Source organism: Ochotona curzoniae, unplaced genomic scaffold (assembly GCF_017591425.1).
Source record: "Ochotona curzoniae isolate NIBS_2020 unplaced genomic scaffold, NIBS_Ocur_1.0 scaffold_1037, whole genome shotgun sequence".
Classification (NCBI taxonomy): Eukaryota; Metazoa; Chordata; class Mammalia; order Lagomorpha; family Ochotonidae; genus Ochotona; species Ochotona curzoniae.
The window spans coordinates 7,968,460-8,029,407 of record NW_024467083.1 but is presented as its reverse complement, the minus strand read 5'-3'; the positions used below and the strand labels follow the sequence as shown (position 1 = coordinate 8,029,407).

Sequence of the window (60,948 nt, the reverse complement as noted above, 5' to 3'; positions counted from 1 at the left end):
TCAAGAACCTCAGACCATAAAAAAGTTTTTGTTTGTTTGTTTGTTTGTTTGTTTTTAGTGTGCTCTGGTAAGTTCTGTTTATCTTGAGATTATTCAATAATACTGAAGTTTACAAGTACATAGTTAGCCTTATGTTCAACAAACTTGAATTTAAACAAATATTTAAAAGAAAAACTTCAGACATATCTGTGTTGTTTGTTTTTGCAAACATAAATGAGACCACCTAAATTACTTTTGTTTGAGAAATGGTTTCATACAGTATGTAAATCCATTTATTTGAATTTGCTGAAATGGAAGATTACTTTTGGAATATGTTGTATAAATGTAGTAGGTTATTGAACAACACATATAGTGAGTATGAAGTCATGTCTTTTGGATAAGTATTAACATTTGTATATAGATAAAAATGGCTTAATGGATGCACATCAACCTTAAAAGTAGTTTGGAGTACTTTATGAATAGGAAACAGGAGTGGGTGCAGAGACTGACTTTTTACTTAAGGAACGTATATATTGTTTGCTTTCTTTTTTTATGAGAAAAACATTTTTTAATGAGAAGCATACATTCTTTATGTGAGAAAACAGCAATAAAACAAAAATCAAGAAAATCATTATTGGATGACATGAAATAAAACATTCTTTGGCATAACACACCCTAATCAAGATGTAAAAGATAGTCAGAGAAGAAAGTTAGACTATTCTTTAAGATACAAATCAACGTCACATAATGACCTTGAGAATTTCATAACAGACAATGAAAGTTGGAATTATTTGCCCATACCAAGGGGTGAAGGTAATGGCACAATTTATATGCTCTGATAGAAGCCTTTGTCCCTGGGTCATAAGTTCTTTCAAGGCATTTTCCTATTTAAGATTTAGTATCTAAGATTTAGGAGCAAGTTGGGGATAAAGTTGAAGGCTCCTAAATCTAACCCAAAATAACTAGTGATATTATTTGTTTGTAAAGTATTGATTCAAAAAATAAGGTAGTCGTAGTTAAAGCTAATTTAGAATGACAGCTTCAAATACAGTTATATCAGAGGAAGCACTTCCATAAGTCTAACATGGTCAGTGCACTGATCTGTAATAGAATTCTAAAGAACCATAACCCATGATACACCCACACATGATCAAAAAGCCCTGCCAAATTGAGACTTCTGAACTTCTACTGCATGACAAAAATCACCTTTTTCTTTTGTTTAAGACATATTTATTTTATTGGAAAGTCAAATTTACAAAGAGAAGGAGACACAGAGAGGAAGATCTTCCATCTGCTGGTTCACTCCCTAAGTGGTTTCAACAGCTGGAGCTGAACAATCCAAAGCCAGCAGCCAGGAGCTCCTTCTAGGTCTCCCACTTGGGTGCAAGGTCCCAAGCCTTGGACAATCCTCTACTGTTTCCCAGGCCACAAGTAGGGAACTGGGAAGAAAAAAATCAAGGCAGCTAGGACATGAACCAGTGCTCTCATGGGATTCTGGCTCATGTAAGGCAAGGATTTAGCCACCAGACTACCAAGATGGGCCCAGAATCATCTATTTTGAATGGCTGCATTAGGTACATATCTATTGCTGAACTTCATGTTTTTTGTTCTATGTGCTTGTCCATGTGGTCACTGAATAGAAACTTGACTAATTTTATTACAAAAAAGATTTCCAGCCTGCCTGGTCCTACACATTTCAGGGAGCAGGTAAATATTCTACATGAGCTGCTTTAAAATATACAAATTTTTTAAAAAAGAAATTATGTCATGAAGATGGGAGTCTATCCTAAAATGACATTTAAAATTTTCTGATTACATTGTTGTTGATTGCTAAGTACCTCAAACTAAGCACTTGTTTAAACCAAAGGGGATTTCCTAATCGGAAGAAGTCTCCTGGTATCGTGCTGCAGGCTTACAATACTGCAGCACTTCTCACTGCCTATCTCCTGTTCAAAGTCGTTTCTTCATGCCTGTCAAGTGAACTGAACCTTCTGATGCTGTGTCTAGGACAGTGATCCATTTCTAATGTCTGAGGCTACAGCTTCTGAACTCATAAACTGTAAACTGTATTAAATAAACTGCCTCCTGATTGATGAGTGCTGCTCTCATAGGCTAATTTCTCATCTAAACAGTGATATGAAAATTCTTGCTAAAGGGTTGGTGACAAGACTAAACGGGGGTAATAGCAGACTTAATCAAGAAAGACAAATGGGATTCATTAACAACTGGCACTCAGCAAACAATCTTCTGAGACTTCTCGGCACAATCTCATTGGTCCAATCGGAAATAATTGTGTGCTGCTTTTATCACTGAGTGCAGAACAAGCCTGGTGAAAAATTCTATTCATGATATTAAGTAGAATTTTAATTTGGATTGAGGTTTGTGTCAGGTAGCCTGTCTTTGGATGAGATGAGGGAGAAAAAAAAATCCTGGATACCAAGTTTTGTGCTTGGATTTTGTCACTGGCTGATCCGTTTTTTCCACAGGGTTCATTCTGTCTTGGTACTTTAATTCACTAGGTCATGCTCTGATTGGCAGTGATGACTGTACTGGAACCATCTGGTCTCTGGCTAGCTCCTGAATTGGCACATGGTTCATTTTGTCCAACTCTTTGAGCTCTGCTTCTAATAATACCTTATCTTATTGAGCTGTTTAGATTTGGCTTGTGTGCTTGAGATGGCTCACTTACTACCAAAAGAGGTGTGCTGCCATGTCATAATTAGTTTGCTGGGTATTTCTTTCTGAATCAAATACTTCACTTCCCAGTCCTCTTGGATTTAAATGACTGAAGTTTCACCAAGTTCTTGCCCTTTGTCGATGGACCGAATAAATATATGCTATTTCCAGAGTCCCAAAATATTCTCCCAGTCATTCTTTCAATCTTGATTTTTCTTTCAATTACCACTAGAATTAGAGGATCCAATAGCAGAAGGCATTGGAAAGGGTGGAGTGAAAGACACAAGAAGCATGCAATCCTTGAAAATGTAGGGGGAAAACTTTGCCTTTTTAAACAACAGAAAAATGGGAGGTTAATTAGTTATGGGACCCTTGATTTGAGGCAGCTGGTCTTCTACACACCTTTGATCTATTAGGCTTAGTGATCTTATTCTTTTTTTGTAAGATTTATTTGTTTATTTGAAAGCACGAGAGAGAGAGAGAGAGAGAAATTGAAGAAGAGAGAGAGAGATCCATCTACTCATTCACTCTCTAAATGCAGCAGTTTGGGCTAGGTCAAGAAAAGGCCAAGTATTTGGAACTCCATCTACATCTCCCACATGTTCACATATGCCCAAGTATTTGTGCCATGCTCTGATGTTTTCTCTGGTGCATTAGCAGGAAACTGGATCAGAAACAGAGCAGGCCAGGACTTGAACTGGCCACCGTATTGGATGCTGGAGTTGCAGGCAACAGCTTAACCACTTGATCCACAATGCCAGCCCAGTGACATTATTTCTTGACCAAAGTCCTTACCTTTTAATTTTGTTTCTATTGAGCTAGAAGGCAAATGCCCTTTTGATTTCATTTTGTGAATTTATAGTCTCAACTCTAGATTAGGATTTCCCTTCCCCTTTTGCAGCACCATTTTAAAGTACTCAATTAATGCATGGCTGTCCCACAAGATTGATGAGGAAATGAGGCTAAATATGCATAGTCAAACCAATTGGCATCTTCTTTTCACCTTTCCACATCTTTAGCACCATATAGGAATTTTGTGAATATGGCTCCATATTTGATTAAGCTGAAGAGATCATGGACAGAAGTTTTAAAGCTCCCTGATACTCAGTTCTTGGGGATACTCACTGGACTGTTAGGTGGAAAAGAGCTGGTAGACTCTTTGACTCTTACTCTTGTTGGTGTTGCAGCCTGCTCATATTCTCTCTAGTCTCACCATTCCATGTCAGTGACATCGACTCCAGCTCTTGCTCTCCTTTTTCTGAGGGTGTTTTCGGGACAGGTTTGAATTGCTCTTAAGACATGACAGACAGATGTTAGGGGAATAATTAACTCAGTCATTTTTCCTTGAGTAGTGAGTAACTGTTCTACATTGTCTTATACAGATTAAGCTTTTATTGCTGCTCAGCTATGACACATATTTCATGGTCTTCCTTTCCTCTTGTGTTTTACTTACATTTCTCTTCTTGGAGATCCCTTCATTACCTGCATGCAAATGTTTGTCTCTAGATCTGCTTTTGGAAAACACAATGTTAAAAAGGAACATTTCAGTGTAGAAAGGGATGGATTCCTAATTAAACTGTTAAATATAACTTGACAATAGGTTGCTGGACTTTATATCATTGTCTATACATACAATGTTATGATACATCTAAATAGAAAAATGATGGGCTTGTAACTGTTGCTCAAGAATTATAGTGTTATAATAATATAGGGGAAAACAATGGGGAGAAGGGTAAATGGAAAAAGTGGAATGGAAATCCTGAGCCTATGAAATTGCATCATGAAAACTAAAAACTAAAAAAAAAGATGCAATCATGATGTCAGCTATTTATGAGTACCAGTAAATCAATTGGTAGGAGCAGTGACTGATTTTCAGTTTTTGGGAAAAATGAAAAGTAATTCATCAATGTATAAACCAGTATGCTGCGTTAAAGCTAATTCAACCTGACAAATACAAAATAAAATATTTTTCTGACATATAGGGATTCTGCAAGTGCTACAATCATAATAAGCACAACTCATCCTGTTTAACCTATTCAAAAAGATGTGTTAAGTTCATTTTTTCTTTTCCACTTTTTCCTTTATGGAGGGTTCAGCCATACTAGTGTAGATATCCCACCAAGGTACATTACGGATACTTTGCACTTTAGAATGAACATTGCCATCTGCAGAGTGAATTTACCTGCACCTGGCAGGTGCAGTGACCTGGCAGCTGCCTCAAAAGTGGCAGCTCTTGCTGCCAGCTTTGCTCTGATGTATTCCAACTAGTATGCTTGTGCATACTGCAATTCCCAGTGGGTACACCAGTGGGGCTGAGCAAGGTTTTATATTTCCTACAAGTTAGTGAAACAAACACAATCTTTGTTAACAATCTAGTGTATGGTAGGACAATAAGAAGGTGCTTCAAAAGGATTATGGCAGGATGGAATTGAAAGATGCTTATTCCAGTACAAACACAGCAACCAATTTATAACGTTTTCATAGTGTTAATTTTCCATGAACTTTTTGAGGGTACTTTGTACATCCTGAAGCCATCCAATATAAACACAAAATACACTTAAAAATGGAGTAAAAAAGCTCGGCTTGTTCTTGTTCTGTACCACAGTTTTAGCAAATTCCACTTCTCCATTCATTTTCCACAGATGGCTGACACAAAGCCCTTCTTAATTAGAAATTCTGGAACTGTTCCAGCTCTAGGTACAAACAGAGCTAAACATGAGTGAGTGGCTTGAGTAAGTTTTACCCCAGTTTCATGCCCCCTATAAGATCTCTGTGCTTTCAACTGCCTTTTCCTGCTCATCTTGCTGCCTCTCTCTGAGGCTTTATGGAAGTCACATTTCCCATGCCTCTCCCCATCACTAGATGATTGTCAGGGTGAAATATGATTCTAGCCAGGGGAAGATAATAAAATCCTCTAAATTTTCAGCAAAACCAGGTGATAGCATATCTTTGTCCTTCAGTTTCCTAAGGCAACTGTAGCCCTCATCTCTGAACTCCCCCTCCCTAGGACTCATAATAATCAGTAAATTGTGTGCAGATCACAACTTTGAGGGTAAACAGCCACACATACCGCAACACACCCTGATGCTGGTGTTATTGCCCTGAAGTATTTCTTCAGGTTTTGAAGGATGATGTGACAGAGCTTTCCGGCCCTGACTCGGCCACTGAGATGTTGGGAGGGACACTTCTCAGCTGGCAAAGTATTTCATTCCCTGTAGCTAAGGGTTAGCAGATGTCTCTTGATGAAAGCCACTAAACAAAGGCTTGAAAATCCACCTAAAGCTATAGAAGCAAAAAACAAAACTAAAGGTGCTGATTGAAAGAAGAGGACCAGAGTTTCTAGTACGGCTCATAGAAATTACAAGAAAGAAAGAAACCTGTAGTATGATCAGTGAAAGCTTATTAGCTGTCATAAGAGAAACAAGATATACATATAATGCATAATGTATATATACACACATCTCATACATTGCATATATTATTTTGTTTAAATAAATTATGGTACACTATACACAATTTCATACATTTTTATAAGATTAATGTTAATTCTTGAAAATGCTACCCAGCTCCCTAATTCGCTTCATGGAAAAATCTTGTTCTATGTAATACATTTATAAATATAATTATTGCCATTATATAAAAATTTGCATTATGTACTAGATAGAGCCCTACAATATAATCATTGTTTCTACATTCGTGATAATGCAATTTCAAGCCAAATTAACAACTTTCAAGCATATATATCTTCTAAAGACTCCAAAATTAGAAGTAAACATAAAAGTTTGGTGATATGACTGTGATGTAAATTCTGCTGAAATATATAATGTGTATTGACAAAGCAATGGTTATTCTTTGACCATTAAAGACAGTGATTACAAAAATATTTATAACTGCCCATCAGGAAGAAATAATAAAAGGGTTAAAGGATAATACGATGGTGTAGAATTATCTGTAATTTGTTAAAAGGCTTTCATTTGTTGAATATGACAAAAATATTTACATTGGAAATCTTACACTTTCTTGAAAAGGCACATGTGAACCACATTGTTGACTTTGGATTACTTTTCCCTTTCAATTTCTTCTTTATTCATAGTGAATTTTGACACAGTGGAATAAGAAGTAATCAAAGTTTTGAAGGTTGTGTAACCTGTGTTTTCATCGTAATTTTTTTCATATATGTATTGATTTCATGGTTTAATCTTCAAAAGATGATTTCTATTCATATGTGTGATACATATTTTTTTACTCACCCACTATGAGTTCTAGTTCATTATGCATCTGGCCTAGGATCAGGTACTATGACTTGCATATTGCAAGAAAAAAATAATAGCTGAATTGAATCATGTTGCATTTAATATTAAAAATAATTCTTTATTCATTTCTTCTTCTTAGCTTCTAGGTAACAAAAACAGCAAAAAGAAACACCAACGAAGTTTCTTGCTGTGAGATCACAAGTGACAAGGCTGAATGAAATGTGTTACAAAAATAGGAAAGATTCTAATAGTGATCATCAAGCAGAAGTAGTATTCAATTGTTTTACACCATTTCTGGGTCTGACTCATTACTTTTGGGAATCTTGCAACCTTATTGAAAAATTTGAGGTTTCCAGTGTGAGCGTAACTGAAACTCCTGGGAAAACAGACAACAAAAGCTCTTAGAGATAACTTTGGCACTAGCAGGATAGAGGAAGTTTTACTGGAGTGGAAAGCTGAGATATAGTCAGGTATGGTTATTGTGGCTACAAAGGAGCAATGATCCCTGTGGAAAACAGCTTTCCATTTTACAGCAGAGGAAAGCATCTACTTAGTCTACAGATATATTTTATATTTCAGTCCTGAATCCCCAACTTATTTGCTATCTCATCTTGGGAAAATTTGTTAACTACTCAATGTTTTCACATGTATACTTTGGAGAGTTATAATATCTATAAATTTAACTGTGGGGATCAAATGAGATAATTTATGCAACACACTTAACCGTTGCGGTGTAAAGTGAGTTCTTATTACTGTTACGTGTTGTTCATATACACTTTATAAATGGGGATGGGAAAATTTTTTCTTTAGGTATATTCTTAGCTAGACACAGGGATGATCTTTTTCTAACCTGCATTCCTACTGTACAAAGAAGGCAGTTGTCCAAGCACAAGGGCAGAGAAAGATGAATTATTGCTTTGGGAACGGAGATTGGATCCTCCTCCTGTTGAAACCATGGAAGCACAATAAATAATGCCAAGAAGACTTCTAATACTGTCCATGAAAGCAAGAAGTACATAATGATAGGTTCAAGATGAGTAATTTTAAAACACCAAGAGAAGGAGACATTAGGCCCTCTAAAATGATTCCCAAGGCTTCCCAGGGCACTGTGCTGACCTTCTCTGGGAGACCTAGCTCTTGAAAGCAAACATCACATCTGTTCTACCCTTGTAGAATGGCAATAAGCAATAACAAAAAAGTGATAAAGAACAGTTACAGCTACAACCAGTTAATTCATTTCTGTCTTTATTTATGCCAACGTGCCTTGGCAGATGGTAATATCAAACAATATGAGAATGGAATGAAGAAAATATTTTAAGGAGGAGGTAGGATTGTACATCCCTGGGATCAGCTATACACAGAAAGAAAATCAATGAACATACTTAAATGAGAATCAAGGTCCCAAGGCTGCCAAATTAGGAAAAGAACTTGAGAATCGTCAGCTGAACAGTAGAACTACATAGTGGTGATAAGCTTAAGGAGAAATAAAGAGGAGATTTAGAAACAATGACCAATAACCATGAGAGTAGACTGAGATCACAAATACAAGTATTTCTACACCTGTCTAGGAAATAGCACATACACAAAGAGATATGGCAAGTTACACAGGGATGGAATTTTTCCTGGAGATAACATGTCATGCTTCTCTAAGTCTGGATACTGTGAAAAGGATGCAGTAATAGAAGAACATTATTTTTCACCATGGATTCTGCCCTATGCTGAGCACTCACTCATTCAGACACATTCCACCTGGTGAATGAATGGCAGGTATCACACCTTTTCAGCTTTGCCAGGGCTGATATCTGGCCTCCTTCATCCCTCAGTGTTCCATTGTCAAATCATCCATTAAATTGGATTGAATCTGCCTGTCTTGGAGTGCTCATGGGAGATTACTTTGAAAGGAACAAGACTATGGCTGTCAGACAGGTTCATGCAAGTGCTCACTGCTCAGCCTCTCATTTTGTAGAGGTCTGGTGATATCACAGAAAGCTCCAGCACCCTATCGTGCAACCACCTTTTAGCTGCCTCACTCTTTGGCTCAAACACTGCAATTACCCTCTGTGCTAGCCTCCAGACTTTTATTAAAAAAATACTTTCACAGAGAAAGTTTGATAAGACAGAGGATGAGGTAGAGAGCTGTAAATGGGAGCAGTCCTTTGACATTTTGTTCAAGCTTCACTTTGTAACCTCAGATGATTTTCCACATAAGCATTAGATAACCTGGGGAAGAATCTTAGCTGTGAAATATCAACATGTACTTCTGTCAAAATAATTTGCTTAAAAATTAGAAAAGGGAAGTTGCAGCAGAGGATGCTGTCTTACCTCCCTACCCTACAGAGGCAATGGACACACATTTTGCTTGTACTGATCACTTTTCAGGAGAAGATATCATTCACCCATTGATGATGGCAGCAGTGTTGTCAATAGGTATGAAAAGAAGTTGAGGACAGGGAAATTAGAAGCTGAAAACACTCAAGATCAGTTCTTGTTCATGCTCCATGTGGGCAATAGAGCTGTTGCACTTCAAAAGGAACCCAGAATCTAACAAGAGTTGAGTGGTGGAAGGGGTTGCCCGGAATGCATAGTGACGGCAAAATGTATGCACCTAGTCCTGGTATGGCTCAAGGTGAATCTTGTCTGTGACGTGTTCTAGACAGATACTGTATTTTCAGAAGACTGAAGTGGTGAGAGTTAACTTCCTTTTTTGATGAATATATATGTATTTCATAGTTTCCTCTATATCTTTTGATCTTATATTTTGCATGAAAGTTGACTTATATTAGACAGAACATACGATATTTGTTTGAGATGGCTTATTCCACTAATCATAATGGTCTCTAGTTGGGACCGTTTTGTTGTAAATGGTAGAATTTCATTCTTTTTAATAACTGAGTAGTAAAATAACTACATGGCTGAGAAAGGAATTGTGAGTACAGCCCTTTTTAAAAATAGCCAAAAAGAATCATGAATCCTTTGGAGCTAATCTAACTAAAGATGTGGAAGACCTCTGAAATGAAAGTTATAATGCATTAAAAAAAAAGAAATACAAGAAAGACATTAAAAGATGGAAAATGTTATCGTGTTCCTGGATTGGAAGGATCAACATAATCAAAATGTCCATATTACCAAAAGTATTTTGCAGATTCAATCCAAATTCCAACAGCATTCTCCTCAGTAATAGAAACGAAGATACAAAGGTTCATCCAGAAACATGAGTGATCATGAGCAGCCAAAACTAACCTGAAGAGTAAAAGTGAACTTGGTGGGTTCGCAATTCCAAACCTCAAGACATGTTATAGGGCAATGGTCATCAAAACAGTCTGGTACTGGCACAGAAACAGAGAAGATCAATGAAACAGAATAGAAACCCCCAAAGTGAGTCCAGACATGTATGTTGAACTAATGCTCAGTAAGAGGCTTGAAAATAACACAGGGAAAGGCCTGTTTTCTTCAACTAATGCTGTTGGGACAATTTGATAGCAGCCTGCAGAAGTGAGAAGCAAGACTCACACTTTTCACGTTAGACAAAAATCAGCTCTAAATGCTTCAGGGACCTAAACCTACACCCAGAAAACATCAAACTATCAGAGGAAAACATAGGATGCACTCTGCGAGATAAAGGCATTGGTTAAGACCACTTGGAAATGCTGTGCCTTTTAAAACTAGCTTTTGCAATTTGTTCTGCAGGCTAAACCTTAGTGGTATTTTGAACAAGCTTAAATATATGTGAGATCTCATTTGCCTTCATTTGTTCCCTTTCCCTATCTTAATATCACGGCTCATACTAGCATTATCTCTTAGCTTTGGTCATGCCCTGTTGAATTGTGTTTCTATGACCTATCTTGCTTTTCCCAACAACTTTCTATGAACACTCTTCAAATAGAAAATAAATATCATGGAAAACTATGCAGGAGTTCATTTTTTTTTTTTTGCAATAATGTGATTCACCTGTTAGTGCCATTGTTAGCTCGATGCAGTTTAGATGATCCCAATTTTCTTGGGATCATCATATTCAGGAGCCAGTTGCAGTATATGCCTTCCTTTCTCTGTCAAACCTGCTCAGGGTATTGACTTTGCCCACTTCAATGCCATAGAGCTTCATGAGATGTTTGATCCAGTGTTTGTTTGCCTTGACATTCACAATGAACAGGAATGTGTTGCTGTCATATATTTTCATACAAACTCTATGGTCAGGGGGAACTTGATGATGGCATAGTGGCCACACTTATTTCTCCTGGGGGCACTTTTCCAAGGGTATTGGGCTGCTGCTGCAGGTGCAGTGTCTTGGGCCACTGGAAGGTGGGTGAAATGCTAATTTTATTCTTGTGGCTGTGGACACCTTTCAACACTGCCTTCTTGGCCTTCAAGCCTTTGCTTTGGCTTCAGCTCTGTGAGGGCAGGGGCTTCCTTCTTTGCCTTTGGTGCCATCCTGGTGCAGAGGTGTCTATGAACCTTTGAATGCCTAAAATGCTATTTTCTCCAAAAATATAATCATTGCATTTTTCTATCTGAAATACTTCAGTCTCTCCATACTGCTCATTGTCTTTTCTACGAGAATTTCTTTAAATGAACTCCATATGCCAGTGCAAACCCATGAAAAATCTTCATGATCTGTTCTAGCTCACTGAATTAACCTTTCCTCAGTGTCTCCTGGCAGGTGCTCCTTAGAGCTTCTGGAATATTCAGCTCCATTTTTAATTCACTGCTTGGCTCTCAGTATCTCTTCCCACTTGGACTGACAAATCAGCTTTAGATTTGCTAACCTGGCTTTGTTACTGATCTCCCTGAACATAATTTCTTGAATTCTAACCCTCTTCATGCACCACAAAGTTGCATTCATTCACATATTTATACAGACATCCATCCAATCCTAATAAAAAATCACCAGATTTTAATTTAAGCATTTGGAAATATAATTATGACTGACATATATTGTTTAAATTTGAGTTATTTACATTGTAACAGAAGAGAAGACATATCTTCTGATACTTTGAGGTAGTGATGTCCACAGTGACAATAGAAGGATTCACAGAAAATACGTAAGAGAAAAAAAGGGAAAGATTGGTCTGCAGTAGGAGGAAGAAGGTCTGTTAATAAGTATTTCCAAGGGCATAAACTGAATCAGAGGGAGCAAATGGTAAGAAATGAGTTGGACAGGCTATCTTTAGATATATCATCAGTGTCTTTCTAAACCATGAAGATACAGGAATTCATTCTGTGGTCAATGAGGAGTCATCGAGGATTTTAAGTAGGGAGGACATTAGCAGACCTTAATTTTAGAAGGACTACACCAGATTTGCATATAGATTAATGTGATGTTGGTTAGGCTTGAACATGGGGTAACAGACAAGTGTAACTGCTATGGACTAGTGTACTGGAAACCTTGGTAAAGGAATTGTATGTGTGTTTCAGTTACTGAGGAAAAACAATTACAAGAACTTGTGCATGCAAGGCGAGGACTTTAGCCACTAGGCTCCATGCTAGGCCCAGATCTTTACTTTCTTTTTAAAAAAGATTTATTTATTTTTATTAGAAAGGCAGGTGTACAGGGAGGAGGAGAGACAGAGAGGAAGATCTTCCATCCAATGATTCACTCCCCAAGTGGCCACAACGTTTGATGCTGCGCCAATCTAAAGCCAGGACCCAGGAACTTCCTTCAGGTCTCCCACATGGGTGCAGAGTCCCAAAGCTTTGGGCCGTGCTTGACTGCTTTCCCAAGCCACAGGCAGGGAGCTGGATGGGAAGTGGGGCCGCTGGGATTAGAACCGGCGTCTATATGGGATCCTGGCATGTTCAACGCGAGAACCTTAACCGCTACGCTGTCGTGCCTGGCCGAGATCTTCACACATGGTCTGGGAAGGCCTTGGATGTCTTCTCGGCTGACTGGCGTCTGTGCATGTCCTCCTCTGTCTTCCGCACACAGTATGTGTTTTTAAGCCGCCAAAGCCGCCAACCTCTCACCTCTTGCCTTTTTTCCTTCACATGGATAAATTTGACTTAACTTTCAAACACTAAATATGTTTGAGTTTCTTTGGAGATTCTTCTTGTTTGCTTCTTCCTGATACTAACATCCCCTTGTCTCTGCCACACACTGCTCAGAGATAGGTAGAAAGTTTCAAAAGGATATTTTAACTAGCGCTGAATCAGATCTCCCATCTTCCTGCACTGATAACACCCTTAAATAACTTAAATATAAATTTTTGATATTGAATGAACAAGTGCATGTATTGATATTAATCAATACATGCATGCATGCATGTGTTTATTTTTTGTCCCACTCTCGGTGTTTTAATAAGACTACGAGTGTTCTCTCATGATAACACCACCTTGATGCCTTGATCTGATTGAATAAACTCCTAAAGGTCCATCTTCTCAATATTGTAATTGGATCAAGTTTCCATCTTTGCAACATCTCACGTGGGATACGGGTTTCAACACGTGAGTACCGTGGGCACACATGTGGATTACATCTAAACACAGCAGCCCTTTTACCTGTGAACTCCTCACTGGTCTTCCTTCAGCCACCTGGTCTGGGCAGTGCTCCAGTAGCTCTTCCTTTAGATTAAGCCTTCAGCTGCTGGGTGCTGAGGTTAATGGTTTAATTGTAACTTCTCTAACAAGCTGTGAGTTTGATGTTAGTGTTCAACAATTTTCTGTTTCCCTCAGTGCCCATCACAGTGATGAACTTGTCTGAATAAAACAGAGTACTGATGGCTGAGGGTACCTGATGGTGTTAAACACAGATTTGTACATCCAATAGTCAGTATAAGTTCATGTGTGTGATTGGTATAAATTGAATGATATATCTTTGCTTGAAATTAAAACTGTGTATGCACTTTAGGCAGAAATTATTATCTGGCTAAAGTCCAGAGTGAAGGATACTATGTGTTTTGTTAATATCATTTCTGTGTATGTTTATTGCTTTGTCATTTGACATTTATAGTCATTATAACTTACTTTAGAATCATGGTTTTTATTTATTTAATCAAGTGAGGACTTAGAGCTCAATTTTTGATAGAAATCTTTACATTGAGTTTTTTACAAAATGAATTTAATAAATAATTCATCCACATTTTAAAGTGTTTTACAATGGAAAGAAAGCTGAACAAATACTTATTCTTCACTGTGATGGTTGATGACTTAAAACGGTTTGGGTTTTGGGGCCTAGTGCAATGATTCAAGTGGCTAATTGTCCCCTTACAAGTGCTGAGACCAATATGGGCACCAGTTTATTCCTGACTACTTTACTTTCCGTCCAGCTCCCTGCTAATGGCCTGGGAAAACAGCAAGGATGGCCCACAGGATTAGGACCCTGCACCCACATAGGAGGCAAGGAAGAAGCTCCTGGTTCTTTCTTAGGATTGGCTCAGCTCTGGCCATTGTGGCTGTTTGGGAAGTGAAGCAGCATGTGAAAGATCTTTTTCTATGTCTCTCCTTCTCTTTGTAAATATGACTTCCCAGTAAAAAGAAATATATCTTAAAATTAGTTTGGATTTTTACCTGTTGGAATTGAACAAGACATTTGTTAGAGCTGAATTTGAAAATTGTCAGGTTGAAAAACAAAACAAACAAAAACCCATGGGAGTATTCATTATTTTCTGTTATTTACAAGTCTATCTTCATGCATTCCCCTTCCTCTTTTAAAAGAGAGAATTCAGTGAGAGTACATCTAACAACTAAACAATCCACAAATGTGCATACCTTCAGGGCCATGTGCATGTAATAGGCCATGTTGTCACAATAAAGTGGCTCCTTCATAATACACTGCTAAACCGTTAAGCTCTTTTATTGGATTTCATAAATCCAGATTGTGTGGTAAGCTCAGATGTAGAAAGTGTTTCTTCTCTGCTTAAATCCCACCTCCATCCCTTGTAGCAAAACCAATGTTTATCACATTGGGAAGCATCTAGTATTTGGTTGGAACTTTCCTCCTAATTTGAGATTTCTTGTCATCAATATTAGCATTGGTGGAACCTGTCCTTCTCTGTTGCAGCAATGGGGCCCTGGAGAGTTTTTGCATATTGATGACCAACACAGGACAGGAAATGTCCCAGGTCTGTGGAGTGACCCTTGCTTTACCTTCCACATAAAGATGTTGCTCCACTTTGACGAGCTCCAGGAAGGGGGATTACACAGCTGCTGCCCTACAATGGAAAATAGGATCCCATAGCATATTTTGTGAGCACTTGTCTCCACAAAAGCAAGTTGGCCCAGTTGTCCTTTTAGTTACTATTGACACAGAAGTATTCATAACTTCAAACAATCTGGAATGGTATTAGCTAATGTTTATTGTTTAACTATATACCAAACACTGTCAAGCATGCTATTTAATCACCTTGATTTCTATCACAATCCTTTTTTTAAAAGCTAATTGATTTATTTATTTGAAAGGAAGTGTGAGAGCAGAATGAAAGAGAGAGAGAGAGAGAGAGAAAGAGAGAGAGAGGAGAGAAGCTGTAATAGCTGAGACTGGTTTAGGCTGAAGCCAGGAGTCCAGAGCTGCCTCTGACTCTCCCAGTGGTTGGCAGATACCCAAGCACTTGAGTCATCTGCCTTTTAGGGTGCACATTAGCATAAGATGGGATTGGAAGCAGATGTGGGATTCACTCCAATATGGATGCGAGCCCTACCATGTGAAAACTTAACTCTGAAGCACAATAGACAGCCCAGATAGTCTTCATTTAAATGAGAGCTTTTACTTGGATATAATTACTTATCACAGAATTCTTTAAATTTTTTTCATTGTTATTAGTGCATGACACAGTCCTGCAGGTATAGGGATTCCCCCCTTCCTCACCCCTTTGTCCTTCTGCATTTCCACTGTTTCCTCCTTATACTATTACAGTGGTCTAGTTGTATAGTGCTTTATGAACAGTTACAAGTTTAACATCCTGATATTTAACTGCATCATGATATTGTAGGAAGAGAGAAGTGCTTGCTTCAGCAGCACAGATCCTAAAGTTGGAACAGTACAGAAAAGATTAGCATGGCCCCTGCGCAAGGAATAGAGAAAGATACCAAGGCTGGTATTATAGTGTCAAAGTATATTTAAATGATTAGGAGTCCTCCTTTAAATTGGAGTAGAGATACCTATTGCAATATATCTTCACTTCCAAGTATGCTAGCCTCCACTATATAGTTCATCTATTAGAATGTATGCATATACTTGTTCACCTATGTTACTACTTGCTTTGTATTTTGCATGAAGGTTGTCTAATATTTGAAGGAACATATATTTGTCCTTTTGTGATTGGGTCATTTCACTGAGCATCATGGTCTTTGGTTGGGACCATTTTGTTGCAAATGGTAGAATCTCATTTCTTTTAAAATGGCTATATAGTATTTCATAGAGTAGATATACAGCAGTTTCTTTATCTATTCCCCTTTCAACTTTCTTTGTTTATATTTTCATCGCTGCCACTTCCTATTGTGCCTTTCTTCCAGCTCCTGTCAAGCATTATTCTTTCTGTGCCTGTATAGTTATCCTTTCTGATCATGTCTGATGACTAGATCGTAGTAAACGTATACCATTTATATAATGGCTTGCAACAGTACTAATTGTTCTGTTGGCTGTTCATTAGTTTCTTAGGAAACCAAATGTCGTAGTGTAATGTATTATGCTACACACAAGTGTAATAGGTGAGAATTTGATTGAGGTGGGGGGGAGGTAAACCAAGACACATGAAGTAGACAATCATTGAAACACATGAGAGCACAGCAAGTTGTTTCTCAAAAACAGATTAATGTGTTCAATTGTTCAACACCATTTTGTACAAAAATGTAGAGCACATGGAGGTAAAAAAGAGGAAAAATTGTCTGAACTCTTATATTCTGTCATAAATGAGGTAACTTTGGGGTGTGTATCTGTCTGTTTACAGCATAATTATATCACAGTATTTTCAGGAGTTTGTTCAAGGACACCGTGAAAATAATGAAACCCATACATATCCAATGTCTTTACCCAGCATGGTCTAAGAGTTGCGTATATGCTGTGCAGATTCTTCTCCATGCTTTAGATCACTTCTAGGTCACTCAGCACTGAATGCAGTGTAAATGCTAGACAAATTGTTATGGTGTTATATTTTTAAGATAAAACAACTAGAAAGCAACAAGAAAATGTCTACATGTGTCTACATGGTGAGTATAGATGTAATTTTTAAAATATTCTGCATTCCTTGGTAACACGTTTGTGTCCTTCACAATGATTTTAGTTTATGAAAACTGTAAGGTCCTTTTAGGGACAGGAGCACTTTGTGTTTCCAGTGGAATCCATTTGGTTGAGTGCTGTGATCCGGGGTCTTGCCCATACTGGATGAAGGATCAGCCACTATTGTTCTCAGAAGTTACAAATAATAGAGAATAAATAAATAAATTACTTTAAAAAATTACTGAGGAATAAATGCCAGTTTTCTCCACAAAGCATTTTTTAAAGGAAATTTCTTAACTTCTTTTTCAATCATAGCACCATTTATACATAGCCTGAGTAGATAAATACAAGATTGGAAATATTCAACTATTTTCATGTTTCTTCCTTCCTTTTTCCTCAGCAACTGTCAGATTTTTCTATTCTTAAAAGCTATTTTAGAATACTCAGACACAAATAGGGATTTATTATCTCATTTCATTATAGAAAGTGAGAGCACTGAAATAAAACATCTGAGAATTTCATTGTTCCTGAAAATATTCTACAAATCTGTGCTTTGTCTGGTTCACATTCCTCTACTGAGCCCACCAAGAAGATGAAGACAATGCCCCGACTTCTTCTGTTCACACACTAATCTGCTTCTGCTTTCTTAGGATATTCTGTTGTCTACATCCTATTCTTGCTGAATCTTGGATTCTGAAAATGGCATTATGGTTGTGAAGATTCATATATTCCTTTTGTGGAAATTATTCTTTTTGTTAACTTTTGTCATGTGTTTCATGTGCTGCCGAGAAATGGAAGGCATCGCTTTCTGAGGGAGCATCTGATATCACACATGCAAGGATATTTCAGAAAATTCATGGGATCTGTGTGTCATACAAAGATCGTGCAGGGATTTCAAAGCTTTCATCAAAAAGCGAATTTATCTTTTTATTTCATTTTTCAATGTGCTTTTCTATACTTTGTTATTTCTATTAAACAAAACCTCTTACGTGGCGTCCCACCCCAATTTGTGCTCTAATTTTGATTCCTTTCACAGAAAACTGTCCTCCACTTCACCCGCACATTCTCATTTCTTCCCCATCTCAGCGGCACTGATTCCCAGGCTCCTGTGGAAGCATGTTATCTACTGATGTCTTCTCGGTTTCTAGAGCTGCTTCCTCTTGGCCTCTGAGAGGCTTCTTGTTTCAGGTCAGGCAGGTTTCTGAACATCTCTGTGTAAGTTTTTTTTGTTTTCTTTTCTAGAGCCTTTTGTTTCCCCCTTTTCAGCAGCAGGCCTAGAGCTTGTGACTTTTTTTTTTTTTTAACAATGTTTCTCAACTTGTCCTAGAGCTCTAGAGAGCAGCAAGCAGGAGCAAGTAGCAGGTGATGCTTGGTTAGGACATCTGAGCCCACTGCCAAGAGCAATCATCTAACCAGCAGCACACTCTGTTTCAGTACTGGCTTGGGAGAGCTTGTTTAGAGAGCTTTAGCCAGGAATGCAGAACTTTTTGCATTAAAAGGGATTGTCTGCCCATCATCAGTTGTACTCTCCTGAAGAACCTCTTAGCTAAGAGAAGAACATTTTCTAAATACCAAGGTGGATATCAGAACTCACACTTGACAACAATAAAAGGGGAAAAAGAGCTATGAAGGACAAGTAAGACAAGTGCACAAATGCTGTATATATCAAATAGAACTATATATATAACAAAGATATTAAAACAAGGGAAGATGTTTGGATGCTTTTGGATCATAAAATGTCACTGAGATCCCAAAAAGCAATACAGTGAAGAATTGGGTAAAAGATCTCAGTAGGCATTTCTCAGAAGAAGAAAGACAAATAGATATATGAAAATAATGGTCATAACCACGATCAGAAAAGTATCATCTCATTCTAGTTAGAATATACATTATCAAAAAGACAAAAACAAAATAAAACAAAAAAGCCAAAACAACACATCTTGACAAAGATGTGGAAAAGGAGATCTATATACACTATCCATAAGAATGCATATTATTATAGATATGATATGATATGATATGATGTGATATGATATAATATAATATAATATAATATAATATAATATAATATAATATAATATAATATAATATAATATAGGCCAATATGTTGATTTTCCAAAAATAGATCTACCATGTGATTCAGCTGTCCCACTTTTGTATATTTTTATCTAAAAAATCAGTATATGAAATACATATCTGTATTTACGTTCATTACAAAAATAGTCACAAAGACAGTAAGTGGAATCAACCTAGCTATCCATGAGAAGATGAATGAATAAAAATAATGTGATATACATATATAATGGAATGGTATTTTGAAATTAAATTTTTGATATTTGTAGCAAAATGAATGGAGTTTTTAATCATTAAATGTTATGAGTAAGTAAAAAGTAGAAGGATACCACAGGTGCTGAAAGGTAAATGCAGAACTTAAAATAATAACAATATATCTGATCTGAATTTAAAATATCGACTAAAAGAGTAGGGATAGGATAGAGGTAGCAGAGATGGAAGCAAATTGGTACCAAATGCAGGAGGGTGAACAGAACAGCTTCTCATGTTACAGCATAGTGGGGTGGCTGTGTCTCAAGGTGGAGTGTTATATTCTGAGTAAACAACTGGGAAAGAGGAGCTGCAGGTTCCAAGCATAAAGGAAAGAAAAGAAAACAGCAAAGTTAATTGTCCAGTATGATGTCTTTATGTTTTGCATATGTGTTAAAATTTTGCAGCGTCCTGCTTAAACTGTACTTTAATCCTAATTTCAAAAACACATTTTGAAAAAAAAAACAGAAATACTAAGAAGTGAGTTATCTTAAGTGCAGTTTTTGGAAATGTTGCTTTTAATAAGTTCAAGGAAATAACGTGCTAATAGTAGTCATAGTACAAAACTAAGTCTTGGGGAGAATCAGTAGAAATAGGAGCCTGCAAATAGGCAGCAGGATTCCTAGAGGGCCAGGATCTGAAATCCAAGTGAGACATACTTTCAAAAGTGCAGGTGAAAATTTCACAGTATGAATGTAAGCAGCTGAAACTGCACACCGAAAAGGCTGGTACTGCTATTCCATGTCATAACAAAAATACGTGGGGAGGCTGGAGAAGGGAAAACTAGAAAGGTACTGAAAAGTTTACAAGGAAAGAATCAATAGTTTGATTGAATATGGAGACATGATGGAATTTTGTACTATTTAACAAATGGAATAGATTTCTAAGGAAAGACATGGTAAAGGTGAACTGTATTAAAGGAAGTCAGCCAGAAATATAAGAGAAGGAGCGCTGGCTTAATGGACAACTCTTACCTGAGTGGATTGTTCCACTCAGGGAGGAGAAAGTCGATAAGCTATTTGAACCTTGCATTTAGATTTGGTCTCTGGAATCTGAATCTAAAATCATTGCCAGGGATTATGTGAATAACATGCTCAGAACTAGCCTGAAACCATGTGCTGGGAGTAACTCTGATGAGACCACGGGTGAGCCTCCTGGATCCGAGAGATTATCCCTTCCACAATAGCAATCTTAGCTTTGAGTGATGAACAAAGTCCATGGAATTTCAGGAAGCTTTTGGACATTGTTTTGTTAGACATGGCATAAAAATTCAAAGCCTGAAACCTGCATATACTAAAGCCAACAAGGATTCCAGCTTCAATTTTAGTCCCTGACTATAGACCTGTCAGCAAAACAGAAAAACTAGGAAATGAGCACACATTCCTAATACTGACAAGGCTTCTGTGGGAAGAGATTTGCCTTTGTTACTGAATCCCTACCCTAGCTTGCGAGGCTGTTGTGGCCATTTGCTGTCAGTTGAAAGGTCCCTTCGGCAGGTAAGGCTGCCACCTGCAGTCCCTACCTGTCATGACACTCAGGTGTGCTCTTATAAGGAGCAGTGAAAATGGTAGTCAAAACATCACTTGTTCAGACCAGACAAGTTAAAACAAGGCTTACAAGGCATAAAATAAGCTGTGAGCCTTTAAATTTAAAAATAAAGCACAAACATGATTTACCACCAAATATGAAACGCTCTAACCATTGCCGAGAGTCTAACTTTTTTCATGCCTATTTTAGTTTCTCAATGTAACTCATTTCTCAGTGTTGCTGATACTTTGTATGTCTCATATTACTTAAGGGTCTCAGGTAAGCAATTCTCTTCTCTGGTCCCTTTGCTTTTATTTATCCTTTCTGTTTTTTAAACATAGCTCTTCTGATTTCTGTTGTAGAAACTATTTGTGATTCCCAAAGAGTTGATAAATAGGACTTTTTCGACAACTGTACATGTTATATTTGAGTTATCAAATTTCAATTGTTGGAATACTTTCAAAATAGAGTTCTAAATATTTAAGACTATGTATTCACAGCATAATTTGGAAAGTAAGGACATCATATAGATAAGAAATCTGCAATCCTAATAGAAATATCAATCTCTAGATATATATATATATATTTATTTGCATGTATAAATATCTATCAAAATGTTTTTGACAAAGTGCTAATAGTTGGAAATAACATGTACTGAATTGTCCTATTTAAAAATCATATTTTCACTGTGTAAAATTTGTTAACAGCTAAATGTACACGTAACATTTCTGCTTTAGATATTTCCCTCCCTCTCTTCCTTTCACCTCTTCTTTCATTCTTTTTTTAAGATTTTATTTATTTTTATTGGAAAGTTGGATATACAGAGAGGAGGAGAGACAGAGAGGAAGATCTTCTGTCCGATGATTCGCTCCCCAAGTGAGCACAACAGCCGATGCTATGCCGATCCGAAGCCAGGAGTCAGGAGCTCTTCCAGGTCTCCCACATGGGTGCAGGGTCCCAAGGCTTTGGGCCATCTTTGACTGCTTTCCCAGGCCATAAGCAGGGAGCTGGATGGGAAGCAGGGCCACTGGGGTTAGAACGGTGACCATATAGGATCCTGCACGTACAGGGCGAGGATGTTAACCATTACGCTATCGCACTGGGTCCCATTCTTTGTTTCTTACTTCCTTCTGTCTTGTTCTTACTCCTTCCTATTTTTCTTCCTTCTTTTTCTTTCATTCTTCCTTTTATCTTTATTATGAACAATCTCTTAATACCATTTTTAGATCAAGGGGACATACAATTCTGTTCATAGATATTTAGCCTTCTTTTTCTGTCTTAATTGTCAAATACAGTTGTATTAAATAGTCCATTTTTATATTTTCATGTTTGACTTCCACTTCTATAAGCTAGGAATTTCACTGCAGTTCAACCTACCCCACATCCTGTTATAGCCTTTGTGCTAGTCTCTTAATACCATCAGTAAGATAAAGGCCACAGTGTAAAAAATTTTTTTTCCAGCAATGTTCAGATACTTGTGTCCTAAGGCTGTTTTAGCAGAGTTGCAGTTGGTATTTGTTGTGTCCCAATTCTGGAATCCAGAAGGCTGAACTCAGTGTGTCAGCAGGTCCTTGCTGCATCTGAAACTATTGAAACTTTTTCCTGCCACAGTTAACACATTGCTGTCATTGCTGAGTGTGCCCATGTCCAAATTTCTGTCTTTCTCTAAGAACTCCAGTTGTATTAGATTAATGTATGTTATCATCTTGAATAATTATTCCTGCAAAAGTCTACTTTCTAAAAGGTCACATTGAGTGGGAGAGTGCTAGGGTTCAATCATCTATTTTGGGGGACACAATTCAACTTAGTATCAATCCCTCCTCTGTGTAATACCACATTCACTCTTGTTTTATTCCTCCTCTTTCTTCCATTAAAGATTAGTGTTTTCTATCTATTCACACTAATCCTATAGTTATATTTTTTAAAAGACTAAGTGCTTTCTCTTGTTCTGAGAGTTTGTTCCATTAGCTTACCATTCTTTTTGGTGTATTCATCTTCTGCAGTCCCTTGCACCTCACCGCATAATCACATCCATCTACTGAAGTTATCGAAGTCATTCCACCTTTGACCTGGAACCCTCTTTTGGCCACAATCACACTTTTTCTCCATTCTTTACGTAGCAACTGTCTTCAATTACCAGTAGTAACTGTTTATGATTTTAATGGAGTTGACACTTTTGTCCTGTACCTTGAGTTGTTTGCACAATGGCAATTGAAGCCCATAAGAGCTAATTTTAGATGTTTGATATTTGTCCAGGATCTTTTCCTAAATATCTAGCTTTCATCTGTTGGTGTGTTGGCTGATATTCATGATTCGTAGGAGTCATGATTGCGCCCCCTGGATGTTTGGATTTGTTCCTCGATTTGTGTAGCAGAGCATGTTAGATGAATTACATTATAATTAATTCTTTTTCATACTTGCTAGCTTCAAGATAACGGAGACATAACAGCAGCATTGAATCATTTATTTTTAGATTCTTACAAACTCCTTGGATTCTGTTAAGCAACCAATAAACACTTATTGACGAATGACCTCACGGATTACCCAATAGTGTCCTTTTCAAAATAGGTACTGCTACAAGGTGAAACTAATTTCTCCATATGAAGATCAGGCCTAATCTTTGATCCTACTAGCTTGGTACTTTAGCTTGTAAAATGTATTGGTGATGGTAAAAATATTTGTAATACAAACCAAAATAAATTTCCTAAATAATGTGTGATATATATTGTATTCATACATGATTTGAAGTAAAATCAAGTATTTCTTTAAAAGTGCATGTGTCCAAAGTTAAGGCAGTGCTTGAGCTTCATTTCACCCCCATTGCCTCTTTCCTTTTAGTCTTCTACATCTTATTTGATTATTATTATTACTTAAACAGGTAAGGTTTTATTTATCACAGAACATATGACCTTTTGCATATGTATATGACTAAATCTGTCTATATATTTGTTTTTAATGTGTGAATTCTCGGTGCTCCCTATAATTTAGATACATGTTTGGTTGCCTTCAATAGAAACATGACTTTGTATATATAATTATAAAGAAGTCAGTTTTTCTCATGTGGGAAAAGAATGTAGGGCCAGGCAGTCAGAGGAAAGAGATAGCTCTGGGGTACCACCAGTGGTCAGCTTTCTGCCCTCATTGGCATGTGGTGGAGCTTCCCTTTGGTTCAAGTGTTGGCTACTGCCCTTGTAGGCATCATGCTTGCATTCTACACAGAAAGAGTGAGGCAGATTAAAGAGCGGAAGGGAGTTACAGTAAAATGTGTTGCTTTGTTTTAGAAAACAGATATGTTTTTCTCAGCTTCCTGTCCATTTGTGTTTAGCTTTGTATTTTATGGAGGAGTTCATGGGCCTGTATTTCACATTTGTGTGGGATTCTGGACTAATGAATATTTTTAACTGGTACTATTGCTCTCTGAGTGCTTCTGGGTCTGTTATGGGAACTAGAGTGCCCTGGATTGTCTAGCATGAGGAGATTCAGAGGATGAACAGAAGCTGAAGTTCCAGGAGCACAACTGGTCTCAGGGTTGAGAAAACCAAAGAAAGCAGAATGGAGACTCATGGGCTCAGTTGGAACACTCAGCTCCTATAGTTCTGAAAATTTGATGTCTGGAAACCTGGAGCTTTCACTTGCAAACTTTGCCTGTACAAACATTCCCTGCACTTTATTATCACACTCCAGGAATGCCAGTGCAACTTTTTAAAAAAATTATTTTTTAATAATCTTAGTTGATTAGGGCACAAAGGGTCAAGAGCTACAGGGTGAAAGTTTCCACACGAATATTATCATTTTTTCCCTGTATCTAGGGTCAGGGGAGAAACAAAGGGAAAAGCCCCACCCAGCCTCCCACCCATCCCAGATTCCCAACATGAAGCGCTCTCCGAGGGTCCTGCTCAAGCAGTTTTGATAGTTCAACGCCAGTGCAACTCTTGTGCACCTTGATTGAATTAGAGCATGCAGCTGTCAATCCGGGCAGGATGTGGGTTTCTGTCACTTACCCTGATGTGGCGTGCCTGAACCACAGGATCCTGCAGGAAGCTGAGATGGAGTGTTTGGTGCCCATAGATCAATTTGAGATTTTTCAGTGTTCAAAATTTGGATGAGACGTTCACCTGGATCCCTGTCAGGGATGCATATCACCTGGACAACTGCCCTATTGCAGACTGTCAGATCAGTGTCCCACGGCATCAGGTGATTCAGCACAGCCTGTATTGGTGGAATGCCCTTCCTGTTACCTCACATTCTGCTCCTGTTGTAAAGGTGACACGCAGATGTCACCAAAGAGATTCTCAACCTATGTCCTGCCCATAGTGCAGTGCCCTTGTTGAAACAAATGCAGTAGTCCCTGTTTTCTGGATTTAAATTGCACAGTAAAGGCTATGGGTCAGATAGTTTGCAAGACTTCAAGCACACATTTTGCTGGTAATGTCTCTAGATCTTGGATAATGATGTTTCAGTCACGCATTATGACTAAGAGGCATGCAAGAATGAATTAAGTCACTCAAGAGCATCAGCGCTGCAGAACTGAACAAATGTGGTGGGGATTCTAGTAAGACTGAGCATCATTGCCCTTGTGACCTCACTCCTCTGATCCCTGGTCTCTCCATTTATAATCTGTTGCATTGGCAACAAGAAAAAAACAAGTTTTATCTACAATCTAAGGATCTCTGTTTCTGTGTATGTGCCACAGATGGCTGGATGTGTGAAATATCGCAGGGCGAAAAAAGGCTGTTAATGAGTCTGCTTGCTTCCTAAATGTATGAATTTTGGTTAAAGTTCATATCTAACCTAACTCTCAGAAACATTAGCCTTTTAAGATACAATATGGGATAGTATCATGCCATTTCTGTTTGTTAAATTCCAATTGTTAATAAAGTTATTTGCATGTTTTCATAGAGAAGTTAGAGTAACTATCTTCTCAACAATTTAATGCTAACTTTTCAGCATTTAGGGCAGACTGAGTTCATTCTGTGTGTACACGCATTGGTGGAACAAAAATATGTTACAAATAATTATCTATCTATCTATCTATCTATCTATCTATCTATCTATCTAAGCAAGAGAGATATTCCTTATACTGATTGACTCCCCAGATGGCTGCAACATTCAGGCTTGGTGGGTGATTAACTGAGCTGGGCATTCTACTGGCAAGCACACACAAATTCTGTGGGGATCCTCCCAACTGAACCACTGGACTCAAAACTCCAACCATGGGGAGAATCTTTGGACCTGTGGTCTGACCCTGCAGTGCATGTATCAGAACTAGACCTCCTAAGTGGCTAAGTGGATGGCATGCCCAGATGCACATGGAGGATATGGCAGCCCATTGGGGCCTACAGAGGACAGCTGGTACCATAGCAGAGGAAGAAGAGCAGAACAAATTGCTCAACTAGCCCAGACAAATATCTGGGTGAATGGAAATTCTGGGGTGGACTGTGTCAGCAGGAGGACCTTGGAAAGATTCCTCATCCTTGGCAAGACTGACAGCATTTCACAACTATCAAAACTACTCAAATGGAACCCTCGAAGCAGGAACCCCAGGATGGCATTGGTTAGCCGTTCCCAATCCCTGGGTACTGGGGTGGTGAGGAGGCTGGGTGTGGCTTCTTCCATAATTTCTGCTTTTCTCCCAGATACAGGAGGAAGAGTGGGGAAAATTTGAAAGCAATTGTCTCACCCTGGTCAACTCTAATTATCATCAAAAAGAAAAAAAAAGTAGCCATTTTAATTTGCCTGGTCATTTAATCACTCATTATTTTACAATCATTAATTTCCTATGAATAGATGACAAACACTAAAACATGAAAGAGAAACTTGAATAATGTATTTAGTCTGTTTTCTAAGAAAGGATGTGTTCCTCTGGTATTATTTATGGCTGTCAGAGGATAAACAGCAGTTGATGCTCCCTGCACTTGGAACTGAACAGTCCCTGGAAGGGTTGCCCAAAGGCATTTCCAGCCCAAGGCTTTTTCAGAATTCTTTCAAACCATCCCAGTCTAAAGGAAAGTTAACTTGTTCTTCAACCTGTTTAGGACAGATTTTGTAGCCTCCTTGAAGCATTCATCCTGGTGTTAAATATTACTCCTTTGGAAGTGTTGGAATCACAACAGATAATTTTCAAGGAGAAAAATAATACTGGTGTGCGAGTCTGTACAGGGCACATCTGAGAAATCTTAAGAAACTGATTAAATTTACTCTTTTTTTAGGTCCGTGCTAGCACCAAAATGTTTGCTTACACTGAGGAAATGGACTTCAAAAGTCTTTCATATTTTGTTATTTATTTTTATTTGAAAATTGGAGATATGGAGAGAGAGGAAGAAAGACAGGGTTATCTTCCTTCTGCTGGTTCACTCCCCAAATGACTACGGTAGCAAGAGATGAGCTGGTCCAAAGCCAGGTGACAAGAGCGTCTTCCAGGTTTCTCACATGCATGCCGAGGCCCAAACACTTGAGCCATTTCTGCTGAATTACCAGGTCATTAGCATGGAGCTGGATCAGAAGTGGAGCAGCTAGCATTAGAAATGATTTTTTATATATATATATATATATAAGCTGCCAGCACCTCAGGTAGAAGATTAGCTTACTTTGCTGCATCGGCCCTGAAAGTGCCATTCATTTTAACGAGAAATAGTGGATGAGAAGCAACTTGCATTGCAGAACTGAAGCATTATACTTTAGTTAACAGAAGCAAGTGAGATGAGTATATAGACAAATCCTCTCTGGTATTCTGGAAAGCAGTTGCCACAGGCAACTCATTAGGATATCTTTGTGACTGTGAGATTAAAATTCTCCAGAATTATGAGTGTTTGCATATAAAAATAACTGATTCTTTGCATTAAAAATTGGACATCTCGTGGTTTAAATTTGGAAAAAAGACTTAAGAATTGAAACAGATTATTGGAAAACAAAACATGTTCAATTTGGGACATACATTGGCCTTGTTCACAGATGAGAAGACGGGTCAAGAGAGGTGAAGTGATGCAGCTAACTCAAATAGATGATTAGTGACCATCTGTAATGTGGAAATCAGGCATGAAATCTTCTACATTCCTTTGATAAAATTACCACGGGATTGCTAATGATGCAGAGCTAGTAAACAGCATACAAACTCCCTCCTTGTTTCAGAATCATGGCAAACACTAAGTAGTACATATGTAAGTTTATGTCCTCTTAGCCCAGTCCTTTGTGAGGGTCGCTCCAACTAGGCTGCAGCTTCCCCTGATCTATGCAAGGGCCGAGCATGTGCTGGGCAGAACCAGGCTGGATTGCAACAGCCATTGGTTCCAGTGAAAACAGAACCAACCCAGCGATCACAACCACCAGCTAATCGGGGCCATGGACTGAGCTGGGCCCTGTACCTGCTAGTACATACAAGTATCTGGTTTGAGAACACCTCAGACAAAGTTTTTTTGGAGATCTCCCCAATCAAAATGCTGGCCTCAGTACCCTAACCAAGAAAAGAGAGAAGACAGAACAGGTCAATCAACCATCTCAACTATGTGTTGGCAGCGAAATACAGGGCAAACGGAGACTCTATAATGGACTATGTCAATCTGTGGATTCTTCAAGGACCTCATAGTGCTTGGAGTGGCAAGATTGGCAGCAATTCATAACTGGTGAACTATCAAAACCACTTGAGCAAGAACCTCAGAGCATACCCTACATCCAGGACCTGGGGAGGGTGGGAAATTGGGTGGGCCTTCTCTCTTAATACCCCTCTTTAAACATGAAGGAAACAATATGGAAATAATAGTCTTACCCTCTTTCCTATAGCTCTTGAACCTTTTTACCCCAATTAACTATGTAAAGATTATCAAAAATATAATTTAAAAAATCTTTAAAAAAAACTCCCAACAATTTGCTGTAATTTAAAAAAAATTAATGCATTCATAGGAGTATGTGTGTATATTAAATTATATTGTGTACTGACTAGAAAATGACCCATGGTCTCTCAGAGGTCCCATTCTCTTGATTAGTGGTAACTTCAGTTAGTTAATTAAGATTACTTTAATACTAATTAGTCGAGGCTTTAATTGTGCCTTCCAAATAGGAGCAAAGGAATGATACAGCTCTTAGTGACCTAGTTAACCAAAGTGATTGGGTTTCTTGTCTTCCATCTAAAGGTGATTGTGATAAGGAACGGAGGGACGAAAGCTGATCCTAACGGGATTATAACAGCTGGGGGGGGGGCAGCTTGACAGCAGCAATGGATCACAGAGTATAAGCATTAAGTGAAGGCTTTAAGTGGTAGGAAGGATGCCTTGCTAAGTGAACAGAAAGTGGAACTGGAAACGCAGTCTGCACTCTGAGGAGGGTGTTTCACTTGCGGAGTGTCCTCTGTAGAGTAGACGTGAAGTCTGAGCAGGGTTAAAGAGATGAGAGTCAGAGTTACTCTTTCCAAGGAATTCGTATCTTGTGGGACAGATTTGTAGACAGATACATTTTTGTGGTAATACACTAAATGTGTCATTGGCAAATCTGTCACTTCCATCAGACTCATGCAAACTGGAGTTTATCCAGTTTCTCACCAAATTAAGCACAAAAATGTGCTTACATTTTTGACAGCACTAACATTCTGTTAGAAGAGCTGTAGGCACTTGTATTTCCAGAATAGTGCAGTGAGAACAAAGCTGGTCTAAATTCTTTGAGAAAACTTCTTGACTTAAATATTCCTTATAGGTGAGAATAAGCAATTTGACAGTAAGCAAAGTTTGGCTCAAAAAGACTAAATTTGGCAAATGTCGTTGGATTTGTATGTTTTATGGTTTTATTAAATTATATTTGTTCTCCACATTTGCAGAATATTCTGTAATCCCTTCCAGTAAAATTGATTTTCTCTTCCATAAAAATGAAGACAGGATAATTTATTAGGTTATTAAATCATGCTATAAGGGTCTTCTTTGGCACACATTTTCCTTCCTACACACCAGTGTTTTATGATTGTTATTTGTAGACCTTTTATAGTTGGAGGCAAAAAAATTAGTTTTGTTTTCAAAAGTTCATCCTCAAAATTGTACTAGATTTTTGCTGGAAGGGGCCTCTGAGTGGGAGAAGTTGAGGTCAAGGCTTAAAGGTTGAGTTATCATTCTCAAACGTGATGGGAAACAAAGGGAGGCCAAACCAGGTTTCCATTATATGCCTGGGAGGTTGTAGAATCTCTGAGAGAGTCGGGGTGCACCTAGGGATCTTGGAGACTTTGTGCTTGACAGAGACATTGAGCTTCTTTCTCTATAGAGACCCTCCTGGCCTTAACGGTGAGCATACACGCAGTGGGTATGGTACATAGGACAAAAAGGCCTTTTTGACAGATTTGGCTTGACTGTGCAGATCCAAGAGTATCTCTGCATAGCAACCTTATTGATAATGGAGACCAAATTCCTTGCTAGATTTTTGAGTTGAAACCCAAAACACGGGGAATTTGTTCTGGAAGATAATAAGCAAATGTGGCATTACTCCTGAGCTGTAGCTTACAAGTTTTTATACATTATCTTACCCATGTTCCATAACAAACAAGTACATTATTTGATTCTGAGTCAGAGACACTTATTCTCAGCAGTTTCATTTCTTTGCTTTTAGGGGGTCTTCAAGTGGTAGGCACCACTAAGGCAGCCTCTTGTTTTCATGCTGGAGTAAAATCAGGCTACTGGGACTTACTAAGAGATTTGTGTCAACAGTGTACTGATAGATGAGTTGTGTACTCAATTTCATGTGACAAGTTAAGGAAACTTTTAAGGATATGTTTTAGTATTTTATTCCCTGCAAATTTTTTTTCCTCTGGCCTAGAAACTAGCCTCTGATGAGACAATTTGCAATTCTGTATATACATGTTTTTCTCAAATTACAAACATACATTACTCATTTTAAAAAGGAACACTGACTTTATCTAACTTTACATCCACATCACTGTAATCACACATGACAAAAGATACCACGGCATTTACAAAATGCACAGGAAGGTAAATAACACCCGTATCTTCCACAAAAGGCAGGACTAATATTCAGGTGGTTCAAAGTGGCAGGTTGGGACGTGATCAATGGATTTCACAAATTTTCCTGGCTGCAAATCTCTGTTCTTACACCTGCTACTCTATTCTTGGTAAACATTGTCGTTCTCTAAGAAACATAAATATTACCTACCAAATAATACTCCACTACAGAGTCATGGAGCTGCAATTAACTTCCAATATCCGTCCTGTTTATTACTGCTTTCATTGTTTGAACTATTATCAACCGTCTGGCAGCTCTAAAATTAAATTCCATACCCGTCATGTCTCTCCTGACTTACAGACTTTTGTTCAATGGCCTAGATTCCTTATCCTGTGAATTTTCAAAAACACACAAAATGAATAGTGCATACATGCTGTGCACAGTTTTCTAATTTGCTGTCTTCACCAAAACATCTAATATTCTAGAAATATGTCTATTGTATTTGTATAACATGTTCCAGATTATGCAAGCTTTTTCTTTTTCCTTATTTCTACAGCTATCATAGTCTGAGCAACCACCATATTTGCTAGGAAACTTGCAACAGTATGTAAACTGATTTCTCCATTGCTCCTTCATCTGCCTCCTTTCTCCATGTTTCCTTTGCTACAGAGCAGCTACAGTAGAGCTATTAAAACAAAATTCACATTGTGTCAGTTCCTAGCTAGTACCCTCTGGTAGCTTCCCATTACACACAATAAAGCCCACATTTCTGACAGCAGTCTAAATGTTCCCATATGACTCACTGCCTATTTATCTTCATGAATCACCTCTTTCCACTCTCTCACTTGCTCAGCTATCCTGGTTTACACTTGACCTTCTTTAAAGACTCATGAAATGCCAAGCTCATTACTGTGTTAAGACAATGTGCTGTCCTATCTATCTATAATGTTATTTTCCCAACATCTTTATAAGGCTTATTTTTTTGTGTTTTTCAAGTCACACCTCAAGTATCAATTCCTTAGTTTAATGAAATCTGCTTAGAGCCCTATCACATCAATCAGTTTCATTCTGGCTTTGCAGTAGTCACTACCTGATATTATATTTATGGACTAGTTTGTCATCTTATTTCACCTTTTTTATGACTGTCATGCTAAATTACCAAGTACTTTGCACATAGTAGATCTTCATGAGTAAGTGTTATGAAAGTCTCTAACTTGTTCAGAACTCTTTTCGTCATTTTTACATCATTATTTACATATAGGAAAAATTTAATATATGAAGTTTTAAGAGAATACCTTCTCCCCTTACACTACTTCCAAAAAGGCAATTATCATATTTGCTGATTTATGGTAACTAATATACAAGGTATTAAAAATACAATTTATTTAAGTGAAATTGAAAGTTTGAGATTTCATTAATGTCTCTAGCCCTTGTCTATACTTTTGAGAAGCAGTGATTTTTCCACTTACTACTTGTTAATTTCTTGATTTAGTGGAGGAATAATTTGTTTGCAATGATAAAGTACATTGAAAGTGTATCATTGTTAAAACTCAAAGAAAACCAATCATGTTTTCATTGAAAGACCATATCATAAACTCTTTATCCCTTTGTTTTGTTCCATCGTTTCATGGATGATGACTGCTAAAATTGTTACTCTAGCCACAACTGACAAGTTTCTGCAGTACACTGCTTTTTCCATCATCCTTTGCTGGAAGGTTAGCAATGGAGTTTGCCTTTTATGAAGCTAAATCTAGCTTCCCATAGTAGTTCCATGAATCCCCACCATTCATAGACCAACTTCCAGATCATGCCAAGGCAATGCTTTTTGTTTTGCATGGCTACATCCAAATAATCTATGAGCCTTTTTAATTTTTTTAGCAGATCAGGATATACCAATTGGAAGTTCTAGTCCTTTTTGCAAATTTCATTCCCAAGAATGAAGCTAATACTTTAGAGTTGTTTGTAACCAGTGAATTAATCTGGGAAAGTGATCCAATGTAACATGTACAATAATATTCCTTAAAAAAAAAGTAATCTGGTCAGTGAGTCAAACATTTGCAAGACGTCTGGCTCTTTGTGCAACTACAATCTATTGATCTTTCCCTCTAGCTTCCAGGCTTGCATAAATTTAGGTGAGTGTCATTATAAATGCACTTAAGCCCCAGATGCTAATTCTAGTTCCATGTCATTAAAATTCTATTACAAAACTCTCTCTGCTCAAGTTGTTGGGTCAGGATTCATAGGGAGAAACTTCAGCTGGTAAGGATAGGGTTAAGTTAAAAAACTTAAGGCTAGGAAGGAAATGGCATCCCCAAAAGGGCATATGTAAAAGCATAGAAATATGCAATATGGGACCTAAGAAAAGTTGGGTGGTATGTAACTAGAAGCAAATGAGGGAGAACAACAAGCTATAGGGCTGGTTAGGGACTTCAGATTGTGAAGGTGGTGTTGGTCCTGCCAAGAAATTTGGTTTTAACATTTAAGTGAATGTCACTGAGTAAGTTTTTAAGCAAAGGCTGGAAGTGATCAAGATTTTCCTTCTTGAAGCAACTCTAGTAAGATCCTCTATCACAAGCGACAGTGTGAGAGAGCACCGGTAAAGAGAGGGATCCTTTACAAGGGTCAGGCAAGAGAAACCATAAAAGTATAGATAAACACACAGCAAAGATGGCTGTGAGATGCAAGAATCTCAGGGGTGTTTCATGGATAGAACAGACCCGGTAAAGGATTGTTGGCTTTGAGCATTATCAAAATTGTGTTTCCTGGATGATTCGTCAAAATTTACACTTGGTGAACTGAGGAACTTCATTTAGCATCTGTTGAGCTCATTACTCCAAGAAGAGAAAAGAAAAAATAAAAGGAAGCGCAAAACTTTCATACTAACACACAGAAGAAAATTCTTATGTCCGGGATGCAGTATTTAAGGCTAAGGTTGCTGTCCTTGTAGGACAGGGAGCTTTGCCTCCCCATTAAAACTGCTGATGCAATCGAAGGATAATCTGACACATGTGGCATATTAGCAGTTGTACTAAGGGTTTTGATCTGTGTTGAAAAGGTAAGTGATCCTCAAAGAGCCGCTGATCCTGTCTGGCATTTACCTGTTCCTTCCAGCTTCCATGAGCAGCCTGTGGGCATTCTCACTCTCAGATATTATAGTCTCACTGCACAAACACTGAATCAGTGTGAGTGCTCCAGGAGGAAGAAATCACTGAATCTGTGCTTGTGCTCCTGGAAGGGGAAAACAACTTTTTTTTTCTTTCTAAAATATGTGTGTGTGTTAACAGCATGGTGGGGTTAAAGTATAAAATTAGGATACATAAAGTTTTCGGTTGTTGCTCAAAATAGGTAGCTATTCCTCTACCTTCCTCCTTGTGTCCATCCCATCTCTGTTTCATTTATTTTATGAGTGATTAAACTTTGGTTTTGTAGGCAGTACAAGGATGAAATGGTCATCATCCATAAGTGTAATATTTTGCCTCCAGCCACACACAAATGTTGCCTAAGAATCTCAGCACATTACATTGTGTCCTGAAACAAGAAAATCTCAACTCCTCAACCCATTGTGGCTGCTTTCCACATTTTCATTTCCAAGTCCACCCAGTGCACTCAAATAGGATACGTTCTGCTGTTTCTGTGTCCAGTTTAAGTGTCAAGGGTGTTTGTTAGGGCTGAGAGCCAAGGCTGTTATTTTCTTTTGCTGACATACAGTCATTCCCTTACCTGGTTTTATATTTTCTAAGAGTAGAATAAGTAGAATCTGAATTCACTATAAATCATTGGTAGTTTTAAAAATTGATCAAAACCTACACGTTCCTTTCTAAGATCTGAGGAATGTCTTCCCTCACATTCAGAATATTGGGCTTCCACGTCTTCTGTGTTTCTCCAGTCATTCTTTCGCATTTTCCAAATGATTTCTCCACACAGGGTCTTTACATGTAGCACTGCTGTTTCTTGTCTGGGTGTATGGTGAAAGGGAATTTCATGTGTCTGCCGTGCCAGATTCCTTTTTAGAGCATGTGTATCAATTCCCACACTGCTCAGCACAGTGTAGGGCTCTGTTGATGATAGCTTCCAGAAGGATCTGTTGTTCCTTTCTCACCATGAACTAGCCTCCTCAAATTTTGCAGTCCTGCAGAAAGGCTCAGTGGGTGCTCCCGCTTTCTCCCTCTGGTTGGATGCTAGCATCTGACAAGAACAAGATTATGCTACTTAACCAGAGGTTCCTCTGTTGAGAGCCATAGCTCAGGCCATGGGGCCCTTGTTCATTGCCTCTCCTCCCTTCTCTCCTCTCTGTGCCTTTGGTGTGACAACAGCCTCTGCTGTCATGATCTCCGAAGAACAACAACTCCTGCTCTCATTCCTCTGTTAAAGGATTTTGGTTTTATTTAAGTATTGTGTTCCCAACATGATAATTTCAAATGTCTGGTAGTTACTATGTGATTTTTCTATTTCACGCTTTTTAAAAAATATTTATTTATTTTTATTATAAAGTCAGATATACAAAGAGGAGGAGAGACAGAAAGATCCATCTATTGATTTACTCCCCAAGTAATTGGGGAGTACTTTGATTACTCTGCAATGGCTGGAGCTGAGCTGATCCAAAATCAGGAGCCAGGAGTCAGGAGCTTCCTCTAGAGCTCCCATGCAGGTGCAAGGTCCCAAGGCTTTGGGCCATCCTCAGCTGGTTTCCCAGGCCGGGATCCCGGCACATGCAAGATGAGGACTTTATCCACTAAGCTATCACACTGAGCCTGGAATCACTCATTTCTGAAATGAATGTGATCGGAAGTGGTACATCTGCAGTTTTAACATTTATCAAATTGGGGATAAGTCTTTCTTGAGAGAGCAAATATCAGAAAATAACATATTTAGTATTATCAGAATGATGTTATGCTTGTCTTAGAATTTTAATTTGGCTGTGGAAATTACTGAGTCTACAAAAGAAAGGCCACTTACTTATAGGTTGCAAAGGGGACCATCTCAGAGATATTGGCAACTAATAGTTGATAGTCACTGCCCTGATTATAAATGCACAGTTTGCCAAATATTTGGAAAATGGCAGTGTGGTTATTTCTTTAATGTGCTTGAAACAAAAGAAAGGTAAAGTTAAAGTAACAGTTTTCTCAGGGAACAGAGTCACAGAACTAGGTTTTGCAGTAAGGTCCCTGTTTGTGGTACAGACTGACTCATGAAGTTTCCTTACAGCTACTCAAATACCACAGGGGGAAAACTTTCAGTCATGTGACTCACTTTTTTTGTGCTTTTCTATTAGAGCAGAGTTTCTATCATTGTCCCTCCCCACCCCAGCACAAAAAAATTGCAATCTTGTGAACGTCCTTCTGCTTCCCAGAGCACTTCATAATTCTGTTCTTTTCAGTACTTTTGTCCTAAGGAGAAAAAAATTAAGCATATATTGGGGATGGGAAAATGTTGCTCTAAACATTTATGTCTTGGAGTTTTTTTCTTCCCTCCCTCCTACCTCTTATTTTCATTTAAATAAAGGTATCATTTATTTATAATGCAGAAGAGAGAAGAAAAGACCATTCCCACACTTTATTCTCAATTTCATGTGCCAGATACTTTGATGGTTCTGATTTCTAGGCTGTGTTGAGGCACAGAGCTGGAGCAGGTGTTAACCATAAGAAATAGCTACTCTTTCTTCTATGCCTCACATGCAAGATACTTATTGATGCCAAAATAGAAACAAAGTACTACACATATTATCTATTTCTGTTCCGTGTAAACCCAAAAAGACATTATTGCTGACTGGGTTCTACATCAAGTGAGGACAAGTTATCCACAAACAAGATCGAGATAATAAACTCTTTGGGGCATCAGGATACCATATAGCAATCTCACTACTCCCTTGAGCTATGGAAGAATTCATTTACCTCACATAGGTGAACCTTTCTCTTCCCCAGAGAGCATTTTGTTCATCTTCGTTCAATACAAGATCAGATCCATTGTCGGCAGCAACAATTTGTAACATGTTTCTTTCTACCGGGCTCAAACTTGAAGCATCACAGAGTGGAAAAATAAATGCCAGTAGCTGCATCTCAATTTTTACAAAGGGGCCATGAAAGGAGAGGCTGAAATTTAGAGACCGAGACTTCTTTCTGAAGTTACAAGGCCTCCTGTCAGTGATAAAACAGGAAGTAAATTCTAGTCCTTGGAAACACTGGTCCAATTATTTCTGTAATCTCCTCTTTTCCTATTTGTTTCAGGTAAATGATAATCCTTTCCTCACTATTACTTATACAAGTCAGTGCAAGTCCCTTGACATTTGGAAAGAACTTTATTTTGCTGAATTTGGAAGCTGTTCTTGTCTGACTCTCCATTAATGTTAGAGGGAAAAGTCAAAGAACATTATTTTTCTATTAAAGCAAAGGTTTCTGCATTAACTCTGAACTTCAGGACACTGCAGAGAGCCGAAATACAAGTTGGAGTGACAGTGACACAGAAAGGAGAAGAATCAAAATTGCTACTGACAATAAAGTGAGAAGCAGTGGTGGACAATAAAGATTTGTCCCTGAAAACTTTACAGCATTTTGGATACTGGAGGGAACAGTAATTTAAGACAGTTATGGACCTGAGGAGAGAGAAAAAAAAAAGCAATAATGTTGAAGTCAGACCTGGTCTGAATGGGGTGGTTATTATTTGGTTTAAAACTACAAAATGCATTTACAACTTTGGTAAAAGACAGACACTGACCTTGATGCAGTGCAAATTTGAAATGGGATCAGAGGTGGTTTTTTTTTTTTTTTCCCCCTTGTATTTCTGCTCAGGACAGGGGAGGGACAGTAAGAGAATGTGCTGACACTGGATATGTGTACCTGTGTGCAGTCCCACTCAGGGCTCAACATAAGAAGACCCTTGGACTTGGAGTAAATGGTGCAGAAGCTGAAATGCGCCTTGTGAGCATAAATGTGAGAGCTGCTGCTCTCACCGAGGGAGGTGTCCCACTACATCTGAGTATGCTGAGCACTATACAGGAATTCTGTGGTAGAAGAAGAAATCAGGCTTTCAAGAGGTCACATCTGTATTCTGATCCTGACTCTGCCCTTGTTCTCTGTGTTATCCTGGGCAAGTTATATACCCTTTTTTTGGTTTTCAGTTTTTCTATGATATGGGATTGCAATTACATTTAATTTATAAGGTTAAAGAATTAAGTGAAAGAAATAAAGGAAGACACCCTGTCAATATAAAATGCCATGTAAATACTGCAGGTTGCTCCCTCGAAATTTGTCAGACACAGATATTAAAAGAAAAATAAGCAGGAGTATTACAAATAAGGTATTCAGTAAGCCAAACAAACATGGCAGGAAGTATTAACATCAGACTTATGAGGCATGTACTTATTGCTTGATGTAAGTATCATAACATGCTTGATCACATGTGCTGAGAATCTCAGAAGATCTTATGCAAGTTACCGTAACATGTATGTATTGCATAATATTTTAATGTGTTTGACAGTGTGTCTAGTATGTGCCTTTAATTTTAGATAAAGGAGCCCAGTGGGAATGTTAAGGAAGGATTGTTGACCACGGTGATATCATTTAAATTCACAGAAAAGATGTCCATTTGTAGCAGGAAACCTTAATGATGAGTGTGTGTGTGTGTGTGTGTTCACGTGTGCATTCAGGCAGGTGAATGGTGTGTGAGCAGGTAAGCAGGCATCACTGAGCAGTAGGTCAGGAAGACGTTTTCAAGGAGGAACCATTTCTGTCTCCATATAGGACAGAAGGTAAGATTCTTAAATATGACAATTTTTGCTTCTCTGTGTATTCCTCCGCTCTGACAAAATTTCCCGAACACACAAGGCACTGAATGGATACTGAGTGAGGAGATGAATCATGGTGAAAGTCAGGGTACCTTGTGGTGCCAGAGTGGGTTACAGGAGGATGGGAGCACATGTCTAAATTGGGCACTACATGCCTGAACATGGCTCTGAATGAGATAAGATAGCATGGGAGCTTGAGATTTTGGAAGAGATAGTCAATTATACTAATATAGCCAAGGTGACATTGTGAGTTTACTATTTACCTTATTTTAACATCACAATTTATTACCACAAATTGTAACCAAGGCAGTATCACAGGAGCCGTTTTAAGGCCAAAGACTTGTAGAACACACGACTAGCATGTGACAGAGCTTGGTATCAAACCCAGATGTGTTAAGCTGCAGAAATGAGCACTCCTACTGACTGCAGTGTCACCATCCTGAAGGCATTACTAAAGGAAAGTAAAGCTTTGATACTGGAAGGTGCTGAGATGAAATATTGGTTATGAATGCAGACAAGTGGCTTGAAAAGAGGACAGCGGAAACCCACTGCCTAGTAATCTAAGGAATGGGAGCAATAAATGAAGAGCTTGATTCCTTGACCAGAGTCATGCTAGGATTAAAACAGGGCTGGATTGGTCCCAAACTCAGACAACTATCAGTAGAGGAACATCATTCATGGAATCACATACCCAGGGAACTCATGCTGATTCCGTGTTGTAAATGACCTGTGTTCTACTTGAGCCTGCCTTTCTAAGTCTAGTTACTTCTCTTTCTAAATAGAATCTCTGTTTACAAAAGTTGAAGTAAGTGATTCTAAGCCGCAGATACTTGTTATAGGCATTTCAGTAGCTCATCTAACTGTCCATGTCTGGTCTTTATCTTGGGCCAAGAGAATCAGATCTCTGGGTAGGAATTATTGACATTACTGACCCTTAAAGGTTCCCACAGAGAATTTTAGTGAGTGGTCACTATGGAAAACCATTAGTGTGACTGAACATTTCTGATTGAATTAACCATTATTCATGTAAATTTGGCTTGCAGTGTTTGCATGGTATTTTTATACTTACATGTTAAGTAATTTTCTCATTAAAAATTGAGAAAGTCATGGCAGCAAAATTGATAAAGCAACAATATAGATATTCAGGGTAACCAATGACAACTTAGATTCTTTTTAATACTGGATATAATTTTAATTCAATTTAATAGAATTTAAAAGTTGAAGTCTAAAAATTGGATGAACTACAAATAAATGCTTCTCAAAAAAAGCAGTGGTACTATTTTCTGAAAATGTGCTAGATATTCAAGAACACTGAGCACACGAGAGTTGAAAATGCTAGCTAAAAACCCTTATGAGTATCTGAGATATTAGTGAAAGTTTCCAGAAATCAAAACTGAAAAGACCAGAGAGATTTATTCATGGACTAGTGTTAATGCTGCAGCCACACTGGGTCTGGTTGAGTTACAATAGCCAACCCATGAGCAGGGAGATTGTCTTAGTCCTGTTCAAGATGAAAACCTAAAACCGAGACCTCTAACAAAACCTAACACTTAGAAGTCTAGTCTCTCAGTGAAAAGATGAGTTGCAAGGCGGGGAAAGAATAGTGGGATCCACAGGTAAGTTGTAAATATCAGCCTGGGAACATGCTGAAAGTAAGTTCCCCTCCAGAGATTTATACCAAGATGTAAGATGCAGGGCTTAATTTATGACATCTCAGAATTGACTGACCTGTCTCATTTCTGGAGCTCTTGACTGCCTCCTCCTGGGGAGCTCTGGGATGCTATTTTGTGATATCAGTCGCAGCTACTGCTGGCATCTCTTGTGATTTCACACTTTCCATGGGAGCTGGAGCAGACCAGTATACTAGGCATATCTCAGATGTACCCAGGCGAAACTAGTTCCATCGCCCTCTTCTTGAGTCAAATAAAACACCCTACTAAACTGTTTGAGAACTTGACTAAAATTAACATAATTATTAACATAATTATTTATTATTTAAAAAGGGAGAGTTAAAAAGTGAGAGAGAGCGAGAGAAAGTGCTTCTTTCAATAGTTCACTTCCCAGGTGATCTCAACCAGAGTTGGCTAGGCTGGACAGAGTCCAAGCGCCAGGAGTTTCATTCTGGTTTTATATGTGGATGTTAGGGCCCATGCAGTTGGGTCATGTTCCACTGCTTTTCTAAAGTTGTACTTTAGGGAGCTGGGTCAGAAGTTTAGTAACTAGGACTTGAAATGGCACCTGTACGGGATATGGACATTGTAGGCAACACTACATCACAATACTGATCCCAGAAAATAGTCTCTTTTGAGAGAATCCAGTTGAACTTGAGAATCCCAAAATTAGAATTTTGTTACTCAAATTACCTTAGAGAAATTAACTTATAAAGCAAATAGTTACTTTGACTCTCTTTTGGAAATTTAAAGTCCAAGATTAGGTGGGTTCATGGGTAGACAGCTAATGAGAGCAGGCATGATGTGTGCTCAGGAGGAAGAACCTGGCATAGAGAAAGAACAGCTGCACCAACCTTGGCTTACCTAAATAATAATGATCGAATTTCTACGGACAAGGCCACACTGACCACTGGGTCCACTTCCCAGACACCATGTTTGGATTGAGCCTCCAATCTTAACCCAATAAAGATTAATATTAATCTATTAACCTTTAACATGAGACTTTTTGAACCAAATTTCCAATACATGATGCCTTTGGGAGATGACCACATTATTATATAAACCATAACAACCCAAAACCTAAATCTTTCAGGACCCTCAAAGATGAACCAAACCAAATATTTTCAATTGGACAACAACAGATAACATCCACAGTAATGATCCAAAAAAAAAAAAAATGTGAATTAGAAGCAAAAGAACCCTAAACATAATAAGAATATCAAAAGATGAAGTGAAGTAAAAGTTTGGGCTCCCTTAAGAATATCCTAAATGGAAGGATGAAAACACAATTTATGCAGTAGGCGATTTCAAAGAGTATCAGTAAGAACTTGGGAGTTAGAGAAGAGAGAGAGAAGTTAGCAGACATGCATTATCACTCTATATACCCTAGGAAACTGGATATCAATGGTTAGTGTCAACTCTTCTACAAAATGATTTTGATTCAGAATTATCAAAACAGAGACAAGAAAGCTGGAGATGTTGGTCTTTCAGATTCCTTTATTCACTGAATGAAGGATTCTTCTAGAAATACCACTCTTTTGGGGCAGTTGTTGTGGTAGAGCATGTTAAGCCTTTGCCTGTAGCCCTGACATCCCAGATGAGCATTTGTTCAAGTCCCAGATACTGTATTTCCTATCCAGTTCTCTGATTATAGCCTGGGAAAACAGTAGAGGAAAGCTAGAACAAAGTCTTGGACCTGTGAAAACATATGAGAGACCTGGAAGAAGCTCCTGCTCTTGGCTTTGGATCAGCTTGGTTCCAGCTCTTGTGGCCATTTGGGAGTAAGCCAGTGGCTGGAGGATCTCTATCTGTCTTTTTGTCTCTTCTTTATGAAATCTTACAAAATCACATCAACATTTCTACCCTTTGAATTTGCCTTGTGCATGGGCTGATTGTGCTCCCGGGTGAAGAACAAATAAGCAGACAAGTGATTGTGGCATCTGATGAATGGGTTTTGGAATACAGAGATGAATATTAAAAGTTTATGGGCATGATTATGAGGACATGACTGACAAGAATGGAAAGAAATAGAGGCTCTCATTAGAATATTTTAAAAAATATTTAGGTACTGTTAAAATTACCAGGAATATTTTTAAATAAATGGATTAGAGTTTTTGAGAGAAAAGTTACATGAATCATAATCTGAATGGGTAGAATAAACAATTGATTGGAGACTGTTTAAGAGAAAATTCCTGAAAGCAAATTAAGATTTAAAAATCATGAAAGATACAATACAAAGCAACTAAATGTTAGGAAATAAAAATAAAGAGTAAGAATTCCACTTTTGAACACACAGATGTAATCCAAAGCCATGGAACACTAGAGGGAAATGGGAGATTATAATAAGTTGCTAGAAAGAAAAGGCAGAGTATAACATATTTCCTAAGTGTCTGACAGTATAGACGCATGACTTTTATCTTCAAAATTATTCAAAGAAAGAATAAAATCAGCATATTTTCAGAAAAATGGTACTTAACCATTAACAGTATTCTAAACCTCACTAAAGACATTTCCAGAAAATTTCAATAAGATGACAATGGTTCCCAAGTGAAAGCCTCAAAGGCAACTCGCTATGATGCCTTGTACCTAGACAAGTGCTACACTGCTGGGAGGAAAGCAACCAACAGCTGATGGGCTGTTTGTCTTAACTATACCAGTATGCCAGCACAGTTACTTATGCAACCAGATCTTTGGGGGCAGATTCTATGGGAGAATCATGGGCTTAACTCTGTGAGATCACAGCACCCACCAGTTTACATGGAGAGCTGGGGTGGTGACATGCCAAGCCAGGCTGGACCATGACACTCACCTGACAGGGACCTACCTGACATTTGTTGGGGTTGGGACTTGGACAAGTGGGGCCAGGCTGCAGCACCCAGTCGTGCATGCAAGAGCCAGGACTGCGGGCAGACCATGTCAAGCAGGGATGCTGAACCTGCTGGCAAGTGTGGGTTTTGGAACTGGGAGCAGACCTAGTAAGGAAACTTGAAAAACTCCCCTACTAATCTGCAGGTACCTCTAGGGAACACAGAAGCTGGGACATGCCATGCCAGGTTGAGTCCAATCATCTGCCAGCATGCCCAAGACCCAGGACTGGAAAGGGAAAATCTGGGGTCTCCATTGTTGTGATGCAGCTCCCACTGGTTAAGTACAGGAGCTGCGGTTGTGGGAGGACCAGGCTGGACAATGCTGTAGCACCATTCAGTATGCATGTGGGCTGTGTCTAGTGGTGGGCCAGATTGGGCTAAGCTCCAGCAGCCACTAGTGCTCCTAAGAGTCGGAATGGGTGTGGGACAGCCAGGCTAGTCCAAGGTACCTGCTAGGTCACATGAGAGCCGTGTTTGGGGTATGACAGGCTGGACTAGGCTGTAGCACTGACCAGTGAAAGCTGGAATGGGTGTAGGCCAGTTAGTTTAGGCCAGAGTACACACCAGTGAGTTCCAGGTTTGAGGACTGGTCATATAATTCTGGGAAAAGGCCTAGTAAGAGAAGCTAGGGGACTCTCTTTTGGGATGTTGCTGATGTGGTTTGACAGTGAAGAGCCACCCTTTACCCCTCCCCAGCAGACACGGGTGAAGAAAACAAGCCTGAAACATGTGTTTCATTGTCTTCCTCCATACCTGACCTCCCCATCCTAATGAGAGGCCCATGGGCATGCATCCCTCCCAATTATGTTAACAACATTGAAAATAAAATAAAAACTAAAAAAATAAAAAAATCGACAAAAACAAAAATCTGTTTAAATTTCAGCATCTCCAAGTCTTTATTGCAGCTCTATTCAGTTCTTTACATTTTGTCTGTGACTACATTTACACTATGCACAGAGGACAGAGTCATTGTGACTTGAATCCTATGGTCTACAAAGTCTAAAATATTGATTATCTGGAGTCACACAGGAAATTTTTTCCATTAGGGACCTCTGTGGAAAGAAGTATAGAGAATGCTGAGTTGTGAATATCTATGAACAACTACTAATTCCATAGAACAGGCAGACTCTAGAGCCAGATTAAGTGGTTTTGAATTCTGATTCAACAGTTGTGAGGCCTTGAACAACTTTATTAACTGCTTCCTATAGCAATTTCTTCATATCCAAAATGAGGATAAGATAGTACCTGTTTTTTATGTGGTGGGACTTTATAAGATTATTGTGTGGACCAAATAACAGTCCTGATGCAACACCGTCCCAGTTTATGTATTTTTTTTTTAAGTATATTGTTGAGCAATCCACAAACAATTTTTGTAGCATATATTTCCTATTTTACGACTGTGGACTGTCTTTCCAATGGACTAGCAAAAGCAGTGGTTTGTCAGCCAATGACTCTTAACAACTGCATTGGATTTCTTACTTGGTTGATGCAGAGATTTTGCAGGTCCTGGGCATGATGAGGGTAAAAAACTGAAAGTTTCTGATTTTCTGATTTATCCTTTAGAGGAAATTTATGGACAGGATCACTGGCAGGGGGCTCCTGGCTTCAGGCTGGCTCAGTCCTGAATGTTGTGGCCATTTAGAGGAATGAACAAGCAGATGGAAGATCTACTTCTCTTTGTCTCTCACTCTCTGTAACTCTGGCTTTCAAATAAAGTTGTTTTTTTTTTTTTTAATAAAATGAATATAAAATCAACTAAATGGTAGAACGAGTTTAAAATGCACTAATAATCCCAGTAAGTATCAAGGGGCTAAACATGCATGTCAAAATACTAATGTTACAAAAGTTACCATTCTTACAAGCAGACATCAAAGAAATGAATTTATAAAGCATAATCTTCATATTAAAGAAAATACAATATCATTCATAATAGTAAATCCTAAGAGTGTTCTTAACAGATGTTAGAAAATTCAGATGAAAACACTGGTAAGTACATATGGGATTTGAGCAACACAATTAGCAAGCTTGGTCTAATGAATGCATACATATAAACTCTATATTCAAAAACAAAAGAACACATATTTTTCAGAAATATTCCCCAAAACCTTTATAGAAATTGGCCATAGTTTCTCAGAGCAATATTCCTAGTGTTTTCAAAGATATTAAATAGTTTTTACTTTCTGTTAAAATATATTTAAATTATAAATTACTTTAGGAGCCTGGCAGGGTAGCCTGGTGGCTAAAGTCTTTGCCTTGCATGCCTTGGGATCCCATATGGGCACCTGTTTGTGTCCTGACAGCTCCACTTCTCTTGTAGCTGCCTGCTATTGGCTTGAGAAAGCAGTAGCTGACAACCGATAGCTTTGGGACCTTGCACTTGTGTGGAGGGACCCAGAAGAGGTTCCTGGCACCTGATTTTGGATGGGCTCAACTCTGACCTTTGTGCCCACTTGGAGAGTGAACCAGTAGATGGAAGATCTTTCTCTTTCTGTATCTGCTGATCTCTGTAAATCTGACTTTCCAACAGAAATAAATACATATTTAAAAATGATTTTAAATACTAGTTTAAATATCTGAAAATTATGATAAAAGGTTCTCCTAAATAATCTTGGATCCTAACAATGGAAAGTAGAAAATATTTAGGACTGAAAATGGATAGAAAACCATTATATTTTAAAATGGAGAAAATGTAGGCAAAGCATTTCTTACAATAGTTTTCATGTGATGATTATTTATTTTATAAATTAAATTTGAAAATTGATACTCTAAGTACCAAATATGAGAAACAGTAAACTAAACCATGTATTCAGAATGAAATAACAATAAGAGGAAAAATTAGTTGGATCAGAGCAAAATGAGTTAAATATAGAGGATTTACCAAGCCAAACACTCACATTTTGAAAAGTCAAATAAAATAGACCCTCTCCTTACAGAGAAGAAAACTGGGAGAATCTATTGAAAGTAGATATTTGCAACAAAACTGAAAAGCCACATTTTTGAAAAGAGATAGAACACATATTTTAAGCCATTAAAACAGAAAACTTCAGGCAGAATATTTGACTTTCAGTAGAAAAGTAATGGGGGACCCTACAATAAATTAAAAATTTAAATAATGTTTGATTATGAATGGAAATTGATTGCTGCTTCAAAGTCTCACTCTCCTTAACCACATTCAAAACTGGACACGAAAGCTAGTGAAATGGAACAAAACTTTAGCCAAAATTTCCACAGGTTTTTTTCCCTCCTTGGAACTTGACAAAGAGATATAAAATATATGAGAGTACAGAAGAAGGGCTAAAATAGTCAAGATAATTTAAAAGGAGAGATACAATACATTTTCTAAGCTTATATAAATATTTATTATAAACTGCAAGTAATACAAAATGATAAACAATAAAGTCAATGTGCTTTATTTTAGGAATGATAAATAGACTGACATGGTTGAATAGGGAGTAGAAATAGTTGAATCATGGGGGGAAATTTGATGTTTGGCAGATGCAGTGTTTTCCACCAGTGGAAAAGGATGTGGTTTTGATCAAATGATGTAGAGTTAGATTTCAAATAAGAAGGGAAAAAAATGAATGCCCATGTCTCTAATGAGCTAAATTTAGTTCAATCTAGACTGAAGATGTAAATGAGATAGCAGCAATTTAGAGTGTTTTGGAGCATTGTAAAGACTATTTTTTTTAATGAATCACAGGTCTAAATTTTTAGTGATAAGAATCCCAATATTAGGGTTGTATAATAGTTTTTACTATCATAATATCTTTGTTATTTTTATTCTTGAACTAGTTGTTTGTATTTTGTGGATCCAGAGCATCAGTGGGTTACATTTATTCTGTGAGTGGCTATTTTAGTTCAAAAGAATCAATGATATTACTTCATTTAAGTCGCATATGTTAAAGCAAAATTTAAAACTATTCTTTAAAAATTGGAAGCAGGAACCAAAAAGCAAACTCAACTGATTGTGAGGAAAACTCTTAAAACATTAAATTTTTAACATTTTTTATCATTTTTTATTTCAAATATTTTTTTTCCTTTATTAGATGAAAACTGGTCTTAGGAAGTGTATTAGGATGTGATAAAGTATATTTATGACAAGGAGTTGGAGCTGGTATTTGCCTCTTGTAAACTGGTAAATTAAGTCACTTGCATTTGATGTTAGAGTGCCTGGGTTTAATGCTCAGCTCTGGCTTCTGATTCCAGCTGCTTGATAGCATGGACCACGGGAGGCAGCAGGGATGGCTCACTTACTGCTGTCCTGTTGCCCACCTGAGAGACTTCAGTTAAGTTCCCAGCTCCCATGATGGGCTTGGGAAGTGAGATAGTGGATAGTGGCTCTATTTCTTTCCTCCTGCCCACCTCTATCTCTCCGTCTTTTCTCTTTGCCTCTCAAATAAACTAATTAATTAAATTTTATTACAAAGAATTCACTCCTTTAATTATGAGGGCTGGGAAGTCCAAAATCTGCACAGGTGATGTGTCAGTCTGAATCCTAACACTGCAAGCTGTTATAGAGCCAGGAGGAATTAGTGTTCTAATACGGAGGCTATCAAGCTACAATAATCACTTACTCAGAGAAAGGTCAGCCCTTTGTTCTAGTCAGGCCTTCAACTCATTGGATAGGTCCCAACTACATAATGGAAGGCAATCTGTTTTAAAAATAATACAATGCAACCAATATAGGATTAATGCCCAGAATTTATTGGTAACTCAAGAAAATCATCAACACTAACAACAAAAATTCATTTAAGAAATGGACAAAGGAGAATAACCCTTTTCAAAGGATGGCATTCAAATAAGTGTGAAACACATGAAAAAAAAAAAAATGTGCAGGATTGCTAGCCATCAGGAAAATGTAAATAAAAACCACAATGAGGTTTCATTTCTCCTTAAAATTGCTATCATCCAAGAATCAGAAACCAAAGAATGCTTGGAGAAAATGTATGGCAAAGTGTCCCTTAAACCACTGTCAGCAGGAATTTAAACAAGTGGAACCAATATGGAAGACAATATGGAGATTCCTCAGAAATCTGAAAATAGGTCTACCATATGATCCAGTCATCCCCTCCCTGGGAATTTACACAGACAAAATTACGCCAGCACATGAAAGAGCTATCTGGACCCCATGTTTATTCAAGCTCAGTTCACAAAAGCTAAGATGGAATCAACACAGATGTCCACCAACTGTTGCCCGAACAAGGAACATGTGGCATATACACATTATGAAGTATTACTCAGCCATAAATGCTGTATTTTTCAACAAAATAGATGTAATACACACTGCTATCATCAGTGAAGTAAGCCAATCCACCAAGATAAATATATTTTCTCTGATACGTAGCAATTAGCATAGAGTAAAACAAATGTATGGAGATGAAATGGGATATACTGTGACATGATTGGTGTTTTAGCTCTTGTATGTATGTGTGTGTGTGTGTGTGTGTATATCCTGTGGAACTGTATCTTTCCTACTTTTGTCTTGTTCAGGAGTGAATTAAGCCTGTGATTATGGAGGGAATTGAAATGCAAAAGCTAAAAAGGGAAAAGAAAGGAAGAGGTGGATTAGGCATAGGAGGGAAATATGAGTATCTTTTTCAAACTGACCCTACAAAATACATGAAAGTTTTTCTCTTTATAGTAATAAATTTTCTTAAATGTCAAAGGAGATACAGAGAGAAATAGAGAACAAGAGTGAGAAAGTGGGGAGAGAGAGTGATCTCATTTGTACCGTGCCAGGCTGAAGCCAGGAACCATGAGTTTCATCAGGGTCTCTTATGTGAATGATAGGATTCCAGGTCCTTGACCACTTGACCTTTGTCATGTGCATAATCAAAGAACTGGATTGTAAGCAGAAGAATCACAACATGAACTGATATGCCAATGCGATAACTGTGGTCCAGGTGGTTAACTTTACCAGCTATGCCACAATATTAGCCTTCATAATATGTTTAATATTATAATTTTCTCAGAGAAAACATGATGATATATGGTCTTTCTCTTTCTTAAGACCTATTTATCTTCATTGAAAAAGCAGATCTGATTTTTGGAGAGGAGAAACAGAAAAATTTTCCAATCGCTGCTTCTCTCCTTTTGGCTGCAAGGGCCCAAGCTGAGCCGAAACAAAGCCAGGAGCCAGAAGCTTCTTCCAGGTCTCCTGTGCAGGTGGCTTTGGGCCATCCTCTACTACTTTCTCAGATTTTTAAGCAGGCAGTTGGATGGGGAGCTGGGACATTCAGGACAAGAACCTGCATCCAAAGGGGATCCTGGCATTTGCAAGGTGAGGACTTACCCATTGGGCCACTGAGCCATACCCCACATGACTCTCTTTTAAAAGAATTATTATTTTCAGGCTCGGCACGATAGCGTAATGGTTAAAGTCCCAGCCTGCCTGCACCAGAATCCCATATGGGTGCGAGTTCTAATCCTGGTGGCCCCCGCTTCCTGCTTCCCATCCAGTTCCTTGTTTGTGGCCTGGGAAAGCAGTTGAGGACGGTCCAAAGCCTTGGGTTCCTGCACTCACATGGGAGACCTGAAAGAAGTTCCTGGCTCCTTACTTCAGATTGGTCCAGCTTGAGCCCTTGTGGCCACTTGGGGAGTGAACCATCAGATGAAAAATTTGCTTCTCTGTGTCTCCACCTCTTTGTATATCTGCCTTTCCAATAAAAATAAATAAATCTTTTTAAAAATGTTACTATTTTCCGTGATATGATCTTATACAGATACCCCCATTCAATCCCTCTTCCTCCCTCTCCACTGTCTTGCTTCCCACCACACTGTTTTATCTCATATTATTACAGTAACTGTTAATGATGAGCTATTGTTTTATAGTCTTTGGTTTCAGAAATGCATAATTTTGTGTTCATTTGACGATATAAAGATAGCAGATATAAGTGTTCTGTTCATGTGATAAGAGTAACGAAGGAAAGGAGTGTTTTGTAATGAGTTTTTTTTTTTGTCATTTGTTTCAAACAACCTAATAGTATCATTAGTACAGTTATTTGTAGGTATCTTTAACATTTTAGTAACTTAAATGCATAATTGATATGTTTATCTATAGATTGATGCATTGAATAACAATAATTTCCTAATGTTTTTGGAAGATTTACCCTAAGAACTATACTCCTGAACAAATCTAGGACAGTAAGGTTACTTTAAATATTGTTTGATTAATTAAGAAAAATGGCTGTCATGGCCTACAACATTATAATTTTTCCTTACTGATACATATGGATAGTTCTGAGTGACCCTTGCTTATACAAGAAAAGAATGTTAATGAATTATGGGAATAGGCACTAAATTTAATGCGCTGATTCTGTATGATAATGTTCACAGTTTCCACTGTACCGAATAGGGCAATAAAATACTAACCTGTAGTTAATTTTTTATTTCTTTAAATGTAAAAAGTAAATTGTATGTCTAGTATGCAGAGAATGATTTTGATACAATGTAGGATAGTCCCTGGAAACTATTTTGAAGGGTTCTTTCCTTTTTTTTGCAGTCTTCCTGTCACCCCACTTTTTTTTTCAAAAAAGTATCTTTATATTTGGGGAAGAGTTCTTTTCCCTTCACTTTCTCAATGATGCCTTTGGATGAAATAGAATATATGCTTTTCTTTGGGGGTTGGCATTAGTATACAACCTTGCTGATACACTGATTATATTGAGGAAAGGTGCCTGTTCCTATTCAGGGAACATGAAGGGAAATGATCTCAGGACATGTACAGCAGCTGTAGTTTCTCTTGTTACTGAGTTCCTTCATTGGAGGATGTGCTATCTGGAATTGCTGTTAACATTTGCTAAAATTACAAGAGATCTTGCAACTCCCAGTGGGCTACCAGGGGAGCACGGGGAAGCATTCAAAAGAGAAGCAGAGTAGAAAGAACATGAAAATCAACGCCCTTGGAGGTCTCATTTGAGGTATCAGATCAAATCATGTTTTTACTTTCAGTAGCTAAATCAATATTCATTTTATGGGTTAAATCATTGGAAGCTTAGAGCTTTGTTTTATTTTGCTTTTTGTCACTAGCTCCTGAGACGTTCCTATTGCAAATCCTGGATATTTTGACTCTGCGAGATTGAAGTAACAAACGTCCTGATTCTTATTCAATGATTTCTTGGTTGCAAAGACAGCAGAGCAACAAAGTAATTAAATACTGGGAAGATTACTGGAAGTGGAATAATTTCTTTTTTTTTTTTTACCAGAACTAATGGGACCTCAAACTCTCTCTCTTATCTCTTTTTCTCTCTCCCCTGCTCTCTTTCTCATCATTACCATCTGTACATGCTCATATTGTCACTGATCTTGGCCTTTTATTTTGGTACTTGAATACAGTAGGTTTATATATATATTCGTGACCTTTATTTAAACTTTCTACTGCAAACTGTATCTCCCAAGTGTCTTTTTCCTGATGTTGCATCTTCCAATAATTTTGTTTTTTTTAAGATTTATTTTATTCTTATTGGAAAGGCAGATATACAGAGAGGAGAGACAGAGAGGAAGATCTTCCGTCCGATGATTCACTCCCCAAGTGAGTGCAATGGCCGATGCTATGCCCATCCGAAGCCAGGAACCTCTTCCGGGTCTCCCACGCGGGTGCAGGGTCCCAAAGCTTTGGGCCATCCTCGACTGCTTTCTCGGGCCACAGGCAGGGAGCTGGAAGGGAAGCGGGGCTGCCGGGATAGAACTGGTGCCCATATGGGATCCTGGTGCAAGGCAAGGACCGTAACCACTTGTGCCATCATGCCGGGCCTGTAGGAACTCGTTTTTGCAAGAATAATTGTGACTGTCCATTCCTGTCCTACCTGCAAAATATTTCAAGTCTAAGCTTGAGTCATCTGTTAGGCTTGTGTGAGCTTCCATAGACCTCTTGTTGCCAAGGTCACATTAAATGACCATGAGTATGAAAGACCATCATGCACACGGAAAGAGAAGCTTGTGCACAGACCAACCTGGAACACCTCATAGGTTGCCAGATATGCTTATTTTGCTTCCCAAACACAATCCCAGCAAGAAATGTGTTTCTTTGTTTATAGCATTCATTTTATACAATATACAACTAATTATCTTTCACTGTGAGAAAGATATCCTGACACTCCTTGGATTATTTATTTTTTTCCAAAATTTATTTATTTTCATTGGAAAGGCAGATTTTATAGAGAGGAGGATAGACAGAAGATCTACCATCTAATGGTTCACTCCCCAAGCGGCCACAACAGCTAGAGCTGCACTGATCCAAAGATAGGAGCCCAGAGCCTCGTGCAGGTCTACCACATGGGTGCAGGGTTCGAGGGCCCTGGACCATCCTTGACTGCTTTTCCAGGCCACAAGCAGGGAGATAAATAGGAAGTGGTGCCGCCGGGTTTAGAACCGGCACCCCTATGGGATCTCACCACCTGCAAGGCAAGGACTTTAGCCACTAGGCTGCATTGCTGGGCCTGACAGTTCCTGGATTATTGAGCCTTCCAGAATAAGACATTTTTCTGATTTGCTTCCTACTTACTGGCATTTGTATCTCACTAACAAATCTGGTGTGGTTGCTAGTTAGCAAAATGTCACAAACATAATGGACCATGAACATATTTTGCAGGATACCCAATGACCAAGGGGCTTCAAATGTATTTTGACACCACTGGAGAGGTGACACAGCCATTAGCCAAGATGGTTAAGATTCTGAGTTGTCTTTTGGAGGCAAATGCATATTGATTATTTTTGCTGAAAAATAGAGAAAATAAAATCAAGAATCTACTAGATCAATAGCTGCACTGTATTTGCTAGGAATTGGACTGACTTGTTTTATTAAAGATATCACATCAAGAAACCTAATTGTGATTGGTATCTCCACCTAATTAATTTTGCAATTATCTGCTTTCATTTTCCATGAGCCATTTGGTTTGTGAGTTAGAAACACTGCTATAAGAAATTGGGATATTATAGACATTATAGGAATATTTAAAGTCTGATGATTTTACTAACCTTTGTAATTATTCTGGAAATGCAGAAGTGGTTTGGGTTTACCTTTCTTATTAGCTTTTGAAGAATGTCAGGCATTCTATGGATTTTGGATTTTTTTTTTTTATATTTTCTGCCTTCAATGATATGAGTAGGTGCTTCAAATTTTTTATATTGAAATTCAACAACCAATGTGATTATATTAAGGGCTGGGGCATTTGGAAGGTGATGAAGTCATGAGGGCTTTTTCATCCTGAATGGGATTAGTGCTTTTATAAAAGAGACTTGAAGGATCTGCTTTTCTGTCTGCCATCTGAGGAAACACCTAGATTATGGCGTCTTACGTGAAGAGGGCAGGACTCGGTGGTTAGTGGAGTTGATAAACCTCTCGCATCCTTCATCAGTGGCTGCTTGAGTTGCAGCTCCTCCATGTCTCATTCCAGTTTCCTGATGATGTGCATCCTGGGAAGCAACAGATTACAGTTCAGTTATTTTGGGGGAGGGCACTGCCACATACCTAGGAGACCCAGCTCACAGTTTTGGCTGTTGGCTAATGCCTGCCCTAGCCTTAGCAGATGTGGGCATTTGGGGGAGTGAACTGGTAAGTGGGAGCTATGAAAAATTGAAAAACAGAATGGAGCAAATACTAGATCATGAATCTTACTGTTCTTTAATCATGAACTTTCCAGTCTACAGTGTTATTAGTAGTAAATTACTACTGGGTCCAAACCACTAGCCTAGTGGCTTAAGTCCTCGCATTGTCCTGCTTGGGTTCCCAAATGAGACCAGTTTATGTCCTGGTTACTCCACTTCTCTTTTGGAAACCTGTTTGTGGCCTATGAAAGTAGTAGAGGATTACCCAAAGCCCTGGGACCCTGCAATAGTGTGGGAGACCCAGGAAAAGTTTCTGGCTCTTGTCTTCAGATCAGTTCATTTCTGGCTGCTGGGACCACTTGGGGGGTGGAAGATCTTTCTCTCTGTCTCTCTTCTCTCTGTAAATCTTACTTTCCAATAAAAATGAATAAAATCTTTTTTAAATAATAATACATTACTGCTACTTACACATTATCTAGATGAACGTATTTCATTTTCTAGCGTGAATGAGTATGATGCTATTATAATAGGTTTCATTCAGGAATTCCAATACTTTCCTAATAGCACTCAGATTTTAGTGTGACATATTTGAGCATTTACTCTGAACTGACATTCAGTTACTCATAAAAATATGGCTTTGGGCTTGGTCTGCTGCCATGTCTTACTTGCGTCTACAGGAAAAATAATAAACCCTTCAAAACTGACATGAAAGTTTGAAAATTCTCAGCTCAAAATCTGCATTGGAATGTCATGATCTTCAATCTGATTCCTGGGTCATTTCTGTGGGTCAGCTGAAACATCTTCCTGATCTCCTGATCTTTATAATAATTGTTTTCAAAGTTTTTGTGTCACTTGGTACTCTCTGCTATGTGATCCTTGAGGAATCACAGGGATTGTAAAGTGGGAGTGTTTCTGCTGCTCCAAGGCTTACTCAGGCAAGGGCAGGGGACACTTACTATGCCTGGGAAGGTAACTGTAGACAAGGCAGCTAACTGGAGTAAATGCCTTGAGAAAAGGGACGCAACCTCCCACCTGAACATAACAGAGTGAAAACAAGAAAAGCAAATGCCTGCGCTAATCCCTCTTCCATTCTAAAACAACCTACTCCTAACCCAAAGCAGAGGTTCTGAGAACCTTTTTTAAAAAAAATCCATGTTAGACTGCACAGAGCAGGGCAGGGTGAATGTATAAAGGCAAAAATCAGGTATCTATCATGCCTCCCAACGGTTAATCAAGCTCAACTCCTTTCTGTTTCCTCAATCACACAATAGTTCCTTAAGACAGAATTATATAGCAACTGTCTTTATTCTTAACACAGGATTGCTATTGCATCTCCATTCCCCCACCCCCAGGTTTTATTGTCCTTTGGCTGAATTTGCAGGTTAGTTTATGAAATAACTCATTTTTTTTTCATATATCAGTTTTCCACAGTCCTGTTATAGCAACTCCTGGATATCATACCTATAGTAGTTATTTAGTAAAAATTTATTTATTTATTTTTAAAGATTTATTTATTTATTGGAAAGTCAGATATACAGAGAGGAGGAGAGACAGAGAGGAAGATCTTCCATCCGATGATTCACTCCCCAAGTGAGCGCAATGGCCGATGCTGTGCCGATTCGAAGCCAGGTGCCAGGAACTTGTTCTGGACATCAGACATGGGTGCAGCGTCCCAAGGCTTTGGGCCGTCCTAGACTGCTTTCCCAGGCCACAAGCAGGGAGCTGGATGGGAAGCGGAGCTGCTGGGATTAGAACCGGTGCCCATATGGGATCCCAGTGTGTTCAAGGCAAGGACTCTAGCTGCTAGGCCACCATGCTGGGCCCATGATTTCAGTCATAATGACCTGGTAAGCGTTTCTGTAAGAATGCTTAAGTGCTTCTGGAATTTTGAATTACAGATACTTGATCCAGCATAAGAAACATGGAAGGACACATGGACTAAGACGGAGCCTGAGAATGAGACTGTAGCGTGTGACAAACAGGATGCTGAATGCTGACATTTAGGACCGCAAAAACAGTAAGCAAATAATTATAATTCCATTGTATAGATTTGAACATGGAGGCTTAAAGACCTCAAATGATAGATGTCTGTCAGTACACTGAAAGATGAAAACATTTCCTCTCTGTGGGTAGGAATTATGGGAGACATTTCCAGGTTATCAGTATACACTTGTGTTCCAAGAGTAGATACATGTGGCCCTCAATAAATATTTTTGTTTCAGTCTTTGTAGAGCATTTAGCAGTGAATGAAAAAGAATTATTTTTAACTGGTTATTTAACACAATGTAAAGAAGTTTGAATCCCTCGGAGGTGATGTTTTTTATTTTATCAAATTATAATTACTTCAAGAAGACAAAAATGACTTCTAAGAATCAGCCTAATAGGTTAATCAATGAGCCCAATAATAAGTACAACAGGTATGAAATCTAAGTTTTTTTCAAGTAATATTATGTTCCTATTTGATAATCGTTGCTATTTTAACATTTCAGTGTTAATGACCGCCAATGCTAACTGTAGCCTCTCTAATGATGTATGAGGCTATAGTATGCAATTTCAGTATCCTGTGTCACATCATTTTTTAAGGAATTAAAATAAAATGATTTCTTTGGGTGGCAGTAAAATATTTCACCAAGGCTGATAGCACATTATTTTCCGTTCTATAGAGTAACAGAAGCTCTATCCAATAAACTTTTGGCAGTGTCGTGGCATTTTTTATGGGTGATTTAACGATGGCACAGTTTTATATATGTGATTAGTCACAGACAATGTCCAGTGTAATGTAATTCAATAAGAGAATGGCATGTGACAATAAAAGAGCTCTGTGCAAATTGTCTTCATTAAATACTATTTTAATGGTTCAAATATTGGCAGGATTACTCTTATCTTAAAGCACGGAAATTTTTTTGACACCAAAGTGTTGCTGTCAAAGAAAAGTCAGAAACCGTTTTCTGCAAAGGATTTTGCAAGTCCTCTATTCTCAATCACAATTTGCCAATTCTGCCACTGCAGCATGAAGCCTGTCATAGACAATAAGTAAATAAATGTGTCTGTATATCAATAAAACTTCGTGAGCCATGAAATTTGAATTTCTTGTTGTCTTAATGTGTTGATTAGACCTCAAAATTGTCTACATTGTTATCAACCATTTAAGTTCTTCAATTTCTCCCAACTATTTAAAAATGTGAAAATCATTGTAATTGTTTTTATCTCATCGATTATTAGAGAAGCCAAACAATTGGCTATATTTAGCTCATGCAGTGTAGGAAGACATTGTGACCTTAGAACCTCAGCGAGCACAGGATTGCAATTGATTGGATGTTATTTTTATGATAACAACCAAATGGATACCTTTTGTATAACTGATTGGATATCATTTGTATGAGTTGAGTGAACAGCATGTGAATGAGAACACTTGGTAGCATATACAAAACAAAAGGAGTTCCAAACAAGAGTATAGAAACAGTTGATGGGTTTTGTTGATAAGCTCCATAATTCCTCCCTTATCCCATATGACCCTCAGAGTATAAAATCTGATTGTCACTAATAAACTTTGGCTATTGACCATGAGTCAGAGTCCAAGTGTATTATTATTGGCTCCGTGCACCAAGTCCGTTGCTGTGGGACAGTGACAATGCAGTTCGCTAATTCCTTATTCTAAATAATCCTAATGCAACACACCTTTTGTCTTATTTTATAGCCAATGCTGGAATTTAAGCAGATTGTACACTAATGATTTGTACTGTTTCTTCTATTCTGAATCCTGACAGATGCTAGAAGATAGAGACATCCACATTGAAATGTTATGTAGCAAAGATATAGATTTGTTTGCAAAAATGAAATATTGGAGCTCTTACTTATAGCCACTAGCATTATGCAGACCATTACAACAGTAAAATTTTGACCCAACACCTGCAGTGTACAAATACTTCCTGATAAACAGAACCTGAATTTATCTATCCTTTCTTTCGAAATTGGGAATGGTAATGTTATTGTGGGTTCTGCAATAAAAGAGTGCCAAACTATTGGTCCTAGTGTGATGTTCTTTGGCCATTTTTTGTTAAAAAATATTTTATTCCTATCGCTTCTGGGCCTTTTGGCTAAGATCAAGTGTAAAAATTTATTCCTGTGGGTTCAGTTTTTATATGAATCACAAAAAAATGTGGATTCCAATCAAAATCTTTTTCTCAGAAATTTCTCCAACTTCCTCCAGGTTTAGTGTTAGAAAGGAATTGCTTATCATGTCACTGGTCACCATGCTTAAGGTCTCTAACTATTGACTTCTTGCTTTTTAGATTAGACCCCAGTCTGTCATTTGGTTGACATGCAGATATAATTTCTGCCCTCATCCCCAGGGTCACTTTGACAGTACTGCTACTTAGTTTTGTTCATTAGACTCACTAGTCTGCATTTAATCCCTGGATTTTTGCATATGTTGTTCTCTAGTTGACTTCTACTCTTCCTTCAAAGATCTTAATCTCTTTTAATCAGAGCTAACTAGTGCATCATACCACCTTACACGTTTTCTTGTGGCATTTATTAAAATGTGATGCTACCATCAACAAATAAATGTTTAACTGTATAGTCTTTAAATTTCATGAAGATTTGAAAACACCTTTTTGCTGGTTTGAGTCTAAACAAAACAATAGTGTTTATAGAATAGGTTACCAATTTTTATTGATCACTGTTAGTCATCAGAGAAATGAAACTCTAAACTATGGTGAGATATCACCTCATATTTGTTAGAAAGATTATCATGAAGAGGAAAGACATGTATTGGCGAGGATTTTGAAGAAACAGAACCTTTATATACTTTTCATGGGAGAGCAAATTAGTATACATGTATGGAAAACGATACAGATTTCCCTCAAAATTTAAAATGGTACTACTATGTGGTCCTGTAATCTTACTTCTCTGCATATACCAAAATGAAATAACTATATCAAAAGCCATCTGGGCTTTTGTGATAATTGTAGCATTATTTATAAAACATTCAAGATATGGAGCCAATCTATTCCACCAATGGATAAATGGCTGAGTAAATACATATATCTATTCATATATATATATGAAGATATATATATATATATCTTCAGTGAAATAATATTAATAGTAATAATTTTCATCCTTGAGAATAATTAAAATTTTACTCATTGCAACAACATGATGATAGGCCTTCAGTTCATTAAAATAGCTAAATATGGAAAGATAAGTATTACAGGAGCTGAACAAATCCAACTCATAGAAAGGGAGAGTTAAATCATGGTTTTCAGAAAGTGAGAAGCAGACAGACTGAGATGTTTGTCAAAGGATGTGAATGTTCTATTGAACATGAGGAATAAGTTCAAGGGTAAGGTTGTTTTTACTGATTACTTAACATCATTATTCTACCATTTTGAGTCAGTTAATAAACAATTATATTGTGTGATAATTCCTTTATTAACCACTTCTTTTTAATTACCATTAAGACAGAATCTGATTACAAATTGATATACATGGTCCTCATTGTGACCTATATGAATTCAAAGTGTGAAACAGGATATATTACTGTAGCAAAAACAGATAAAACGTGTCTATTCAACAACCACTAAAGCCACAGCTGAAAATTAAATCTAGGAGTCTGATGTGTAAACTCATATATAATATATACAAAGTGAACTATTTCTAGTTTCTGGATCAGGAACTCTATAACTTTTCCTATGAAAAATATTAGCACTTAAATGCTCAAATCTATTTTTTCTCTTAGTATTTCTAAAAACTGATAGGATTGGTGTATACATGGAGGATATTACTTCTTCCTTCATTTTTCTATTTATCTTCCAGTAATAATGAATATAAGCAACTACATCCTTTTGCATTGTTAGCAGTTGTTTGGATGAAGATGAATTCAAATCCACAAATGAAAAGTTTTATAATTTATGTTCAGATATAATTATTATAACTATATATTTATATGTGTGCAAATGCAGATACATGTTTCTTAACTAACTTATATTTTAATATACTAGTTTTTTAAAGTTAGTAGTATTACAAATATTTCAAAAATAGTCAAAGATGAAATAAACGGAGACAATATAAAAAATGCAACAAAAGATGAAATTATATTTTATTTCCAAAGACTATATTCATAAAAACTCTAGAAACTAAGACTCACTAATGAAGAACCATGCTGGGCCAGAAGCAGTGAAAAAGATCATTAATGAAAGTTACTGAGTCTTCACAGGAAATCAAGAAGTGAGTAGGAAAAGAGATCATAAAAGAAAAACGGAGATATCTGACATTTATTCAGCAATTGCACATTAAGCTAATATTAAAGTATTCTACTGTAATTATTTTATTATTTACTCCTCACACCAAACTTTCCTGGTATTAGTTATTTCAAACAATGGAAATAAACTTCAGAATGCTTAGGTTAATTTGGCACTCACTCATTATCTAATATTTAGTAAAATTGGAACAGACATTGTAGTTCGTTGTGCTCACCAAGCTCGCATTTCCCCAAGTGATAAACAACTATTGGACCTATGCTTTTACCTTTCATTAACGGAAGAATGAGAATGATTCCATTTCCATTTCAGACGATACATAAACCAATCTTGTGACTAGAAAGAACGTGTGGAAAATTCAGGTTCTTGTTTTCTTTATTGTCCTTAGTCGCAAACTTGCCCTTGAAGAGACAAATGGCAAACGTTTGTTCGCTCGCATCCTTTGTACAATCCTGTTTACAGTGGTTTTTTGGGGGGAAGGGGCACACATGTTCCAAGAATTTCCTTAAAATCATTTTGCTACATGCTTCATTTGTTTATTCACACCCTCTCCTTTGGGTGGCAGTCAACTTCTCTGTATCCCACTCCTTGGTAATCTAATGATGTGAATGACATCCACATAATGTCATTACTTCACCTTTGGTTGTGGAGATTATCTTTGTTTTAATGGAAGTCATTCATGGTTGTTCTTTTATAGATTGTGAAGAATTTTTAAATTTATTTGATACAGTCTGTAAAAAAAATGCTATTGGCTTGCTTTTCATCTCAAAGACTGATAGGCACTCAACAACAAAATCCATACCACCAACTTTGGATTAAAATTGTGTTCAGAGCTTCAGAGGCAATTGGATTATTCAGAAGTTAAAAATGTGAAATATCACTTTATATTGAGCTCTATTTTGGCAGCATCATATCTCATGTAGATGTTGTTAACCATACAGATTAAAGATATTATTTACATATGCTAGTTTGATATTATCATTAGAAGT

At 37.8% G+C, this 60,948-nt stretch overlaps 1 long non-coding RNA gene, 1 other non-coding gene and 1 pseudogene across 2 annotated transcripts; all 3 read left to right on the top strand.

Annotated features, from left to right (window-relative positions):
- The first annotated feature begins 15,839 nt into the window (after positions 1-15,839).
- Positions 15,840-15,947, top strand: LOC121168900. Its single transcript, XR_005885769.1, has one exon. It is a non-coding gene; the product is annotated as a U6 spliceosomal RNA (small nuclear RNA).
- Positions 15,948-24,861: 8,914 nt separating this feature from the next.
- On the top strand, positions 24,862-25,642 carry LOC121168697 (annotated as a pseudogene).
- Positions 25,643-51,185: 25,543 nt separating this feature from the next.
- Positions 51,186-60,210, top strand: LOC121168534. The gene is made up of 3 exons (XR_005885729.1): positions 51,186-51,295; positions 55,595-55,713; positions 59,812-60,210. It is a non-coding gene; the product is annotated as an uncharacterized LOC121168534 (long non-coding RNA).
- Positions 60,211-60,948: the final 738 nt, after the last annotated feature.